A 72089-nucleotide genomic window follows, 5' to 3' on the forward strand; every position below is an offset into this window, starting at 1 on the left:
TAATTTGATTATCTAATCAACAAATAAAAACGCACATTTTTTTTTAAAAAAAAAAGTTGATTTGGAAGTGCATGCCTTATTAAAATATTTTATTCGAAATTGAGGTGTTCAATTGAAACATGACTTATTGAGTGTTTAAACGGAATATCATAACAAGTTTAAAAGGTTGATATCTATGTATTAAGTTGTATTTTGTATAATTATTTTGGTGGATTTCACTAAATATACATGAAATGAGCAAAAATTTCGATATGCTCCTATAATGAACTCGTTGGATAAAGCTTTAGTTCCGCCTCTAACTTGTTCGAAGAAGGGCCACACCCTCTTACGATATAACCTCATATGATATAAAATATCAATGTTATAAATTAATTTACGATTCAAACATATAACCTATAAATAATCGCAAAGAGAAATAACTTTAATATTGACTATTACTCCAAAGTCTTTCAACCGGTAAAATCAATATATAATGCTTACATAGCACTTATTTTTAATTAATTTGCTTCATACAACTATGCAACCTTTGCTTGTCCATAGTGGTGGCATTTGCTTTATAATAACCAAATAAAATAAAGACAAATTAGCCGTCTCTAGACCTTTATCACCACATTTTGCCAAGCACTAATTCATTTTCTTTAGGACCCAATTTTTAATTTTATAAATTAATCGGCCAATAAAAAGCTAATTAATTATTATTTTTTAATTAGTTATAGATCTCTCTAATGTCTCTATATAGGGACAATAAGACAAACTAAACTAAAACGAACATTTAGAATTTTGCACATAGAATATGAAAACAACTGGCAAAAATATATCAACCATGCACAAAATGAGCATTTAGAATCTATATATATGTAGAAAATGAAAGCACAACTGGCTAAAATAAATTAACTAGACCCTCTTTGGGAAAAGGAAATATAAGTTGGAAAAAGACTACTGAAAAGAGCATCACTAATCCAACCACAAATTAAGAATTTAATTAATTAACCCAGTAAAATGACAAATTAATATGGTCAAGAAAATAACACATTTTTAAGGCAAAATGATAATCTTATATCGAGTAATACTCTAAGGCAATGTTTTGGTTTTACTAATACTTAGTTTAAGTCTTGATGTTTATTAAAGTTAAAAATATTTTCTATGAAGATTTTTTGTATTATTAAATTCGAAATTGATTATATTTATTCCACCATAATCATCGATTTGATCATAGATTATACATCAGTGTTAATTTATAATCATGTTAACGATTCATTCTTACTTTTGGGGTTCCTTTAATTTCCCAACTGCAACAACTATGTCAACAACTTAGAAATTTCAATGAAAAAGACAACTTCCAGAATTTATTTGATATTTCATGTTTTTTGAAATTAAAAAATTAAATGTGGGTCTTTCTTATGCTTTTCAAATTTCAACTATATAACTTTTCACATTTCATTGACCGTTTAAAACTTTTTATCCATTCCTTTTCAATTATTAGTCAAAATTGATATCGTTTCACTTCACAAAAGAAAATCATGACAATTAAAAAGTAATGAAGAGAGTATATTTTTCCTATTATAGAAAGTTATTTTACCTTCTTCGAAAATAATCTCTCTAATCCATAGTAATAAGATAGCTTCATTCAGAATTTATTTGCGTGATTACATTTACTAGCCTTGTTGATTATATACAAATACTTACTTTTAAGAGACCTAATAATCAAATGAAACCATAAATTTTTTCTTTCGACCAAATTTTCAAATGTCTTCACCAAAGGCAACAGGGTGGCAACGTGTATTGCAAAAAAAAAAACCAAAGTCATTGTTTCGTGGTCAACAAAACAAACAGTCCATCAATTAGAGAAAAAGAATAGATAGAAATTAAAACTAAACCAAATAATATTAAATTAATAATAATATTTACAAAGACTAGATTCTCTTGTTGTAGTCCCAAATGGACAACACCAAGAAAACAGGGCATCATAAGTATAAACAAACTAAGTCAAACAGTAAGACCCTACTTTAAAACATTATATAATAAAATAAATACTTATGTACAAAATGTGTACTGCTAAAACCAATTTCTATTTTTGCCAGCCTGTCCCTCTAATCTTCCACCAAACAAATTTAATAAAAGTCCCAATCTTTTTTCTTCTTCCTTCTAATTCTTGAAATTGGTGGGTAAATATGGACCCCAATATAACAACAACTACTATCACCAAATCCTTTCATTTTCAGTAATCTTTAAGCTATCTATGTACACCAACATCTGTTTTTTTTGTTCAAGAAAATGACTTTATCAACCCCAAATTGTATAGATTCTTCCTTACAATGCTACCAAGGGATAGTAACATTGCCCCACCTACACCCCCTGTGGGTTCTTCGTTTTCTTCCGCCTTTTGATGATAGATCGATGGCAATTCCTTTACTTTCAAATCACTCAATCCGATTTTCATCCTAACTGCCTCGATGATCTTAGAGTCGGATGGATTTCCAATAGCATCTGTTACATAGAACACATTCAGAGCTGTGTTATCACTTGTTGTCGATATCTCAGCTCTTGTCACGTTTAAACCATTTTCACGAAAAGTTCGTGTTACATCGGCTAATAGTCCTTGTTTGTCTCCCGTGCATAACTCCAGCCTCACTCCCTGTAATCACAACGTGTTCATTAACATGCTCTGATTTATGTTCGCAAATTGGTTATCAGTTATCATCAGTATTAGTACAACATACCTCAGATGCTCTTCGCTCAATTGCTGCTTGTAAACATAGAATCACTCGCTGTTTCTCTGCTTCTGAACTAATTGGGCTTCCATCGGTATGCCTAATGAAGAATTCCTGAGACAATATTGTAGTATAAGTTTAGAACCTATGTACATTCATTGAACATGAATAAAAGAATATTACTACGAAAAAAGCAAGGAATATATACCGAGTGTACTCTGTCCCCTGCTGTATTAAGCGTAGCATGGAACACAACATACTGCATATCCGTCATGGTGCAAACAATGTCAAACAGAAGCTTAGGTCGATCCTTACAGTGAATATTTATAACAGAATAACCCTTCTCCAAGCAATTCAAAACCGATACAATAGGGTTATCATTAGTCTTAATAATCGGCTTCCTTTCATAATCGCGATCAGTAAACATCATCTGATGAAGCCTTCTTTCTGTATGGGTAACAGCCATAGACACCGATGTTTTAGCACTACGAATATCATTATCCCCCTTGAGCACGTTCCTTAAACGAGCTTCAATCGTGTCAATCTTCTCAGAGTCCTCAATCGGAGACCCTGAATCACGTTCCTTAACATAAATAAGGGATGCAATTCGACCATTATGAGTCCACACCTTAGCTTCAACTACATTGCACTCTAATTCTGAGAGTACTGCAAAAACCTCCGATAATAAACCGATTCGATCCGTCCCGGTTAACTCCAGTGCTGTCAAACCATCAAAACACTTTGCACTTCCATAATGAATTGTTCCTAATGACTGAACAAAAAACATGTAAATCAAAATTATCCATATAAATCACTCATTAAAAGAAAAATTAAGAAAATTAAGTACCTGTTCAATGTAACTAATTACACTTTCGTCGGTTAATTTGTTGCCATCCAAGTCAGTAACGTGAAACACTGTACATTAAAACAACAAGTTGTAACGGCAAAAAAAAAAAATTAGAACATATATTCAAAAGGCTAAAAAAAAATTAACAGCTAACGTACGCCTGAGATTTATTTTTATTTATTTATCCCTAAGAATAAATTATGGATGGATGCGCATTTTAGCAAAAAAGCGCACTTTAACAAAAAGGGTGTCTCTGTAAATTTGCACTCACCGTCCATAAACCACCGGCCGTCCGACGAGATGTAAGCTTTTTTAATGGAAAGATTCAGATCGGTAAGAACTTGAACTGCTTCAAGAAGAATTCCATGTTTTCTCGCACTATCAATCTGTTAAAAAATAAATATAATGAAAAAAAATAAACCCAAAAAAAATTGGAATAATTAAAAAAAATATTTTAATTGGTCAAAAAATTGAAAAATCTCCAGCAAAGTCGAAGAAGGTGGCTTACCATAACGCGAGTGGAATTTGAACAACCGGCATTGTCGATCATGACTCTGTAAGCAAAAAAAACAGTGAAAGAGACTATTCAGAAAGGCCACTAAGAGATAAATTTCTTTTCAAAATTTGAAAAATGAACAAATTATTCACAAGGAAAAGTCAAGTGAATATAGAAAAATGAAGAGTCAAAGTACCGTGTGAAGGAAGAAAAATTAAATTCTATTAGTAACTAAATATACAGTCTCATGATTCTGCTTAAATTTTTAATTAGAAGCAAACTCTTCGGATTAACGTAAATATTGAGAAAAAATTATCTCCAGAACAAAATTTGAAAAAACAGAGACAATAATTAACTGTATTATAGCAAAATCGAGAACATATTTGGGGAAAAAAAAAAGTAAAACACAGAAAAGAACTTGAAGAACACAAATCAAATCAGAGAGAAAAAAAAAGGTGTGAGACTGACCTTGGAGTAGTCATTCGGAAAACAAGCTTTTCATATTCATCCAAATAGGTAGGCCACTCCATATTTGATATTTCCATTTTCTTCAAACTAAAAATTTACAGTAACAGAGTTGAACGATGATGGAGAACAAAAAGGGGGTTGAGTTCCTAAACCCAAAAAAACTAATTCTTAACCAAAATTAACCCAAAAATAACTCCAAATATCAGTCTGAACAACTCTTCTTCTTCGTCTTCGAGAAATTTCGTTGTGACTTTCTCTTTCTCTGGTAAGATTTTCCGGTGAAGAATTTACTTTCTCTCTCTAGAAATTGACACAGGCACCGCAAAGCACGCTTTGCTACTTTCACCTCTCTCGCTGTCTTTCCCTATTTATATATAAAGAAAAAGAAGAAAATATAATTAATCAGTTAATTTTTATTTAATATATTTTACTTTTATTTATTTAAGCTAAAGTGGGCCGGGCGGTTCTTTCACATGGCGGGACTATTATCTGCCCGTGCCCGGACGGACCTAATTTTTTAATTTTGTGGTGATTTTGTTAGATTGTGTACCAAAAATAATGGATTAATTTAACATCCATGAGGGAAAAAGAAAAAGAAAATAACTTCACATGTATTCTTAGACATATATAGTGTTGTTATTTTATTATTAAAATAAATATTGATGGCTAAATTGAATTTCAAGTAGCATTACTTTGTATATATAAGCTACTTTCTTTAATTTATCAATATATTTTTTAATAGAAATAATTGAAATTTCTTCATAATTAATACGAGGCTTTTGATTTGAATCATTGAGAACGTGAATGATTCAATTAGGAGGATCATTCCAAAAAATAAATCATGCAAGGTGTCAGTTCGAATATAATCATATCAAATAATGTACCTTTTTTTTAATTTTTAGTCGGTCAAAAAAGTATTTTTCACGTGAGCTTGAAACAAATTAATTTTGAGACTTTCTTTGTGTGTTTTTAATAATAATAATTGAGATCTCTTCATGATTAATACGAGGCTTTTGGTTTGAATCATTGGGAACGTGAATAATTCAGTTAGGAGCACCACTCCAAAAAATAAATCATGCAAGGTGTGAGTTCGAATATAATCATATTAAATAATGTATTTTTTTTAATTTTTCAGTCGGTCAAAAAAATATTTTTCATGTGAGTTTGAAACAAATTAATTTTGAGAATTTTTTGGGTTTTTTAATAATGATAAATGACATTAATTTATACTTAATATTTTAAAAATATAGTAATTTGTGTTAATAATACTGTTAGCGCAAAAAAAAGGAATAAATATATATAATAACAACTAAATGGACTCACCATTCAAATGTTTCAATGTGAAATAATTTATGTCTTGCGGTTTAATACAAATTTTAGAGTGACAATTTTTTACCATTCAAAACAAGCAACATATAAATATATCTGACAAGAATTTGAATTTTTTTATCAAAACTTCTTTACATTTTAATCAACATAAAGAGCTTCAAATGAATATTTATGCATAATATGATAAAGGATGAATAGTCGTGTAATTTCATAATTCCATTATTATAGGGACTATGCGGATTTTTTTTTTAAAAAAAAAAATTATCATCAAAGTCTCATATGTATTATTATAAAATTTACTATATATTTTTTAATGTGAATAAACTCTGGATCAATATAAATGTAAATTATGTAGTAGACAAATTTTAATTATTTTCATTTTTTAGAACTTATTGTAAGATTTCAATTGAGGAAAAAGTTTTTGGAGTAAGAGCTCATTTGGGTGGTTCGAATGTCCAGGTCATATGCCACGTAGATAAGTTTTAAAAAAAGGTACTTTGCGTGTTTTCTACTCAATAGAATCCTCGTTGTCTTTAAATCCACGGTGATGTGTCACTATACGTGGCAATGATATTTGTTCGCTATTAATTTTATATATTTCTTCACTCATTTTTTTAATATAATAAATAAAATGTGTTTAAAAATAAAGATTTTAAGAAATTATGTAGTATGATTGTTTGAATATAATAAATACAATATTTTGAAAAAATTATATAGTAATACAAAAAAATTATGATTAATAATAAAAGTAAATTAAAAATTAAATGTAAGATTATCTGATTAGATAATTTAAAATAATATAATGAACGATTATTATGGAACCAAAAAAATATTTAATATTTTGAAAATATGGTGAAGAAATGATTTGGGAAAATGAAATGTGATTATTAAGAATGCTTGTGTATTAAGTTGAGATGTGCCGACCAATATTATGAGTTATATGACGTTCACACGTGACAATACTCCGCTCTTTTTTTTGCCTTTTCCTTTGTCATTGTTTTCGGCCGGTCGGGTTCCTTTAAAACCCTATCGATTTTGATTTTGGGCCGCTTATTTTAAATCAATAATTTAAATTTTTAAAAATTAAATTGATTATTTAGATTGATTTCGTAATGATTTAGGTGTTTTATGGTTCTTTCAATCGAATTATTGATTTTATAATAGTTATAAGCACTATTAATTTTACGATGACGAAATTACTGAGCTATAATAGTTTGTTATCGAAGCGGAATCATTTTTAACGAAAAATTATATTATTTATATATGATTAAAATAATATAGTAGATGCCAAACTCCCTTCGATTACTTCGTATATCTATTTCTACGATTTTTGAACTTCCTTATTAAAAATCCTGGCTGCACCTCTGTTTAAAATATTAAAAATATATTATTTAATTATTTCGTACATATTTTTTTTTTCCGACGAAGAGTGTCCATGCCATTGAGGTTGGGGTGGGGGAATATTTGTAATACAACTACTATGTTTAGTGACCTACATGGAAGATTACTGACTGAATGCTTAAACTTAAAGAAATCGTCACTTCCAAATTATAATAAAATTCCAAATGTTTTGATTTGTTTTTATCGACAAATAAGGAAGCCAATAACGTATTCTAATTAAAAGGAAACAAAAAAGGAAATTTATAGCGTTATTTTCAAAATTTGTTGATATTTACAAAGTTGTTATCCACAAATTAAAACGATTCTCTAAAATATGAAAATTACGGGGTAGATAATAATAAGAATATCTTTTAATATCATTTGAGAATATAATATAATTACTTTCTAAATTTATTCATTGCTTAAAATCATCTAAGAATATATCAGATGAGATTTCATACCTTTAATCGTAGTTGAATTATTTTGTAATCAACTAGTTTACAAAAAAAAAAAAAATCCTTTCTTCTTTTGAATTGTTAATAAAAGATTCCTTCTAAATTTGAATTAACTAATTTGATACTTAATTACTTAAATCTATATTTAGTGTATACTTGTAAGTGTTAATTGCTTACACATTAAAAGGATTTATAATTATATTTTTATTACGTAAAAACATATCAATTTTCAAGATAATTGTATACAATTTCCTTCTTTTTAAAGGTTACAACCATTAACCCTCAATTATTTATAGTATAAAAGAATCAAGTTTTTGTTTCGATATAAGTTTAAATTTTAGTTTTGTCTATGTTGCGCTCACTCTTACTCCTATAATATTTGCTCAGATTACATATAAATGTTCTTATATATATATTATATAGAAACACTAGAAAATAAATTTTTAAATTACTTAATTTTTTTATATGTACCAAAAATAAGTAAAAAAATAAACATTTTCTTTTCTCATTAGTTAATCATCATCATTTATCATGACATGACCCATAGCTTGATCTAATACTTATAATATTAATTTATTTTGCTACCTCCTCTTAGCTAAATGTTAGGTATAAAAATTGCGATTTAGGACCACAACATTATAGTTAATAAAAAACATGTACTATTATAACCTACTTATATATATGTAAGGTCATCATGCTTGACACGATACACGTTCGAAACCTTTCATGCAAAGCAAAATTAATTAGCTCATATAATTCTAAGACACGCACGGAAAAAAAAAAAGTTGTAAGAGGTAGATCTAGATGGAGAAAATTCATGATGGTCATGAGAAAATTAAAATATTTAACGTATATATATTTCTACGTGTATTTTTTTATATATGATGATACTCTTTAAGAAAAAAATTTAATTCCGTCACTGGAAATATACATAAAATGCTTAAGTTTATAGATCTACAATATTAGCATAACCAACAAATTAAGTACGCAGAACTAATAAGGTCCACAAAATATTAAAGAATAACATTTACTTATTTTTACGGCTTTTCATTTATATCTTTAGTACTATCAATAAATTGAATTTTACTTTTCCTATTTGTACGTAACATTATTTTTGTATGATTAGCTTAAATTTACAAATTAAACCAAATAGGGGAAAATAACTTATTACGAAGCTGTTTGATATTGCTGCTAAACTAATTTATTTTTAGAAATATTTTTCAAAGAATAACATTTCAGAAGCTAACTTATATATAACTAATTCGACGAATTTAAATAAATTTTTTTTCTAGAATTGTATGAATTTTTATAATGCTATGACATTTGGTTCAACCAAAAGACAACATTGTTGTATATATGCATATTTTATGAGTTACCATAAATGAAGTTTGGTATATAACGTGTGCCTCACCGTTCCACGTTCTAGTAATTTTTTTTTCTACCAAAAATAAATATATTAAAAAAAGTTAGGTTTTGTATATTGTGTCCATGACACCCAATACCTAACTAGGAAAATAGAAGTGACAGTATTAAAAAAATTAAAAAATAAATAAACAGCTTCCATTTACTTCTCTTTGTCTAGTTGAAATAGTACTAAGTCTCAATTCATTTCACTGCCTAAATCACGTGATATGAAGATTTTCATGTCCTTCAAGATATCCAAAAGGCTCAAGTATATTATATTTAAATAATGATACTATTCAAAATTTAAATATTATAATGTACTTTGCGATTTTCTTATATAATAAAATTTCGTATGTTGATAGGATAAGAAAAAAAAGAAGTAACATCTAACTTGAGAAGTTCGATAATATTAATAAGATCAAGGATCTAAAATAAAATCGTTTTTCAGTAACGAGAATTGTGTCACCTTTTAATTTAGTAGCTATCGCATTGCATAACAAAAATTGAATTAATCCAAACTCATCGAGAGAATTTATGTAAACGCTTAATATATTGTTTCGTGTTCGATTTTTATTTTAAAATATTTGAAATGGAAATTGCAAGCTGTTTATTTACTAGCATTTTTTTTTAATTGGACATGGCGTACAACATCACGAGCATTACTTGACATATGTTCGTGGAAGCACAATCTTTGATTTATTCAAGCTGCAAGAATTAATAATGTATAGTATTATATTATAATTATTATTTTTCTCAGTCATGTATTGTAGCACGACGTCTTTAATTAAATTAAATAATTCAATGATTAATTACTATAAAAAAATTATTATATCCAAGTAGTTGGTGGGATACGTTAAACAATATTTAGTGGATATGCTAGCATAAACTATATGTAGTCTAGTTTATTCAAATACACGTTATTTCATGACTAAATGGATATAGTTTGACTAATAAAATTTTCATTTGTGAGAAAAAATAATTAAATTGAAAGACATTGGTTCGATTTATCAATCAAAGTAGAAGATAATATATTTTGATATTTTCAATTTTTTTTATTTAAAATATTATTTCACGTCAATTGAAAAATTAAAAAAATTTCGTGGGTCAAGTAAAGAAATTAAAAAGTTTGCAACTAAAACTATCTTATCTATTGAGTTAGCTTTAAGTGATGGAAAAATATTTTAAAATGTGTAACATTTTCCCACTTTTGCTCTTTATAATAATGGTGATAAAAAAGAAAAACAAGAAAACACAATTGTCTAAAAATAATATTTTTTTTAAAAAAAAGAAAAAATTATGAAGGGTCCCACTTTGTCCCGACAATCACGTGCATGCCCATACAGAAAACACGTTCCCTAATTGGCGCCATTTATTCGGACGTGCCACGTCCTTAACGCCGTTAATATTTTAATCCGATGAAAAAATTAAAAATTACTAAATCTCAATAATAACAAAAATCTTTTTTTTCTTTTCTTCTCGTAGGCTTTTCTATTATTCCAAATAAATTTAGTAAGAAAGAAATATGAGTTCAATTTATAAGCCTTTTTAACAAAAGATATATATTCAATCCTAAAATTTATTTTTCATTTTTTTTAGTTTATTTCAAAACATTAAAGAATACTTATTTTTTATGGATTAATTTTTAAATTTAATTTTCACTTGATATGTTTTAGATCATAAAATTAAAAATTATTTTGATATATATCTAGTTTAAGTCCATAAAAAAAATAAGACATTTTTTATCAAAAAGAAATAAATAACTTCAATTTCAAATATAGAAAATAATAATTAAAATTCAGGACTCCAATTTATTTTTGGTTTAAACCATAAATTAGCTTGAGTCATCCATATATTCCAGTTGGTTTAAAGGGTTTAATTTTTTTAAAAATTAATTGAAAATGATGTTTAGTTAGAATACTTACCTAATTACCTACTTTGATACTTATTATGTCATGGATGAATAAAGATTGGACTTGTATTTCGTAAACCATTTTTTGTTTATCTTTGTTTTTGTAATTTTAACTAACTAACTAACGATATATAAAAATCATCATTACTCGCGTTGTAATTTGCATGTTTGACACTTTGAATAATGAGAATATCAATTTGAAGATTTTCTTTTCCATGTACTTCATTTATATATAACAATATTTAATTTGATTCAAAAAAATACATTTTTTATGCAAGCAAAATAACACAAAAAATTTATGGTCTTAAAGAATATAGTGAAGTGTAAGTGGGTTATATAAATAAAATAATCTAAGTAGACTGTGATGATCAGAGGCTTATAGGTATTCAAAATTGTATCGTCTAATTCGCTATAATAATATTTTATTATAACATTTTAATTTTCTTCATAATTTATTTTTGCATGTTAAATTTTATTTCTACATGACAACTTTCTATTAATAACAATACATTCATTATAACATTATTCTCTTCATAAGATTACTTCTCACTATTACTATTTTGTAATAATATTTCGTAATAACGACCTAAAAATATTTTAACAAACATTCGTTTAATTATAGCTATGTATAATCATATGTTTGCCACCTCATCGGCAGTTTAAATTTGAAACTATCCACGTGGACAGACAGCCACGTCGGATTTATTGGTAACGGCAGTTAGAAAGACAATTGCGGCAGTTGAGCATTTATTTTGCCGGCTTTAATTCGAAGTATGGCGGGAAAGAGGCGGCATGATGTTCCCGCCATATCAGACGGTGGGGCCCACAGAGTGTCGAATTTGGGACCCACTAAGATTTTTGACGTGGATATTACGTTTTGGACGGCCAAACAAAAAAAAAAAAAAGATAAGAACTTTACTAGAAGGTAAAAAGAGGATAGAGAACAAGTTCTATTGGAATAAAGACACAAAATATATAGTCGTTCCGTTTATAAATAATGATTTATTTAATTTGACATAAAGTTTAAGATGATAAAGAAGATTTTTAAATCTTGTGCTCCTAAATTGATGTTATTTCAAATGCATAACATAATCATTTAATCTTATGACCTTAAACATATCACGTGAATAGCTGAAATTAAAATGTTATCAAAATAAATAAATAAATTATTTTTTTAAACCGATTAAAAAAGATTTTTTTTTCAAATCGATGGAGTAGTACTTATTAGGGTAGTGATTTAAAAATAATATATTTATCTTAATTTTATAAGAGATTTAAAAAAAATTACGTGCACAAATCTTATTATCTCCGTTCAACCATTATTATTCACTATGCTATTTAAATGCGTCTAATAATTAATTACTCATTTTATAAAATTAATAAGTAATTTTATATTGAATTTTTAATTTATCTTAGTTATATTAAAATCAGACAAACAAATTGAATCGGAATAGAATAACTTAAATGCAAAGAGATACTAATGATAAAAATAGGTCCACATTGGACAAATGGCTTTTGGAAAAGATGAGAGGGTAAGGTACGAGGTGGATATGTGGGGGAACTACAAAAATCGACACGTGGTGTCCACCTCACACTCTACATTTTTTTTTCTTACTTTTTTTTTTATAGATATTTTGAGAAACCCGACATTTCTCTATTTCTTTTTCTATCTTTTTGACTATTTAAACTTTAATTGCAACTGTTTTCTCATCTTATTTCCCTTTTTAAAAAATTATCCTGATTAATTTTAAATTAATATTTAACGAAATATAAGTTAGTTTTTTTTTTTATATATAACTTTAACTTTTTATATAACATACATATGATATTAATTTAGAATTTTTTTAATATTAAAATTTCATGTAAAAATAAAAATCAAATAAATAAATTAAAATAATAAGAAATTAGACAAGGGTAAAAAATTTGAAAATATGGGTTGTTTAACTTTTGCCTGGGTTGGAGGGGCAAAATGAGAAACAGCAACGCGGTGCATTTCACATTGAACATGTCTCCATATAACATGACTCAAAAACATGCTTAGCATAATTAATCTCGCTTTAATTGACTTAATCCAATCACTAATTACCTTATTCTTCACATAATATAATGCATTATTAGTCAATAGTCATGCAGCCATGGTCCCACTTTCCTATTATAGTTTTGATATCTGATATTTATACAGATGAAATCATCTGATTTATAAATTATATGATAAATAATTTATGATGTAAATATTGATAATAATTGATTCGTTTGATTATTTTCACTTGTATATTTTGTACTTTACACTTATATGATAATAATTATTAATATGAGTATTTTAGTACAATATGCTCATATTAATTGATTTATATCAAATTTTGAAAATATTTTGGAGAATAAACAATTAATTTTGAGGGTGAAACATAATGATAATGAAAAGTAAAAAGTAAAAGTTATTTTTGAAATATTTGATAAATAAAAGTGGAGTGTACAATTATTTACATTGTCTGTATAGTTTAAATAAACTGTAACACTCAACGAATTTATTTTCTTTTTTAACAAGAAAGAAAACAGTAAAAGGTAAACATTCTTCACTTTCAACTTTAAAATCAATGAATTTAAGTTATTAAGAGAGTATCTACGTAATATATTTGCATCATCGTCTGTGTAATTTAGATTCTTTCGTAATACAGAAGGTTCCACTTGGAAGATTTCCAAATCATAAAAATAATAGAAAATAGTTTCCCTAATCGTACAAGATTAAGTTTCTTTTGTTAATTAGGTTAGTTAATGACCTCCATAGTCAAAAGTATTAGCACGTGAAGGTTTTAGTCCACTAATTAATCAATTAATTATTATCAGTATGAAAAGAACACAAATACACCATGAGAATATTCTATTTGAGTCTTTTGAAGGACTCATTTAAATTTATATGGGTTCCAGTTGTATGGAATTCCAAGTGGCAACCATTATATGCACCATATTATAAAATTTTACTATAATGTTTTTTTTTTTTTTTTACGTGGGGTTATATAAGTGCCCAAGAAAACGTAGTAAATTGGCAAAGGTACAAAATATATATATATATATGTTTTTGAAAAAGTTTGGATTGGCTTCTAAGAATAGAAGAGAAGTGGCATAAAAACTTAGGTGGTGATTTAATTGGGTAAATATTGGTGACACAATAAAGTCACTCTTTTCTATTAATAAATAAGATCTATTTAATTTATCGTTGAGATTATTTTTTTCTTAGAAATAATATTTATTTTCGAGAGCAAAACAAATTTTATTGAATTCGAATACTTTTTAAATTACAAGTCAGAAAAATGATTATTTTTTAATTACTCCTAACATCATAGGTCCATATATTAGTACGCAGTTATAACATTTTTCATAATATATTTATTAATTCGAATCAGCTTAAGCATACTCACCTCAAAGGTAATTAATTATGTATAATTTCAAACAGGTTAAACTCATTCTAATTGCTCACTTAATACTCTATTAAAGAAGATGAAATTGTGGGTAATACACTATACTTAAAGACTAACAAGTTTCGAATAAGACTGAAAAAACAATTTAAATCACATGGCTATAAATCATTATAAATACGATGGTAAGTTTTGCAACTCTAGTTATTAATGGGGAAAATAGGAAAAATAAAGGGTGGTAGTTGAATTAATAACTGACCCATCTATGTCGTTTTAGTTTATTTTATGTTCGTTATCACTTAATTCCTCCGTTCGAAATTATTTGTCATGTTGTGCTTATCAAATTGTTTGTCATGTTACGCTTATCGAAAGTCAATTTGATTAATTTTCAAAGGTAAATTAGATCACATTTAATTTAATATTTTAAATAAAAAAAATAAGATATTCTAAAATTATATGAAAAGTACTATAAATTATAATTTTTTACATATTAATATGATAAAAAAAATGTATCTTAAAATGTTAGTCAAAGACTTTATAGTTTGATATTAAAAATAGAAATCATGACAAATAACACTGGACGGAGGAAGTATATGATTTGTGGGTAATACACTATACGTAAGACTAAAAAGCTTCGAATAAGACTTTGAAAAAACATTTTAAATCACATGGCTATAAATCATAATAAATACGACGATAAATTTTGCAACTCTATGAATTAATGGGGAAAAATATAGGGTGGTAGCTGAATTAAAATTGACTCATCTATATTGTTTTAGTTTATTTTATGTTCATTATGAAAATGATAAATATAAGGTATAGTTTATTAAGCTATGAGCTTTATTACTTATATAAAATATGTGGCCTTGCAAACATTTCATGGAAGTTATCACCTTCCAAATTAATACCAACATAAATTTTGTATAACTTAACAAGTCATAAATACGTAACAAAATAAATATTACATGTTAATATATAAGTTGTCCATTTTTTTTTCTGCTTTCAAAGGAGGAAATAAAAGCTCAATGCATATGAATAAGTTTGTTGTTCGTTAGTGTTGGTAGCACTAAAACTTTTCACTAGCTGAGGATTAATATTGATTCGATCGATCTCAAATATTTTCGATACGTAATATAGATATATAGAAATTATTAAAAATTTCCTCGAAAACAAAAGAGAAGAAGAGGAACCTATAATATAATCTCATGTAATGTGTTTGATGACAAGAATCTAAATCGATCAAATTTAAATTTTCATTATAATATATTAATTTCGTTCAAATTTTGAATCCATACCGCGATTGAGTTAATCGTGGTGAGTTCATTGCCAAGTAGTGTTTTTCTTTACCTTTCAAAAATAATATATATAAAGAGAAATTTAATTTGTTGCCATTTTTCTTCAGTCTACATATTACAGCTGAATCTTTTATGACAGCGATGTATACTTATTAATAATATTATTAATGGAAAAATTAATACGGCAGGAATAATGTTTTGGTTAATTATGGCTCATTAATTCGTGGAAAAATTAAGCCTTTCGTCTTAGAGAAATTGTCATATTTCATATTACTCCACTCTATTAATTTGACATGTACTAATTACGAAAACTCAAACTAGAGATAAAAGAACAAGTATTATATATCATGCATTTCTCAGCTTATTTAATATAAACATCGAATACACGTAAAATTTATTAACAATATTATTTTACAATAGGGCTAAATAAAAATAGACATGGTAGGGGGTAGCACATGTTATGATTTATATGAGCACTCACCTTCTTGGTCTGAACAGAAGTAAACATTTAGAAAAAAAAATTTAAATAAAAAGCAAATCAATATGGTTAGATTTATATGTTGATTTTAATTTACTTAGTAGAATAATAAATAAAAACTTACAAAAAGTCTTGGAGATGTGATGGTCCAATATTTAGTGGGGTATAATATATATATATATTTTCTACCTAGTGAAATTCCCACCAAATAGGTTGATATATTAATTCATGTACAACTGTGTACATTATTATTTTTTTTACATCATCACAAATGAGAATTTTTCAGACTTGATGTTTCGATGCGTTACTGGCTACATGACTTCTATTGGGTCTTCTAAAAGTAAAACGAACGTTAGAAGAGGGTTCGATTAATTTCTTAGTTCTTGATCATGTCATATAAATAATATTGAAAAAATCTGTCATTTTTTAGGCGAGACCTTTTGTTCTATGAATGCTCCACCACTGGATGATTCACTTTTAAATTCTTGCCTTGATTTGTTACTCTGTTTTTCGTCGGTATTATTCTAATTTTATCGGATGTTTCTGAAGATGCATCCAAGGGTTCATTGAACACCTTTACTGGAAAATCAAATTATATATACTCGATCGATTTATTTTTATTTGTCATTGTTTAACTTGACACGTCAATTAAGAAAATAATTACTCATATAAATATTTTACCACTCTATTCCTATTAATTAATGTCTAATATTTAATATTAACGATAAAATATGAAAAAAGATAATTATATTTATTTAATATATCAAAAATGACAAATAAAAATAAAAATCTATTTTAGTAATAAATCACGAATAAATGGGGAAGTGGATTATTGTTGCAACAATAAATTGTAACAGTAAATGCTAGCAAAAATAGTTGGGTATTTTGCATTTAACTGAGCATCGATCTTCCTTAGTTTGCAGTGAGTTGGGAGTAGAGCAACATTGAATTTTTTCAGTTATTTTTAGCTCAAAATGGACAGACTCATTTATTCCCATCATTCAATTTTCATTCTCATTTTGACTTAGTAGAAATAAACACTTTTTGGATTATTATTATTATTTTTTAATAAAAAAAAATAACCCCTTTTTTTGGAATTTTAAAGAAGTGAAAACGCTAAATTTTAATTACGAGGACTGAAAAGTGACTATTTTGTCATTTTTATTCGATATCTCTGCACCATAGGGCTCAATGTTCATTCTGTCCCTACTGCCTAATTCTATTCAAGAAGGCCCACTTCATTTCTTACGAATCTGAATGGGGGAAATTTCGCGAATAGCTATTAAAAATAACTTAAGTAAATTTCATAGTTTATTAATTATAATTCATAGCTATAGTTTGTTAATTATAATTCATAGCTACATGTTAGAGAAAGGAGAGAGGGCAAAGAGTGGAGAGAGATGAATTGTATTTGTATATCTATCCAATTGTATATGTATATGTAACAGGTATGCATACATATCTGACAAGCGAAATTGAGAGAGGGAGGAGAGAGGCAAGCGAGATTGAGAGAAAAAGGAAAGAGATGACGATAGAGGACATAGAGAAATGAGAGAGGCAAATTGTATTTGTATATATGTCATATAATTATATATATGTATTTATAATTTGTACTTGTATAAGAGAGGAGAGTGAGAAGAAGAGACGAGATAGGCGCACACAATTATAGCTAAAAAGAGATTGCGAGTTGTAATAAATTCAAACTTTAACTATATTAATTAGTTAACCAATATATATTACTAATCCGCATAAATTCCATAACTAAAATTCTATTTGTAACTTAACCATGAGAAAATAGAGTACAAAAAAATAGGCAAATTCTTGTATTTGTATTAAATTTAAACAAAATTATTAATATTAAAACTAATAAAGAAGCCCTCGAATCACTAGATATATATACTCTAATGTGTAAGGTAATTTGGAAAAGAGTTATTAATAATAGATTTTAGGTCAGTGTGAAGGTGGATGATCATTCAAAAGATAACTAATTTTTTAAGAAGATGAATTTCGAATTATAGAAGGATCGATTTGTATCTAAAGAATAGGGGATACAAAAAAATACTAGGCCCTTGAATTTTATCTCCCTTGAAGTCCTTTATAGATATTGAATCGAGAGACTAGTTGTACCAGTGGAATGACCCAACTGAATCCAGTCCGCGCCATTTAGTATTGAAGGACTTGAATCTTAATGATAGATAGATATCACTAACCCCATTAAACAAACAACATAGAGGCTTTGGTCATGTTCAAAGCCCTCTGAGAAGGATGCATCCTCCAAAAATTGAAAGAAATCTAGAACGAAAAGAAAGAACAAAATCGCGATAAATGACTAATCTGATTGCAAATCATCCTCTTAATCATCCACAAATCCAGGATCTGTAATTATATTCTCCAATTCTTTAGCTTTTTCATCATTGAAGCCCAGTGCAGCCAATACCTTATAACCTGGTGATCCTTGTTGTGCCCACACTCCAAGGAGCACATGAGTAGTTGTAATCTCCCCACCGTTACCTGCATTTCCAATAATACCGATAATCAAGAACATATTCGGTCTCTTCTCCACAAACAAATAAACCAGGTGATCTTGAAGTGATGATGTTTTCTATCACATGGTTTTGTTTGACCATATGAGTAGCATACTCTATCTCTTTGCTATTCCAGGCAGAGAAACCCAAAACGCTAGGTGTTTTGAAGATAAAAAAGGGATGTTATTTATTCAATAGATCAAGATGAGAAGCATATAAGAAGTGCTTAAATGTTTCAGAATCCAAAACATCCCCTCGTGAGCTAGCTTTTGGATTGAGTTAGGCTGAAGGGTCAGATTTTCACAAAACTAATCTGTTTTAATATGTGAGACCATCCGATTCATACGGGGTTCAAATAGTAACGACATATATATCAGCCAAGAAAATAAAATAAAAAATGAAGTAACATAGGAGAACTAAGTTGATAGATCTAAATTTTGAGTAGCTATACGAATTTGGATAAATCGAAACTATGAAAGTTGCATGAGGAGATATCAATTGAATTGTTAGAGACTGTGTTGCTCCAACTCTTCAAACATATTGGCAGGTGCGTGTCGGATCCTTCAAAAGTAGTGCATTTCTGTAGGATCTGATACGGGCGAGGCATCATTTTTGGAGAATCTAAGTAAACACAGGTTTGAGATATCCCAAAACAGAGAGTGATAAAACTCTGATGGCGATCTTTCCTCTCATGAGCAAGTTTTTAAAACCATGCTAGATTACTTTGACTTGATTGTGGTCTGAAAAAGTTCTGTTCTGGATTTGAACCAAGTTAGCTGCAACATAAGTCGGTAGGAACCATACAAGCCGAGGAAGTTGACATCAGAATTTAATTGGACTGATGCAAACATGACCATACATGACAAAGGCCCACGGCCATGCATGGACAAGTTTGTGGTATAGCATATTTGGCTAAGTGACACTGTTATACTCCTAAGACCAGTACAATCAAGCAAGCACTTGAATTTCAAATTTGCTTCTGCAAGCACCTTCATGCTAGTAGATCTTGTGAAGTCAAAGATCATTCCTCCACGTGATTCATTTAAATATTTTCCAAGGTTCAAACAGGAATTTTAGAGATACTTGTGAAGGCATAGAGATGCATCAATTCAATAAACATGTGTATGTGTAAAATTGAGTGGGAGTATATACATACCGGATTTGAGTTTTTCATCAAATGCCCAATCTAGAGCCTTTTGCGCGTCTTCAGTCAAAGGAGGTTCCTTGGGACTGCAATGGAATACGTCCCCTTTTCCAAGTATTTTGATAGCTTCTTCACGAAATTTCAAGAGAGTAATACTGTTTGCCATCAAATATTTTGAAGCAAAATTTGTCCCTGCGATGTCGGAATGAAATGAATGCTCTAACATGACTTACTTCAAGTAGCAGAACAAGTATTCATCGAAGCTATTTCACCAAAATGATTAGAGCAGCTTAAATCATGGGGGAAGGGATATAAACAGAGTCAAAATGACCTATCCTAAAAGTAAACTATCTTTTTCTTCTTTTATCTCTCAAATTATACAGAGAGGCCGTCATAATCTCTAATAGTTGTTTCTGTCTATGTCAAAATGATGTTCTTGGTGCAAAGAGTTCCTAATTCATATAAGCTGAAGTCAACAGAATGACATTTCCCATCAACTTACAAGTGTTGTGTACCGACTTCTGTGTGCCACATTTTTCCAGACATAAACTGAAGTGTAGAAAAATTCTTTCCAATGAAGTTGCAATCTTGTCTCCTATTGTCTTATATACCGGTCAATTTACTTTAGGATCCTCTAAAGAGCAACTAACATCAGAAGCCACAGTACATATAGTTCAACCCAAGAGCCTCTCAACCCTAACCTAATTCTTTAACGTATTGAAAAACTTTGAACATATCACAATGTTTTAGTAGCAATGTAAAGTGGCTTTGGTAACTTCATATTGTTGGGTAAGTTCTTTGCCAAGAATAAAGATGTGTTCTGTATATGCAAAACGTGAAACAACTATTCTCATTAATATCTCTAGCAAAAACTCCATTGTTAAGCCACATTCTTACATTAAAGAATGCTCGCATCAAGAAATTATCTTCTGTCTATGTTCATTGAAATACTAGTTTAAGTTACTAGCATCACGAGTAACAAAGCATTAAGAGTTCCACCGTGTTTGCAGGATCAAACATAGTATATCGACAAAAAACAACAAAAATTTTCTTAGCAAAAATAAAGAATCGACAAACCTTCAATCAACATCCCCAGGATAAGAGCTTCTGTTCCAGTAGTATCATATTTAAGTTTTCTTGCTTCCAGTTCAGCCATGGTAAATGATTTTACCGCCTTTGCTGACCATCTAAAATTTCACTCACCCAATCAAAGATACCTCAAAACACATTGAAATACCAACTAATGAACAACAACAAAATCAAACAACAACCAATATCCCAAAACTCTCCTCCTCCTTTTTCTTGTGCAACAAAACAAATAAAACAAGAACTAAAAGGAAAACACTCACTTAGGAATTTTCTCTATTGGTACTGTAGGCTCCGACTTCCTGCAATAACAAAATGAAACAAAGCTATCATCTTTGTAGCTTAGAAGCTAAAATTTCGATTAACCCAGAATAAATACAATCAATCAAGCCCAAAACAACTGGGATCAGCTACATGAGTTCTCTAAATCCATTTGGGTCCATAAAAAACACTTTAAAAATGGATTAAAAAAATGCAAGGATAGGCAAGTGTGAGAAACTGACCCACGGGGAAGGACGAAGGAGACATTTGCTCTAATAGTGCACTGTTTTGACAGAAATTGCTTGAAATTCTTGGACTGAAGAGAGAATTTGATTGGAGTACCTAGCCATTTACACTGCAGATTTTTCAGTTCCAATGGGTTTTTGGTCCAGAGAAATGAATCGGTTCCTCTGCAATTCAGCTGATTGATGCTCTTAGAAGTTGCTGCCACTGTGGAGATAGCTTGAACAGCCATTTTTGCCGTAAAACTCAGCTCCAATTTGAGAAAAAATGAGTTGAAAATTGGACCTTTCTGGTTGAGAAGATGATAAGAAACGACAGCGTTACATTACCTTAGCCTTTTTTCAGGTAATATGGGCCTATATAATCTTAGTTGGGCTTAAGCGAAACCAACTCATTATGTTTATGGGTCGAACTTGCTTAAGTCCGTAGGAAACACGGAACTCTAGGTACACCGTGATCTGCGTGGTCGGACTCGCTTAAGTCCGTAAGAAACACGGAACTCTAGGTGCACCGAAGGGTGGTCGGACTCGGAAACACGGAACTCTAGGTGCACCGTGAAGGGTGTTATAGTGAGTTAGAGTGTAAAAGAAATATATCGAATTCATTAGGTTTATGGGTCGGACTCGCTCAAGTCCATAAGAAATACGGGAACTCTAGGTGCACCGTGAAGGGTGTTATAGTGAGTTAGAGTGTAAAAGAAATATATATACGCTGCACGACAACTTGAGTTGGAGGGTAAAACCTCCTCTAAATTTCTGAAAACTTTAGTGTAATTTTCTTCTTTTAGTTGATGATGCATGCTTCATATTCAACTTCAACCAATTCGAACTCTGGAAAAGCTCCAACTAATTCTATTAAACTCTTTCAAATATTGGTGAGAGAATTAGATTCAGAAATAAAGTTAAAACAAGATACAGTTGAATAAAAATTATACATTTTCATTGAACACATAAAAGTGTTGAAAATGGTTGACATAGAAAGCCACTAATTCTAGTCTTAACAAACAGTATGCTGCAAGTAAACAAGGTGGTAAAGACCAAAACTTTCCTCATTATCTACAGAAAGTAGCAAAGTTTAATCAAAGCATATATATGTTTGTCACTCTCAAGCACTAATTCTTCAAATACTCAAAGACCTAATTCAGTTTTACCCATAATTGGGTTATTCAATTATGTACAGAGCATGGTCTAACCAATATGGGACGAAAGCGTTGAATGAGAGAAGTGATTGTTCCCCTCTTTGTATGTCAGTTGTGTTAAGTCTCCTGCTTTTGAAATTCCTTGCAGTGGTGCGCGACAAATGATTTGTCGCTTGGTCTCCGCTATAAGGTGATGTGCAGATAATATTATCCTATGCAGCGATAAAGATTCTCGATGGATGCAGATGACCTTCTCGGTCATCAAAGAATCTCTGAGTCCCCTTTACTTCCTTCCTTTCTTTCACCTGTCCTGACACAAATACAAAGCAGAAGCTTACTGTAGCAACAGCTCCTCATCTCTCTGTAGTTCCTTGAGCCGCCTTTTTGCATATACAGTGATCAGCACCGTTGTAATAAACGTGAAACTAAATCCAAGAACATTAAGAATGATCTGTGGAGCTGATAAAAAACGTTGCTCTTGCGAGGCATTTGCAAGTGTCTTTATCAGGATGCCACTGCAGAGAAAGTTGGACGTAAAGGTATTCAGCAAGTTCAAATTTTCTTAATCAGTAAACTGGACACTATTTTAAAAGAATAAGACCAGATGAGAGGAAGTTCTAATAATGAAAAAGTAAACATCTGTCAGAGTGTGGCAGGCAGCATACACCAAATGAAACCCTCCTAAAACTAGGAAAAAGTTAGCTTTGTGTTCAGTGTGCACTCTCCCCGGAGAATGAACCATGGAACCCGTCCGATCCAATGGCACTCCTGCCACAATGGTCCTCCAAAACAATAGTGCAGAAGGAACAAAAACCCAAATCATCAGAGACAAGCAGAGTACTAAAGATGAAAGGCAATAAAACTGTGCAATTAGAAATATGGAAATAGAATCAACAACCATAGATAGAAAAACCAGGAGAAGACACAAATCAATTGCTTTTCTTTTTCTTCCTAAAATCACGTACACGTGGACTACAATTACCTTGAAAGAAATTAACTAGTAAAAACAGAAATTTCTTATTGTTTAATAGAATAGGTAAGCCAAATGATCCCCGGTCACAAGTTACTTCTATGCCTTCCCACTATAAGAATGTAACTAGTGCAAATATAATAGTTGAAATGAAGAACCATTATTGTTAATGCGAGTCCTCGAATCCTTTCATATAACTATTGATGAAGAGTTTTATGGGTTTTGAAATCACTATCAAGTGTTTAAATTAGACGTTAACTTTAGCTTCGGCCATGAAGCACAAATCTTATTACTATACTATATTTTACTATCAATTTGAATTCCACAATAACTTTTCTTGAGATATAACTATTTTCTTCATGATTGATACATAAAAGCTTAAATGTTGTCCACAATTAGTTAATTCTTTGTCAGAGAAATACAACAGCAAGAGCATGACAGTTACATAGCTGAAAGAATAAAATCTTAGTGTAGCATTGCACAACACTGAGTCCCCCTAAAACAGAGATATAATAAAATATAATAGGACAAGGAAGCAAGAAAAAATAGCTTTTCTGGATTTGAGAATAAGGTTTCTCAAATATTCTGCAATGACCTTCACTTATAGAGAGCAGATTTAACTAAGTTAAAAAACAATGTCAGGTTGTGCGTCAAAGTTCAAAATTATAGGCAACCAGAAGCACGGCAAGGGGAAAAGAGGAAAGGAGAGCTAAAGAACTTCTCCACCAGCATTGAACAAAGTTATGCTGACACATCAACCAAATTGCTTTTGTACTTCAAACCCCAAACATTAACCAGGATCAAAACATAACTTGGAGAAGAACAATTAGCATTTATACCCACATACATATTATCCCTTTCCAAATCAGCTGGCTGTGAGAAGGTGATGTTAACGCTGACAATTTGAAAAAGAGGAAGATTACAAGTCAGTAGGTGCATCAGGTTTAAAAGCTCGGGAGAAGATATGACCGCCTACTTCTAGATTGCTGGATAGTGTCTCGCTTCTGATGAAAACACTGTTATAATTTGGTCGAGTTATAATGCCAGGCACGGTTAAAGAAGCCATGTTCAGATGGCTAATAAAGAGATGGAAGAGAAGATGTAGGACGTGGGATGTAGCTCTCATGGCACTTGAGTGGACCATGGGGAGAAATATGATAGCTTTTGATGGAATAGAGAAGATTTTTACTCATTGAGAAGTAGATTATTATCCCTTATCTTTTTTAGTGCACCCACAACAACATACTATCCTACAAGTGAGGTCGGGGGAGGGTAGAGTGTAATCCCATAAAGGTTGCATTATATAATCTTTAGAACCAGAGGTTTGAGGAGAGGGAGCAATGCAGACATAAGAGGGACGGAAAGCAGGAATTGCACACTCCTAATAGGTAATTCATCAACAGATATTGCTGTAACAAGAAATACACACAGCAAGCCAATATTCATACACAAGAAACGAAAGAGAATTCTTACGTGTAAATTGTAACAAATATTTCTGGAACCATGCCGATGAGTGTCCCCAGCAAATAAGGACAGTACTTGACACCAGTTGCCATTGCACAGTAATTAAAGACTATGTAGGGGAAAGGGGAAATCCTAATTAATGTGACAGCTCGGGCCTGATTAAACCAATTCCCTTCACCAGCTAGTCTTATAACAGAAGCATTCTTGGGATTTCTTTCTATCAAGCTCTACATGAGAAAAAAGAAAGAGATTAATTAATTCATTTGAGTCAATAACTAAAATGAAAGACAGTACAATCAGCTGGTGAAAGTAATTAAGTACGTACTTGGATTTTGTGATGGAAAAGATGACCTATGAAATAAGGAAGAGATACACCAATAGGAACTGCTGTAATGATAAGTAGAAAACCAAAACCATATCCGAACGTCATCCCAGCTACCCACATGGAGGGAGTGGATGGTAAAAGCAGGGTGGGGAATAGCGCCACAGAAGCATAAACTAGAACTGCTAGTACTGGAGTACTGAATGTCCTGGTTTCCCAATTCAGTATTGGAATAATCTCCTGAAATATGAAAAACAACAGTCAGAGATTAATATGATTCAGAATCATAAAACCCCGGTGATCTGCATCACAACATGTGTTGATAAATTGAATCACCAGATAGAAATACCAAAATAGTATGATGTATGGTGTTAGCAGTCAATCCATTAATAAACTACCCTTAGTAATCCATAAGCATCCCATCTTATTCAGGTCAATTTCATTCCAACGCTAAATGAATCTTAGTACTCCATAAGCATCCCATCTTATTCAGGTCAATTTCATTCCAACGCTAAATGAATGATTAACTCTCCTGACTCATAAAATTATTAAGTTAGCAGCATAGAGCTCAGCTGCAGCTTCACAACAACTCTTCCACCTAAAGTACTAAGTTTAGTAAGTACTCAAAATCCAAGTCACTTCACAGAATCAGCAAATACTAACGGGATCGGTTTAAGTAGGTCAGACTTCCTCCATAAGCCAAAATCAGGAGCCTTTAACAGAATAAAGACTAGTAGTTGATGAAAGACATCACACATTACAATCTCCAGTTTCGCTGAAGCATCAACAAACTCACACTCAAACTTATCAATCACCTATCCCTTAAAAGCATGAATCAATGCACTTATAGCGCAAGCAAAACAGCTAAACAAAGTGCTCTCTCACAAATATTCACCAGCAGGTAAAAATAATTCCACTTCCCACATGCAATCAATAATATAAGCAAGTATAATATATAATCTAATTGGACATACATTTCCAAAAAAGAGATCTTTTTACAAGAAAAAACAAAAATCTTGCTCAGACAGACCTTATCCATGAAGAAGGGTCCAACCCATTTGAGAAAAACAGCAGCCAATACTCCAACAAAGATAAGAACAAGTACCAGCTTAGCCCACCACCAAAGAGACCAACATCTGCTATTCCCTTCATAGCTCAGCTCAGAAGACGAAGCACTCATACAACCCGAAACAAACCTATTATCCTCCCCCAAATCATCACCACCTAATTTCACATAATCACCCTTCAGATCTTCCTTCGCCAACCCCAACAACGGCGCTGGCATCACCACCACTAACCCTTCCTCCTCATCGTTCCCAGCAAAAGTCATCACCACACAAAATCAGCAACCCAATTCCAAATTATAAAAATCCAAAAAAAACAGATGGGTTTTCCCTAATTAATGAAGAATTTGTTTACAATTCCAATCAAAATCCAAAACCCAGATGGGTTTTCCTCTAAATAACCGTTAAACGTATTGAATAGCTCAACCCCTTTATGGAAAAAAGTAATTTAAGCCCTATTATAGATGCTAAGAAGCCGAAAAAGTGGGGGAATTGAGAAGAATTTTGAACATTTCTGTCTACAGACACATTAAATCCAAAGATTAAACAAATAAATTGGATGCTGTGATGAGTGAATGATGATGAAGAAGAGAAAATGGTAGATGAGAAGAGAAGCAATTAATAATGTACTAGTAACGAATACACAGAAAAAAAATAAAAAAGGGGTTTATTATATTTTAATCAACCGATTTTATTTATTTATTATTTTAACAACAACCGATATTTTTGTTTAATGCTGTTAAAAGAAAATATTATTGCTACTCCATTGTCAGCTTTTGCCCGTTCTTTCAATTAAATGACAATATTGCCCTTAACCAAAACTACTTTTATCTATTTTTTTAGACAAACAATACAAATCTCGAGTTCACTCGAATAATGCGCGGGAAGATAATGAAATTCAGCTCGTAGTATAGCGAATTGGAGCAACCGTGTTTCTTATTGAATCTTATTGATGTCACCTAAATGGTAGGTAGATTGTGGATATGTGACATTCAAAATTATTATTTATACATCTATTTATTGATCATGACATTATATACTCAGATAATAAATTCGTCATGTTATTTGTATGATAACAAAAGATATTTACTACATTGAGGAATTAATTTCACATGAACTCATCAAGGGGCAAGATCGTCATTTGATTTACTTCCTTTTGACTTCCATTAGTTTGATACACTTCTATATTTTACTCTTAAAATTTATCATTTGATGGTGGACCCCACCAACTTGTTATTGATATTAATATATTTTTGTATAATCCTAAAAATGCAATTATCACTTGCTTTAAAGCTACACTTAACGTCGTCGTATAAGAGAATGATACTGACACGTGTGAGCTAGCGTAATGCCGCGTAACCGGTGGTATAGGACACGTGGCATAGTATCGCTCGCTTATGCGTGACAGTAAGGATACAAGTGTGCTTAACGGGAAGTTTAGGTTTGGGCTTGGGCTTATTATAGTGGACCCCATATGGGCCCATTTTTGGCTTTAAAAAAGACGAAGTGACTTCTGTTTTTTTTCTTTTTTGTCGTGGCGTCACCGCTACGACTAGAATTTCGTGTAGATTTTTTTTATGTTTTCCTATTCGAATCGATAATTACTGCTTATATTTATATATTAATTTTTTTTTAATAAATGTTTCGATTAAAAAATTTGATAAGTAGAAGGAAATAAATAAATATGTATATTGCAAGTTGTGTTATACGGATTTGTACACATAAAAATCCACTCTCGAAAGAGCATTTTTTATTAAGAATTTTTTCATAGAAAAAATTTAAAATTGAGACGTCTAATTAAAAAAAATGCTGAATCTTTCTTTGATAATATAGTAAGTTTCCAATTTTGGATAAAAGTGAAGTTTACTGGGAAGTTGTGCCTAATATCTTATAAGAACGAATGAGAAACTGACACGTATGGAAAGCTGAATTTGGTGGGCCAGATTGACAGAAAACGAAAAGCATACGGCTTAAACAAGCGAGGAATAATTAGGTAATTTGATAAGATTATACTAATATACATTAATTAATTAATTATAATAAAGTACTGTTATGTTACTTTGAAAATTGGGAGATGGGTAATCCAGACATTCTAATAAAAGCTTTTTCGATTAGGGAAATGATTTTTTTGATAGTTTTAAATAAAATTAATTAATTTATTTTAATCGATTTTTAACATGCTGATTGAAAAGATTGATTGATCTAATTACTTATTTTATTATGATTATAAAACGACATGATATTTATTAAAGTATTATATTCAAAATCTCAATTAGTTGGTTAAGGTCGTAAAACTCAAATATCTTTATACATATAATATATATTTAATTCAAAACTAGTATAAGATTTAAGAATCTTTTTATTTTTATTTTTTTAAAGCTATGAATAATAGAAAGTACAATTAAAAATAAGTGAATTATTGTTCTTATATTTCAATTTAATGATACTTGACGTAAAAAAGGTGGATGAATTATTGGCGATAATTATGGAAAGGAATATGTTTGGAAGGGAATAATGTGGCAATAACAAACACACTTTATATTATTTTTGTGTAAAAAAAAAGAGAATAAATGACAACAAAAAGAGTTGTCTATTTATATTTGTATATTTATATATCCTTTTCTCTTTCTTAATTGGCATACCAACTTGGAAAACACGAGAGGACTATTGATATTGAAAGCCTTGGATTAAATGGATTTTTTAAAGGTAAAAAGTATATATAATAGCGAACTAATAATCTAAAATAAATGAAATAGTTAGAGTTTGATTTAATTGTGCTTAATAACAAATGTTTGCAAAAAAATTGTTAGGCGCCTCTCTCCCAAATATCTCGCTCGCCACTCTCCTCCAATCTCTCGCTCGCTTCCTCACTTTTTATACAAACACAAGTGTATAAAAATTGTTTCTAACGATACAAAACAGAGAAAATTGTATAAATACATATATTTTTGTTCCCCTCTCTCCCCTCTTCCAGATCTCCCTCGCTACTCTCCCAAATTTCACTCGCCACCCTCGCATTTCTCACTCATACAAATAGAAGCGAAATGTATAAATTGCGTTTCTGTTTGTATAAAGCGTGAGAAAATTATATATACACATGCAAGTACATATATTTTCGTCTTATACACTTATAATTATACATTAAAAATATTCTCCTGTCCAGTTTCTTTTGTCTTTTTCTCTTTCTCATTTTATACAAATTCAAATTATATATAATCGTTCTATACACTTATAATAATACAATTCGTTTTATACACTTCATTTTTATATAGTTTTCTGCCCAAGTGTCTCTCTTTTTTGATTATATACTTCGTTTTATACAATTTGCTTCAACTGTATATGTATAGAGAATTATACAGTTTCTATGTTTGCTATGGAGCGCAATTATGCAAATTTTGCTATAGCATACAAATCTAATTTTTTTATTTGCTATATGTGAAAATTGTCATTTTTTAAATCATTTGATTCATAAAATAAGATAGAATGTATGTCTTAAAATTTAAGATTGTATTTTTATTTAATTAATAAAGTATTTGATTTTAAATATATTATTCTATTTTGTTAAACTATGTGTTATTTTATTTTATCTCAGAATATATTAATTCAAAAATTATTATCTCAATAATAATTATTAAACTATGTAGCATTTTACTTTACCTCAAAATATATTAATTCAAAAATCTCAATAATAACTTTAAAATATTTAAATTCACTATCCCAAACAATTTCAATTCTAATGTGGAAATTATTTTTATAGAACTTAAATCTAAAAATCTTAGTTATCTACTATTTAAAATATTTGTAATACCACAAATATAAGAAATTATTTTTGTTTTTTCCCCTTTGATAAAGATTGATGATATTTCTAAACTGGTCACAATCTTAAATATCGAAAGAATCAGTAGCATAAAACTCATTAAGAAATATCAGCTCAAGTTGATTTTAGATTATTTCAAGTCAATTTCATACTTTAATATCTTAATTTCATAAAATAATGTTTATAAAATAAAAAATTGCTATGTTAGATATTCATGTTTCCTAATTTCCAAATACTTAAATATTTGACTTTTTTTACACTTTATTTTTATTCGATTATTTTGAATTCAGTAGCATAAACCTCGTTTAGAAATTAGAAGAATCGTTAAAAAAGTATTTTCATATGTAAAACTCGATATCAACATTTAAGTAAGAGAAACAATTTTATCAATATCAAGATAAATATTTGAACTCAAATAATAACACTATCAAATAAATTCACAATTATTAATTTATTTGATTTATGACTTATCTATTCCATCTTCAGTTCTTCTTCACCTGTAACTCCAACAACCAGCTATGGCAGTTTCTACACTAATTTCTATCCCTAAATTGCCCCCTTTATCCCAAACAAACAGAACCCAATTTCTCCATTTTGCAAAGCAAAGATCCCTATTTTATGCCCCCATCGAATGCAGCTCATCTGAGAACTTGAAAAATGCAGCTACAGTTTTGGGGGTTACTGGAATTGCTTTGGCTACATTAATGCTGGGACCTGCTACAGCATCTGCTTCTGAAATAGCTATAATGGGTTCTTCTTTCCAGTTTAATGAACCCTCTAATGCTCTCTCCTTACCCACTTGGGCTATTCATGTTTCCAGTGTTGTAGAATGGTATTTACTCTGCTATACACCATTGTTTCTAAGTTCTATTTTGTTTGTTTTTCAATTTATTTAGCATGAGTAGCATAAAGATTGCAACTTTAGGTTTTTTTTTTGGTATGGGGATGGGATAGACAAAGTTATTCCATGGATTGGATATATATGTGATAATTTATCCCTTCATTATAGTATGAATGTTGGAATAAATAATTCCGGGACTAAATACCCCTAACCAAATGCTGATTATAATGACCCCTTAGGTGTGTTTGATAAATAAGTCTGGTGTTTGGACTTTGGTATGTTAGCAGGAAAATATAACAATTTAAAAAAGATCATGTATAATCTAAGGCAGACAGCCAAGCACTGTAGGGGTGGGGAGGTGGAGGTGAAGGTGAGGTGTGTTGGAGGGCATGGGTGGAGCTAGGTATACCCAAGGGTGGTCACTTTGCTGAAAAATTAGTCAGATATTATCTTTTATACATGTACATATTCAATTTGGAACACTCTTAGCAAAAGTCTAACTTTGCCAATGTTGGAGAGTGGGGAGCAGACCATCCGTGTCGAATGCTACTCATAGAACTTGTTTTTCCTACTTCTAGTTCTACCGAGGTTCAAGATCGTATTTTCCTAGAGAAATATTTTCCAAAAATTTTGACCAACTAAACATGTAAAAATTGGAAAACATGTTCTCTTCTGAACCAGACACACCCGTACAAGTTAGAGCTGACAGAAAAGAAAAATAATAGTGCAAAATAAATTAGGACAAGGCAATATGTTTTTTTGTGCTTAATGAAATGACTTCTAATACTTTGTTTAATAGGGTTACTGCAATGGCTCTGGTTTGGCAATATGGGGAGAAGTCTGGAAATGATTCTTGGAAGGGACTCTCTTGGGGCATGGTGAGTAATGTGGTGCATGTTGATTTAATAATATGCATAAAGTCGTAACTTGGGTTAAGTTTTGTGCTTTATACTCTGAAATCTTCCGTATGTACCATTAGTTGGACAGTGACGGCACCTCAAAAGGTTAGGCCAAGGTGTTGTAACCAAAAGATTCACAATTTCAACTCTTATCCGCAGAGCTCCTGGCTTTTCTCCAATTTATGTTACTTACTCCCCCCCCCCCCCTAAATGTGCTAGTAGTATGAAATTTGGTTGTTATGACTATTTGTGGGTTATTGTCAAAATTGTCACTTCATGTGTTTGTCTCAGTGTATACACTTATACTCAACTATAATTTATAAAGCCATAGTACTGATATGTAGGTTAATAGAGGTAGCTCTTTGACGATATAGGGAATAATTTGGGGTTTATTGTGTTGAAGAAAGAGTCATAGGAAGGGGTGGCATTTGAGGTGCTCACATTTTTTGCTCCATACCTGCTGAAATTTCATGTATGTTTGTCAAAACACAATAATTATTACTAATTCCCTATACATTATAACATAATTGAGCAGACAAGGCGAGGCCATTGTGTGCTATTTGAGCAGCTAATTAAGTTTCTGGATATAAAAGCTCTTCTGTAGTGAAATTGCTGCTACCAGAAAGTTAATGAGTCACATATTTTCTATATTTTGATGAGTAGTATGTTTTGAACCGAAAAATTAGGTTATACTAAGTATTTGCATCTTAACAATATGGTAGACTTTCAAACTAGATCAAGCAGCCAGTTATCCATCCTAATTTAAAGGTTGAATATGCTCAATCATATTCTAGTGAAAACAGGAAGTGAAGCTTCTCTTTCAACTTCTAGGTTGAGGCTAAATATGCTTGGCCATACTCTAGTGAAAGAAGGAAATTAAGCTTCTCTTTCCACTTCTTAACTTCTATTCTTTTCGTAAAGGACTACTTTCTTGAACTTGCTCAGCCATGTTGTTTAACATGACATTTATCAAGTAGGAACATTTTCTGATGCGCCAGATAACTGGGCAGTCAGTGACCTGGGAGACTGGGAGTTGGCCTGTTTCGTCCGTTCTTTTTGTGATATTTTGGAACATTCATCTAAATTGCTGTTGAAATAACCCGTTGTAATAGGTTATGAAATATAGAGAGTCCATTGGAAATTAAAAATATTCCAAGAAGGGGACATGGTTAAGTGGTTATCGAACCTAAAACTGTGTCTTGATGCATGTCAGTTCCTTCTGAAAAATTTAGAGCTTTCTTTAAATTAACTAGGTAACCAATGTATTCTAGACAGTGTTAAAAAAAATGGAAGTCCTTATAGTTGTTTAATGAGATGCAAGTGAAGTAGCCTCGCAATCAATCATGCTATATGTCATGGAAAAGTGTCAATTAGGTGAAATTCTTGAAACAACATTAACTCGAGGTCGATAAGGGAACCGATAAACTTCAATTCTAGATCCACATGATTACTTATGTCCCCATGTATCTAATAAAAATTTGAATAAAATAAGAAAAGTATAAATATAGAGCAGTTTGATGCACTAAGGGATGGATGGCTCATTATAAAATCCTAAAGTATGTCTGAAGGGAAATGATAATTATTGGTGATCCTCCTGGTGCTTCCAACAGCTCCATGTTTGTATTCTAAAACTTTAAAGGAATTAAGCGTCTTAACTGACTTTTTTTTATCAGGTAAAGTAAAGTTTCATTAAGTTTGCATCCAGTGGATGCTGGAATTACATTAGGGAGCAAAAAGAAGTTTGGCTCCTTTACGGTGAATTTCTTTAAAGCGTCATTTGACATGTAATTGCTGTTGTTTAAGCTAATGGGGAAGTACACTGGAAACAAACATCCCATATCCCCTTTTCTAATAGTTTAAGAGTTTAAGTTTTTAGATGAGATGGTCACACGATATAACACTTTTATCCCTTTCCTCTTTTGGGAGAAATGAAATGATATCTAGGCTCTGGAGGTTTTCAAAGTCTTGGTTTAAAGGTTACCACATGCTATTGATATAGGTTTCTCTTCTTTTTCCCAGTGTTTTACCTGATTACATATTACCTTCCTTTTTGTACAATCTTATTGGTTCTTTAGCAGCTTATGTGTACAACTTCTTGGTCTAGGTGCCCCTGCTAGGTGGAGCATTTTGTGCCTGCACATGGCATTTCTTTTACAACTCCGAGTCCCTTGAGGTAAGTAGATCAATTCTTATATTTCCTTTGCAGTAGAAATTTCTACCATATGTGATGAATATTATGAGGTTAAAAAACCAACAAAAATAATATATGATCAATTACTGAAACTTATTCCAGATATTCAATGTTAACCTCAAAACTAATATGCCCCCCTACCCGACCCCGGGCTTAGTTCAAGTTACAGGACTTGTGACTTAGATCACAGGATTAAGCCTCGTATCCCTGAGTTTCGAAGGCTGCAGTTGGTCTTAAGGTTTGGCCCCAGACCTATTTCTCTGTCATAAAATTAAAAAAGAAACCACTTGCCAGCTCTATGATTCTTTTTGCTTGCTTTAGCCTTAAGACATCTGTGAATTTGGGGGGTGGGGCTGGCAGCGAACCTGAATTTGGACTATTCGTTACACACCCCTTAGACAATTGTTGTATTATGAAGGGTTGTGCTAAATTTTAAACAAACACCAACTAAACTGGAAGTAATCTTTTGAGCGAAAGAGAAAAAACAGTGGAAGCAATGGCTTAATGCTTCAAATTTTTGTTAATTTAGTCTTTCACTTTCACTCATTTGATGGAAATAGTAGAATATAATTCCTTTTTTCATAATTAAACCTGAATTCAATAAATTTACAAGAATTGAGCATTCAAACATGTCCTTTTTATATTCATTTTCCCATTTGAAGGATTTCCTAGTATTCTTACATAATTCTTATCTTGTTTTATGATTTTAAATTTCATGCATTTGATGCATGAGTTTCAGGTATTAGTGGCTCTACAAGCAGCTTTGACAGTTCTTGGTAATGCAACAATGTGCATCGCTGCATTCCGTATTTACAGATCACAGGAGCAATAAGGAACTATTGATCATTGAGTTTGGTTTACTTCCTCAAATTTCATCACTCTTTCAGTTTCCTCATCTACATGGTACTTCATTTGATTCCTTGCAGTCGTTTCTCTTGTTTACATTAAACAGAAACTTCGTTCATTGAAAATGTTAATTGATTTTGCAGAAGACGAAACATTATATGACGAACACTGTAACACATCGTACATAGTTGACACAAAGTATGTAGAGTAAGACTAAGTGTCTTTCCATGGTAGGAAGTAAAAAAAAAATTAGCAAGGAAACCAGTGTGGATTGAGCTGTCCCCGGAAGACAATTGTTCTGCCTTTTTGGTGACTGGTGAGTTTGTCAAGAAACTTTCTTGACTTTAGCTTCTCCAGTTGCATTGCTGTACATACTTTAAACAACTTCTTTTAGACATCTTAAGATGGGAATTATTGACTTTCTAGGAACTGTTGTTGTCAAATATCATATCTGGAATCTTCAACACTCTTGTTTATGTACTGTAACATTTTCTCCAATTACCTGCAGTTTGGTTGTATGAATACAACAGCATAGCGATTGTCATTTGTATCTTCTATTAGCATCGATCCTTGATCCTCGAGGGTATGGCATTGCATGACTATCAATCAATCTAATGCTTTAATCTCAAATTAGTAGGTTTGGTTGTGTGAATCCTCTGTATCGATCCCATTTTGCATGGAACTTTGCACATAAAACTGCAGAAATATAAAAGACAAACTGCAGCTAACTTTGTGAATTTTTGTCAAGATTAACATAGGGGGTGCTTGTTGCCTACCAATTTACTAATTATTTTGTATGATTTTGACATAAGTTGAGCTTAAATGGAGGAGCAAGGATTTATATAGCCGGCTCCAGCCTGTTCGAGACTTTTGAGACTGAGGCGTAGTTAGTGTTGCCTACTAATTTACCAAATTCACAATATATGTGCCCCCATGTTGCAGAGTCAACTTGTCTTAAACCTTGCATACTTAAGAGTAGAGGTAAATACTAAAATCCTAAGCACAAATTTAGGTCAATGCATAGGGATGTGTCTGTACCTTTAATAATACCTTGAGGCCCAAAGTTAATGGAGTAATTTCAAATGGTATTATGATTTCACATGCCATTTTGTTGACTTTGTGCATTATACTCTAACTTTTTAGTGGCTTACTTCTTCAAATACACACCAACAAGTTTGACTAGTTGTTACTTCCCTTAGCACCCAAAAAATTGATATTAAACACCATAACATTACTAATTTATTGTACAGTGTTAGTTTTGCAATAGTCGAAGAAATTTTTATACAGTCTGGTATATTTTTGTATGTTATAAAAAGAAAAAACCTTATGACAACTATTCGACCTATTGTGCGAGATCCTTCCACACAAGATTCTATGATTATATGGCCAACTGTAGCATCTGTTCGATCGCATGGTCAGACAAATATATTTTATTACGCTTATGAGTTGAATCGTAACTTAAGAGTAGGTATTTTCTATAAATAGTCTTTTTGTTCTTCAACAAGTCAGTATAATTTCACAAGTGGAGTCTAGTCTAGTGGTAAGATGTATGATGTCTTTCCCGGATTTGAAACCGACATTGATATATTGTTATTTTTTGATATCTTCTATAAAAGTGGAGTTTTGTAGTAAATTAAAGGAGGGATTTAAATTAATTAAAATAAACCTAATGTAGCCATAGAGAAGAGACAGTCTCGAGCCAACAGCCTAGACTTTTGAAAAAAAGTGTTTTTATCTTTCTTAATGATTTTAGTTAACCCCTCACGTGTTGAGAACCTTCAAACAACTCCTTTTCTTGGGAAAAAAGAAAAAAGGTTGTTTTTGTTTGGAATTATGTAATAATACATTATCCTAAAGTACATTTTTATGGGGTCTAAACCAAGACTAATCTCCTATTTTAACTGTTAATTACTTTGCTTGTTAGAGCATTTCTTTGATTCTTTCCCATCTTTATATGTACACCAATAAGTAAATTAGCATCCACAATCCTCGATAAAAATGAGGATTTGACAGGCTTCTGAAGATGAGGTGCATGTGATATTTTAGACGAATTTCACATCAAAATGTGAGAGATGATAATTAAAGAATTTTATAATACATAAACAAGTTCACGTGGTATGCATGTTTTTGAGACGCGTAAAGACAAATGTGTGCGGGCTTAGACTCAAAGTGGATAATATGTGTCATGATCTTGAGTTGTAACACGCATTTAAATTATTATTGTGAATGAGCAAGTTGAGAACAACAACTAATTAAGATAGCAATATTGAACATCATTTCACAGATATATGTTGACTTTCTTTTATTTTTTCTTTTCAATTTTAAAATGATTAGTTATCTCAAAGTGTTCACACCTCTCGCCTATATATTGAGAAAATGTCTAAATAAGATTTTTAACATCTACATTGTTTCCAAATTCCCTATAATGTCTATGAAGATAATCCACAAAATTCCAATTTTAATTTCCTTATTAATTAATTAAGGTTTAAACACTACAAAACACTTAATTTTTGTTACTACTTCCCAAAACAATTTGAGATGAAAAAATTGTCTAAACTTTATACTAAATTTTATAGTATAAAGTTTGTCAGATTTAGAAGTTTCACATATTCATCTGCTGCTACTTGGATTTGATGTGCTATTCAAAAGGAGAAAAAAGAATAGTTACTTTTTCCAGAAACAAGCATTCTTTTATTTTAATTCTAGCCTCGAAGAATAAAATCGTTTTTAATAAGAAATGTTTTAATTCAAATTGGTCTACAATAAAATTAACGACGGATAATTTTTGATTTTGAACTCGTAACGTATAAGTTAATCATATTTAATATTCAATTAATTAAACTATGTAATTTTTTTTTTGTCCCTTCATCTATAAAATATGTTAAATTTGAATTATTTTTAAAACTATATTGACATAACACATCAATATCTATTCATGAATATTCACAAGTTATAGATTGAATATGATTAATCAGATAAAGATAAGGATTGAAATCAAGATTTACCTTAGACCTTATGACAATGTAAAATGAAGTAATTTATGAAAATAACAACACACAAGTAGCAAATATAGCTTGAACAAGACATGTACACAATACAAAATTAAATATATTATTTTCCATCCACACATTTTCTCCTCTCATAATTTATTAATATTATAAAACAGTTATTTTGTCAATTTAGTAGTGGGTAGATGGGGGGTCTCTTTGTTAGAGACTCTATCAAACTTACAAAATTTCTTTTGAAATTCAAACATCAAAGCAATATTTTCTTCATGTAAAAGACTTGCTTTCTTTCTCAATTTCTCATTTTCCTCTAAAATACTCATATTTTCCATATAAAGCTTCAAATTTCTCATTTCCATATCCACCTTAGTTTCTTTTCCTTCACCTCTTTTCTTCCTGCAAAAATAAAACGTACTTTTAACATGGTATGTGAGCAAACAAAGAGATTTCATATTTGAATCTCAACGTGACGACCAAATAAATTGAGATATGATATAATTAACTACTAGTACTAATTAAGAAAAACATGTGCTTTTTTCTTATAATTTAAGCTTTTAAACGTAACGATTGCTTCGTAATATAAATTTTTTGTATTTACCTTGCAAGCCTATGAAGTTGAACTCGAGATATCTTTGGTCTTTGTTTTTTCTGCATAGAAAAATAAAGAGGACGTGATGAATTATTACTCCATTCTGTTGAACTTATACACATTTTGTTTTCACTTCTTGAGGTTTTTATTTTTCTTGTGAAGAGAAATATTGTGATGAAATGAATGAGTTGGAAATAATATGAAGGGTGGTGAGATCCTATAAATAGGTGGAATTGTAGTTTTCAATATGTGTAATAGGCATTATTTCCCCATGTGGTGCCTTGCTTATTTTTTTCCATTTATGATTTATTTTTTTAATAATAATAATAATATATTTTTAATTTTAATCTGTTTATTACATTAATATAAAATAATTTATAGCTATATAAGTATGTATTTATTATTTTAAATTAAATTATAATATTTTAATTAAATTAAATCAAATAAATTAAAACGACGAAAGTAATTAATTAGGAAAAGGAAAAAGAAAGAGAGAGAGTAATGGCTAATAATATAATTTTTCAAGTATAGTAATGATGACTAAGGTACTCATGATTACAAATAGCAGCAAACCCATCTATTTTCATGAAGAAAAAGCCTTAGAAGAGGGATATATTTCTCTTACTTATTAATAACTTCGAGGTGATTTAGTGGTTAATAAAATAAAATCAAATAATTTTATATAAAATTGTTTTATATTGAACTATATGAATACAAGGTAAAGATATTTATATGAAATTAATTAAATTTGTTCACCTACTATTCCTATTACTTATTCACTATTCACCTACATATCTGATTATCAAAATTTATTAGTTCGATTGGTTTAAATATATATTATATATGATATGTTCAAAGAAAAAAAGTTTTTTTATTATTTAATATTATTTACTTTAACAGCTAATTCAAATTTCATATCTTTAGTTAGACGTAGATACAAGAATTTGTAAGTCGAATGAATTTCATCTATTCTCTTCATATTTAGAAACTCAAACTAGCATATCACATTATTTTATTTTATTTTGTTTAAAAAAATATAATGATCTCTTTTACTTTTGACTTTTAAAAAAAAAAAATTCACACAGCATATTTAAAATTTTAAATAAAAACTAGATAAATAAATTAAATCGTGAATGACATTTATTATTCATACAAGAAACATTAGTAACATATACATTTTGTCTCTTGTTGAGAACATTTATATATGATCAGCATGATTAAATAAGATAGGTATAGTTCTTTTAAGAGTTTACCTATCTGTCACCTGCTATTAGTTCTGCAGAAAAAATTTGTCCGTATCGAATGTTTATACTAAATAACTATAAATTTATTATACGTAATTTTATAAATTTAAATACATAAGAACTATAAAGGACCACAATAGTTTAACTCTTTTTTTAGTTAAATTAAAATGTGAATTTAAAATTTAAAATTTAAAATTTATGAATCAAGAATTATCGTTTTATTTCAAAGCATAGTCATTATTCATATAATTTTTATTATTTATTTTAGTCATTACTTATATAATTTCTAAATAAAATTATTGAATTTATATTTATATTAATATGAAGCCTCGTATCACGTGGTCATGAACCTAATATCTTTACTTAAAACTATGTATTAATTTAAATTAATATAAAAATTTATGAATTTTAAATACTCAATAAAACCACTGCGATGACTTTCAATTATTATGCTGATGAAGTTATATAGTCTATCGTTATTGGTGCAGTACTCAAATACTATTTATTATGATACGTCTGGCATGTGAAAGTAATAAGTAGTAATATTTGAGATTATTATTATTATTATTTTAAAAAAAAGAGGGCCAGTTGGATTTAATATTATACTCTTCTGTCTATTTTACTCTTCCATGTAATTGAGTACCCCTTTTTGGATTTATTCTAAGTTTTTCTTGTGCAGGAAAATAAATATCAGACCAAAAATAATTACTGTAATAATAACTTGTAATTATTACTAGCAAAGAAGGATCTAGAATTTAGCGAGGTATTAAATTCAAATTAAGTATCATAATTACAGTTTGATTTAATTATATTTCGTAGCAAACTATTGCTATTTCTTCTCTCTCTGGTAAATCTCGCTCGCCATTTTCGGTAGTCTTTCACTCGCCTTCCTCGCTTTTATACAGACGCAAATATATAAAATGTATTTGTGTTTGTATAAAGCGCGAGAAAATTGTATATTTACATATATTTTGCGTTTCCCTTTTCCAGATCTCGCTCGCCACTCTCCCACTTCTCACTCGCCTCTCTCTCTTTATACAAACACAAATGTATGTGTTGTCTAAAGCGAGAGAAAAAATTATATATATAAATACAAATGCATATATTTTCGTCCTGTACATCTATTATTATACAAATGCAGATCTTTTCCTGCCCAGTATTTTTTTTGTCTTTCTCGCTTTATAAAAACACATATTATACAATTGTTTCTTTTGTATATGCATACCAAAATAGATTATACAATTACTTCTTTTATATATATATAGCGAAATTTACATATTAATAGTTACATCAAACATAAAATTCGTTATGAAGCGCAATTATGCATATTCTATAGCTATAACATACAAATATAATTTTTGTATTTACTATATATGAAAGTTGCTATATTTGAATCTCTTAATATATAATCATAAGTTAAGTCAGTAATTAAGATAGTTTAAAATTTATCTCGTGAAAATTCTAGACCCGTCACTTATTATTATAATAATAGTATTTGTTACTATTAGTTACATAGCTATAGTCAGATGGTGGGGTATTTTGCTTCGCTGGATTCTTAACTATTTGTGACCTTTCCTTATTACCACAGCCATTTATTTACGTACGATGAATAATTTGAGTACAATATTATTAATAAATATAATATTTTATATTATACAATATAATATTTTTTTAGATAAATTTAATTTGCGATCGAACTCTTTGCTCCTACAAACAAATATAAGAGAAATTTGGATAATTTATTTATTTTGTCATGGCACGTCCAATCTTTGTATATGCCAAAATTAAGGAGTTATTAAGGGTCTTTTAGTTGATTAATAATAATTAAACACGTGTGCATGCATTAAGTTAATAATTAATCTTATAATCATAAGTCACAAAGTATGATTAACTAAAAATGTCAATTTCAACACTAGGGGCCGGTCCTCTATCTTAGCTTCCTTTATTAAACTTTATTATATCACTTTATTAGGGGTTTCAATGGACAAATAATAAAACTAATTTTATAATTTGAAAGTTTTGCTTTTATATATCTTGGACCCTTGGAGGTGAATAAGGTGGCATTTATTCAACATTTAAAAAAGAAAATAATTTTCCAACTTGTCTCTATCATAACATAATTCATTATAATATGTTTGAACACAAATATCAAAGAGTCAAATTCAATCTTGAGGACCTTTGTTTTATTTTATTTTGAAACCCCATCTTATTAGGTCTCTACCAATATTTTCTCATCTATATTTGATGGCAATGTCTTGTGATTTCAAATTGTACAAAAAAAAATTTACAAAAAATTGTACTATTAGGTTTATAGAGTCTATATTCATATGATGGTGTACTAATAACAATGACATGCACTAGAATTTTTTTAAAATATTTTAGTAAAGTTTATAATTTACCTAAATTCATGGAATGCAAAAAATATCTTATTCCTCCCTTTTTAGTATGGGCCACAAAGAAATGGATAAGTTGCTTCAATTTTTCCAATTTTCATTAATACTAAGTTAAAGAATTAATTTCGTCTTCACGTACAATTTTTAGTATATTTTCATGGATAAAAGGTATTTAAAACTGTTATATAATAACTTGAACATCAATATGATAATTGAATCGAGCTAAATGGAATCAGATAATCAGACGCATGTCTCAGCTAGAAAAAGCGTAGAGACAAAGTGCATAGGTAAGCAAATAATGTTATTTTGAAGTGTAGCACAAAGCCACTCAAACCTTCACTTATTCTTTCTTTTACTACTACAACTACATGACCACTATACATTTATGTATATTATGAGAGCAAATTGGACTATATTGTATAATTTATTTTCTTTTGTCTATTTATCAATAGAGATCTCTCTATGTGTGTATGTGTATATGTTGTACTAGTCAACTAGGAAATTAACATGGCTACTTTTTCCATATTGTTCTTCTTCATTCTCAAGTACTATCTGTCCAAGTTGATCAATTTTTGTAGACCAATTATATGATGGCCTATACCTTCACATGCATCCACAATCATGTTACACCATGCATTTATATTGTAGGGTTATTTTTGAGGTCCATTTTAGTGACACACACCCCAGCCTCACTTCTACCAATAGGGGTAGTGTCAAATTTTAATAGGATTTCGTATTTGAACATCTCTAGTAGTGTCTGAAGTTTTATGTGGTTGAAGTTCAACATACATATGTGATTGAAGTTTAATGTCAATCATATGTGAACATCTGAAGTTTATTTCGAAATGGATAGATTTGTATTATGCATTGCATATGACGCATAATCAAATGATGGACCCAAAACCGGAAATCTTTGCACTTATCTGTCTACACGAGTGATATAAACGATCGATCTAGATTGGATTCGAATGAATTGAAATAGATTAAATTCAACGTCTAAATTTATCTAATATTTATTTGGACTAAAATGAATTGGACTAAGATGAGCTAAATTAACTTAACCCTTCCCACTCTTACCAATTTTTGATTTCTTTGATCATTTTCTTATAATTTACTTAATTACCAAATAAACTAAAAGTAATTAGTAAACTTTTTTTTTACCGGATTCCTCATGAATTAATTAATATACGTTACGTATCTACTTCAAATCGACTCAAATTTAGAATAAGTCTTAATTGATTGGGTCAACACGAATACATTGAGTTACAAAAGCGAACTTTTTTTTATAATAACTAACTTGTTATCTGAGAAATTAACTCCGTAAACGTCTTGAAATTAAATAGGTGCTGAGCAATCGATTGCAATACGCACTTGGTTACTACTTGGTTCATTATCAACATCATATATAACTGGCACTTCCCCACTAATTATATATCTTTTTCATAATGTCAACATTGATAATCAGAATAACTATTCAAGATGTAAATTATTACTATATTTGTGTATACCATACAAGTAATAATGAATTTTGAATTATAGTTCAGTTGCACTATTTTCATGTATAAATATACGTCTACACCTACCGCACTTTCTGTGTCACACAATTCTTCTTTTTATAATTTCCATTTTTATTTAAAATCTTTTTCGATACTAATTAATATGATTAATCCTTAACTTAATAGACTTAAATTTCCTCGAAAAGATCGAATATATGCGCCTAGTCTGAATATTTATTTGTTTAAATTTTTGTTAACGGTAATTTGTGCCACTATATTCACCAACAACCAATATATCAACAAATATTATATCAGAATCAAATATTGCCGGAAAATCCAATATATTGAATGTGTTGATCGACTTAATAAATTAACGATAAAAAATTGGAAGTCATTAAACATATATTTTTTAAACGATTTAATTAAAATCTTAGAAAAAAATTATGGCTGCTTAAATCACAGTATATAGTTAATTATCTATTTGGATTCTAAAGTGAACTACCAAAAAGAAAACGTGACTTTGAAGGGAAAAAAAAGGAAATTATAGTAAAACAAAATGGAAAAATTATATATAATGACAAATTAATAAATAAAATTAAATGTTATAATTATAACCATACTTTGATTTAATTGTATTATGTAACAAATAGTTTATCAGTCACCTCTCTTCCATTAACTCTTGCTCGTCACTCTCCCTTTCTTGCTCCATCTCTCACTTGCTCCCTCTCACTTTTATACAAACACAAATGTATAAAATGCATTCGTGTTTGTATAAAGCGGGAAAAAATTATATGTATATATACATATATTTTTGTTCCCCTCTCCCAGATCTCGCTCGCCACCATCGCCTCTATCGCTTATACAAACAGAAACGAAATGTATAAATTGTGTTTTCGTTTGTATAAAGCGAGAGAAAATTGTATATACACCTGCAAATACATATCTCTTCGTCCTATACACTTATAATTATACAATACAAATATTTTTTCTTTTGTCTTTCTCTCTTTCTCGTTTTATGCATACACAAATTATACAACTGTTTTCTTTCGTATATGTATAGGAAATTATACAATTGGTTTCTTTGTATATGTATAGCAAATTATACACATTCATGTTTGCTATGGAGCGCAATTATACAAACTTTGCTTTAACATATGAATATGAATTTTGATGTTTGTTATATGTGAAAGTTGTTCAAACAAAATAACAGAAAATACATTTAGCATATATTAATAAAATTTAAAAAATTAAATGTGGCAAGAAAGTATAATTTATGTGAGTTATAATTTATTTTATTATTTTATTTTTGTGCAAGTTTTCTAGCTCTCCATACAGAATGATAGTCTACCAAGGCTGTTTAAGCTAAGGCCCAACGAAATGAAAAGTCCAAGCAGCATTGACACTCAACTGGCCCATTTTGGAGTCTGTAACTGCTAATTTTGGTTACTTTGTTAAATTTTAGTCACTGCTAAGTTTTGGCTATTTTGTTAAATTTTAGGCCCAACAGAAACCACGAACCAGCATCACAATTGGTAAGCTCAGATTTTTATGTACAGTTAATAATTGAATAATTTGAAGTTTTATTCAATAAATTTATGTAATGACATTCATTCTAACTATAATTCGTTTAATAGATTGTTGTTACTTTTTTTCACGCTTTAAATAAATTGTTTCTTTTATTTTTATATATGATTAATAATCGAATCAAACCAAATCAAAATCGAAAATAACCAAATCGAAAAATGTACATTATACTTGATTTGATTTGATTTTGATGATTTTTAAATTAATTAAATTGATTTGATTTTAATTTTAACCAATAACTAACCCGTAAACGCCTCCAGCTATGAGACATCAAATTTTCATTTGTTTTTGTTTAGCGTTCTTCATTTCTAATATTATTTTGATTTGCTTTATTTCAATCGAAGCATTTTTTTGAAAATAGCACGTATGATTCTATTTTTCTTGATATCAGTTTCAAAAGTTTCACTGTGTGTTGTTCTTGCTGTCACTCCTAATTAATCCAACACGTGTACAATAATAACAAAACTAAAAGGCAAACACTTATGAGATCGTAATTTATAATTTTATTTTTTAATATTGTGATTTTGTTGTGTCATCATATCTATTGACCGTACGGTGACAAAGACAAATCAACTTTTGTACTGAATCAGCGGCCCTTAATTTACAATGTGCGGCTCGTGAACAGTTAGGCAAATACCAAAACCACGGCTCAACTCTTGCCGTACAAAACAAGCAAATCCATCTCTCTTTTTAACCCTAACACTAATCTCTTTTCTTAACACCCTACATTATCGAGCAAATCAACATCTTAAAAACAAGAAGCACCTTGTGTTACAACTTCACATAATACAGGTTAATCTCTTCACTTTTAGTATATTTTTGTTATAATAGTAATTCAATCTAGTACGACAAAAATATGTTTTATTGCGCGCTTGTATTACAAGTTCACATAATATAGGTTAATCTCTTCACTTTTAGCATATTTTTGTTACAATAGTAATTCAATCTAGTACAACAAAAATGTGTTTTATTGCGCGCTTGTTGAGCAGCTTATATTACAAGTTCACATAATATAGGTTAATCTCTTCACTTTTAGCATATTTTTACAATAGTAATTCAATCTAGTATAATAAAAATGTATTTTATTGCGCGCTTGTTGAGCCGCTCAAGTACGGGCAGCCTTTGACCCAAGGGCACCCACTCATAATCTTTTCTTAAATTTTATGTTAGCATGGTCAAATTTACTATTCTTTTCGTTTAAAAAAACGAATATGTTTAACTTGACATAAAATTTTATAAAATAAATCAAAGAAAAATAGATGATTTTTTCTGAAAGGAAAAAAAGATTAGTAATTTTAACCTTAGTACCTGTCACATAAATTAGACTCGAACCACTTGTCTAAATTTAGAATTTAGAATAGAGTATATATATATTAAAGTCTAAATAATATTTGCCGGCTCTTACATAACTGTTTGCAAAAATCCAATACAGTTTTCCTTTTAAGTTAGATAAGCACAGTTAAAAAGTACTAGCATTGAATTATATTTTGTCATTTATATGGTGTCCTTTACAAGTCCAAAAATGTCTAATTACTTACCTAAAATACTATACATAACAAACGTGTTTTCTTTTTTAAACAAATATTAAACCGTCATTAAATATTTACTATAAAAAAAAATATATATATATATAATATATATATATATATATATATATTAGATGGATTAATAAGGAAAATGTATTTAAAATAAAAAAGGTCATGTAAAGTTCGAGAAGCTGGTAGAACCATCTATCCAGGAATCTTCTAGAAGGCCCACTGGTTCATTTTCTTTTTCACTCGTCAATGACTATTCAGTCCTTCATTTTTAAGTCCAAAAAAAGAGAGTCAAGTCCTCTAGTGAATTATTCATACGCGCATATAAGGGTATTATCGTCTTTTCAAATCACATTCAGAAATTTCGCCTACTTTTCCTAATACAAGTTTACAACTAGTTCCGAGCTTATCCCGTGTCATTTATTACCAATTATACCCTTTAACATTACTTTAATCTGACTACGTCTTGAGGGTGAAAGTGTCATTAAACACACCCTGACCGTCTTAGAACTCTCTATATATACATTCACCTCTTACATTGCAATTTGCATAATCTATACTTTTTTTTTTTTCAATTCGATTGTGGCTGTTCAATTTTTTCAAATCAGAAGAAAATCATGGGTTCTGAAGGCAACAAGTTTAACGATGGAACAAGCTTCCCGCCGGCGGATCCGATTCTCTGTTCAAACGGTTGCGGATTTTTTGGTACGGCGGCGACGAATGGACTTTGTTCAAAGTGTTACCGTGACTTTAAGATGAAGGAAGATCATGCTGCGATGGCTAAAGTAGCGATGGAGAAACTTGTTATATCTAGACCTCAAATTGAATCGATCGGAAAAGTTGATTTCTGTTCGTCGACTACATCGACGGCTGCGGAGAGGCCGGTTGTTGAGGCGGCGACGGCGGAGATCGGCGGGAGTCAGCCGAATCGGTGTTTGAGCTGTAGGAAGAAGGTGGGATTTGTGGGATTTAAGTGCAGATGTGGTAGTACCTTTTGTGGGACCCATAGATACCCGGAGAAACATGATTGTACCTTTGATTTTAAAATCAAAGGGAAGGAAGAGATTTGTAAGGCTAATCCTGTAGTTAAGGCTGATAAAATCCAGCGGTTTTAAGCTGCTAAACCAAAATTAAGTTGGGGTTTGGAAGTTAATTTTTTTTTTTTAGATGATTGAAGGTGTTTATGGAGAAGAGGATTGGATGTGTATGAAAAGTAGTATATAGTTTTTGTTTATTTAAGTAAATAATTTGGTTCAATTGCTCAATTATTTTCATAATGTCAAACTCTAATTTTAAAATGGACAGGCTGCGTAGAATATTTTTTAATTAGTGTGCATCGAATATTGAATCGAACCACCACTTGAGTAAAGTGGTTGAATATTAATCGAACCACCATTGAATATTATATCAAAGAAGTACTCGTTTCATCATAACTTTTTGTGTACTTTTTCATCAATTTTCAAGATTATAATTAAAATTTTATTTTTATTTTATTACTTATTATAATTAATATTTAGTTATTTTTTATACAATTAATATTGATAAAAATAAAAAATTATGTTCAATTTTATGTGTAAATCTATTGTTTTTAGAGGGAGTATATTGAGTATCGAATTTTACTTTAAGATATGGATGGGCATAAATATTGAAGTGAAACTAATTTTGAATTTTGACTCAAAATATTTATATGATTCATTTAAATTTTTAATTTTTAAATATAAATATAATGTCAATAAAGTGTTAGAATTATTGTTAATTTATGTACAATTGTTTATTGTGAGTCCTTATATTTTGATTGTTCATAAGTTTATCATGGCATCGTGCTTGTTAGGTTGTTTGCTCTCTTCTTTATTCAATCAGCATTTCGGTATGGGAGAAAGTTTTAGGCTTTAGCAACATGGCAGCCATCTATGCTAAGAAACAAAAATAAATCCTTTGGTATTTTTGCTAAAAAATTATTCATGTCCTCTTTATTTTTATTAAATACATCATAAAATTCTTAACACTTTATCATATTTTCTTTTTATTTTTATTCATATTGAAAAATCGATTTAAAAATATCGAACTAAAACAAATTGAAGTAGAAAAAATTGAACCGAACCAATTTAATTTGATATAAGCTATGGAGCAAACTTTTTTAAAATCAAACACCGAAGAATTGAATCGAAACTTAGTTACATCAAACTGAAGAACCGTCAACCCAGCTCTAGTTTAAGGTTTGGATTATAGTTGATTTTAAAGTTGACATTAGGTCAGGATTAATTGAGTATTGGTTTCCTTGAGGTATACTACCTTTTAGATTTCTTAGGTTTCGATAAACATTATTTGAAGAAAGATAATTAATTTTGAGATAAGTATTCTCGTATTCTTTTTTTAGAAGTTCATAGATAGAATTTCTAGATTTCTGGTAATGTTTCACTAAATATTATTCCTAATAATTGATTATAAATTGTGGGATAATTTATTCTAGAATTAATAATTATGGTTGAATTAAGTTAATTCTATTTAGCTTGTGAGTGGAATACTAATCATAGAATAACTTATCTCGAGAAAAAATGTAAAACGATGAAAGTACTCTCTTAAATTTCTTTTATAAACAAACAACTTATTTTTAATGAGTATTTTTATAAACAAATAATTTGTTCACAAAAATTATGTCAAAGATCAAATGTATGACAAACTCAATAAAAATATAAATCCACATAACTTATTCATCATAACTAATTTCAACATAATTTATCTATCGTCCAAACAAATCCTCAAAATTTGTAAAATTTAGCGTTAGAAATTATAAATTTTGCTTGAAGTTTGTCATTTTACTTGTGCATAGACATAGGTCATAAATTTTCTTAGATAAATGTACTTGGTGATGGGCTGCTAGAGCATACAATAGTCTAAACTGGTGTTGGGCTTTGCTTCTAATGATACAATTCATCATTATAAAGTACATTTTACATAAATATCATTAATGCTAAAAGTTAATTATATCATGTTTCTATTTTTTTCAAAATAATAAAAGTTTTTAAAAAATTTCGGATACATCACTCAACGTTCCAATACATCACATCTTGATTTCGAATACATCACTCTTCGATACATTATATTCTCATACACCGCTCAATGCTCTAGTACACCGCGTCTCGATACATTATCTTTGTTGATGCAAGATATATCTGTCTTGATACATCATGTAAGAGTGATGTATCCGACAATACGAGAGAGTTATCATTTTTACGATTTTTTAAAGTATAATTTACATAAATCCCATAGTGTTGAGAGCTAATTACATCATTTTTCTATTTTTTTTCAAATTATAAAAACTCCTTATATTTTATGAATTTCGAATATATCACTGGACTTCCAGATACATCAACAGACATCCAAATAACATAGGGAAGTGATGTACCCCAAAAAAGGGATAGGAATGTATCAGTGGGAGGGGAGTGATGTATCCGACAAGATTTTTTTTATTTTTTCAAATGGTAAGAAATTTTAGAGATTATGGTAAAATAAAATATTTATTTGTATAACATTTTATTTTTTAAAATGATTTAAAAAATTATAAATAAAATAAATTGTGTATTTTGATAATTTTTGATGTTATAAAATAAAACAGTATTGAAGTTTGAATATGAATGGAATACAAAGGGGTTATGTAATTTTTCTCACAATATGAATGTCTTCAAAAAGTTTCTTTTTAAAGATTTTGTTAAATTTCCACTTCCAATAAAGGAAGTCTTTACAACTGGCTACTTTATTAGCTTTATCCTGCAACCTTCAATTGTTCCAATTATTCGAACGATCACAATTCAAAACTTTATATATTTTTTTTTCAAATTTGAATTGCATTTAAAATCTTTGCAATTTTGTTTTGATCTTCAACACATTGTATCATACTTTCACTAGTCAAAATTTTAAGTTTTCATCACTTTTGTGCTCAAATTATTTAGGGATATTCTCGAGGAAGTGTTAACATTTGATCTCATCTATTATCGAAATTTATAATTTATTCCTTTCATGGAATATAGTGAGAAATAATGAAATATTAAAGATATAGCCCTCGTGGCCTACTATTAAACTATAGTATTGTCACTAACAACACTTTTTTTTCCTTTTCTTTTTCCATCTCAAGTTGAGATTACATGCATGCACCGTGACTCTGATCTGATGATAAGTTGCAAATTTTTAATATTAATACTCACTCCGTTTTATTTTATTTATCATATTTCTATTTGAAACGATATTTAAGAAAGTAAAGGATATTTTGAAATTTTGTAACAAATGTTCAAAATGTCCTTCAACTAGTTTTGTGGTATTAAATGTCCATATAGTTTTTTTTTGTCAGCTTTAATTTGCACCTATATTTCAACTGAAAAAATTAAAAAGATGATAAAGGATTTACTTTTTAATGGATCAGAGAATTGATTTGCTTTGAAGTGGTCTACGACCTAAAATATTCAAAGATTGGACCACAAGTTGAAATTACAGGATTGTCATAACCTATTTTAATAGTAAAAGTAATGAGATATAGACATATGTGGAAAAAAATTATTTTAATAGGGAAAGTAATGAGATATAGATATATGTGAAAAAAAGATTATCGAGCTTATTAAAAAGAAATACATGTATAATAGTCATCATCACATGAATATTATTGAAGATTATAAATATTTACTAAAAAACAATAAGATCATTATTATTATGTGTAATTGGAGTTAGGAGCATGACAAAACTAGATTACTATAGGAAGCGATTGGCATGATATCTAGAACCTGATGAATTTAGTTCGAATCTTATATTTATAACATTATGATATTTGGGTCTAACTCAATCCTAAAGCTCATGATGGGAGGTTTGTTTGAGTGTATATAAGGAAATCAATTTCTCGTCCTCTACCGATGTGAGACTTCTTAACACTCTTCCGCACGCCCATACGTCAATTGGAGTGTCAACACTGATAAATAGGTGCCAAACATCTGGCTCCGATGTTATGTAAATAATTGACATCTTGGATTAACTAAACCCCAAAAGCTAGTTTATGAGGAGAGATTTGTCCAAGTTCATATAAGGAGATCAATTTTCCATCCTCTATCGATGTGAGACTTCTTAACATCATTTACAACTATAACATATCCAAGTGTAGTTTTTCAAAGTGGAATAAGGAGAGGATAGCGTGTACGCAGATTTTATCTCTATCTCAGAGCTGAGGTAAAAAGTTTGTTTCCAGTAAACCTCCACAATTCAAATCTTATATTTATCCTATAAAATATGTTATACGTATAAAAATTATATTAGCTAATAAATTTTAAACCTTGATTCCGCCTATTCAATTTAAAAAATTTCTCAAACTTTTCAACTTCATATTTATTGCTTTCACTTCATAGGAAAGAAATGTTGGAGTAGCTTTAAATATGGATAGCTAACTAGTTTATCTGCAAAAGCAAGAAGTATACATCTCCTCATAAAAGTAATGTATCACCATCACAATATAGTTTTCTTGCTTCAATTAAGTTACACTTATCTATCATCATAAGTTGGTCCAAAAAAAAAAAAAGAAGTAAAATTCAACCACTTGAATTGGGAAAATTTAAAGGGGCACAAATTGCTTTAGTCAATATCATACTTAATTAAGCTATAATGTGGTTAGATTAATTAGGTTAGAAGTAATAAGGATTGAAAGAACTTCTAACCTATTTTTTGACACATAATTAATAATGTTCCTTTTCACAACTCATTTGCCTTAAAAATCAATCATACAAATGGTACATATATATCTATTATCTTTGTACTATCACCAACCATGTTCATAAAATAACTGTACCTTGCTAGACCAAAAAAATATCATCTTCTAGTAGAATGTTCTATTCCTTGTTTATATATATATATATATATATATTAAATTTTCAACTTCTTTAATGATATTTTTTTCTATTTTAATTTGTTTGTCTGATTTATTTAATACATAGTTTTAAGAAAGTAAAGAAATCTTTTGAGTCTTGTGTTTTTAAACATTTTATGTGAAAAGTTTAGAATCAATTAAGAGTTACCAAAAAAAAAAGAAATATTCTTTCTAAAGGACTAAAAAAGAGTAATACAAACAAATTGAAAAGAAAAGAATAACTGCTAAAATTGTGGAGCATATAACAATAATCCTAGTTACGGAATATGATTTTCAAAAATTGAAAAATACTTTGCACAAAAAATTCCTTATTATTGATAAACTTATAAAGTCTTTTGAGGAAAATTCATATTATTATTCTCTTGTTATCTTTGTTATTAATATTAGGGCTAATGCACAAGTACCCCATGAATCTATGTTCGAAATCTCAGAGACACACTTATACTATACTAAGATCCTATTACCCCTGAACTTATTTTATTAATAATTTTCTACCCTTTTTTGTCCTACGTGCACGTTGATTGATTTTTTTTCAAGCTAGTATCATGTAGGCCGAAAAGGGGTAGAAAATTACTTATAAAATAAGTTTAGAAGGTAATAGGACCTTAGTATAGTATAAGTGTCTCTGAAATTTCGGGACAGAGGTTTATGAAATATTTGTGCATTTTCCCTTAATATTAAATACTTGGTATATATTTATTTATTTATTTATTTTTGTTATGGGTGGACCATAAAATAGTTAGTTTGTACCTTGCGGTTGGTGGCTTGGGGCGCACCCATGGCCTAATTTTTTAAAGGCAATTTTATTTACATTAGATATAAATTATACTTGTTGATTATTTTTATAATATACAAAAGGGGCATACTTGAACTATGTTTTGTAGTTGTCCCTACAATGATTAGGAGCAAAATATAAGAAAAAAAGATCAGGTCAATTCATAAGTTTTTGAATTAGATCATCATTAGATATGAAATAGACATGGTCATTTTTATATTTATATGATTATTAATTAATAACAAAGGAAATAAACTTGGCTAGAGAAGATTTTTAGGAGAGATAGAGGACAACTTAGAAAAATAAAATATATTTACATGAGTTTGTAGGAGTAATAATAATAATAAATAATAAAAGGTAGTGGCCCTCGAGTTAGCTTTAATTTAAAGGGCCTTATATTTGAAATTATTGGTACGCAGATAAATCAAATCAAATGTCTTTTAGTTATAGAAATTAAAATAGTAACAATTTTGGCGCCTTTTAAATTTCAACTCTCTGCTAGACTTCAATTAGACAGAATACTTTTTCCCTAACTTTTTTGCTGGTTTGATGAGAAAAGAATCAAAAACATTGTGTATCTTTTTTATAACAAAAGAATATTGAAATATTTAATTGTTTTTTTATTTTTTTCAATGTGATTTTGAATTTATAATTTTTAACTTTTTTATTTTTCATTTGGTGTTCAGTATAAATATTGAAATCCGATTAAATTCAGATTTGCATTAGTAAATCTCACGTTGAGACACAATAGCGACTCTGTACCTAAGGAGGTTTAAATCTGAGACCTCTTTATTAAACACGAAGAAGTACATACGGGTCTCACCATAACCCTTGTTTGTATAATTTATTATTTACCTGGATTTAATTCTAATAATCAAGGAAGGCTTTGAAGATTTCAAACAATAGTGATATTGTTCGTGAAATGATTTGGATTGTTAAATCGATTGATGATTTCAAATAGTAACAACAATATTATTTATGAAATGATTTTGAGTGTTAAATCGATTGTCGATTCTAAAAAAAATATTATTCATGAAATGATCTTGAATATTAAATTGATGGACAATTCAAAACAATAATAAAAGTTTTTATGAAATAATTTTTGGACTGTTAAATTCATAAAGTTAAAATTATACATCTACTTCATTAAAATACTTCTCAAAGTATTATGTTATGTCTCTCTTAGAAACTCAACCTAGAAGTCTCTAGAAGTCTCAAAAAATGAAATGTATTTTGCTTATACAATTGCTAATTAAATAATTACTTATCATATAAGCTATAAATAATTGTTAGACTGCGTACTTCTATTTTCTTTTAAAGAGAATAATCAGATGAAGAGTTTATAATTATTTCGTATAATTCAAACAATATAATCCAATTGATTTTTTTCAACGCTCATGTTTAGCAATATATAAAAGATAATATTTAAAATATATAAATGATATAATATTTAATATAGTAGTGAAGCTACCCTTCTTTAAGAGGACTCAATCGATTAAATTAAAAAAAGACACTAAATTCTTATTATTTCCTCTGTCCGGAATTTTTTGTCATGTTACGCTTTTCGAAAGTCAATTTGACTAATTTTCAAAGTTAAATTAGATCACATTAGTTTAATATTGTAAACAAAAAAAATTAGATATTTTAAAACTATATGAAAAATACTATAGATTACTATTTTTTACATATTAATATAATAAAAAATATATCTTAAATTGTTAGTCAAATCTTTTATAATTTGACTCTATAAATAGAAATCATGACAAACAATAACGGACGGAGAGAGTATGTAATATTTGAAGAGTCCAATATAATGCGTTTTATTATACACAGGTAAATCTACAAAAAGTTGTTTCTATAGCTTGAATTCATTACCTTCAAATCACATTATAATAACTTTATCAGTTTATACCAAAACTCCTCAATATATACATCCGTCAAAATTTTAGCTTCATCAATCATGTCATGGAAATTTAATGAAAAAAAGGACAGTCATAAATGGTATGCAAATATTCTCCGTCATACTTTTGGGATATTGAGCTCTTGCCGTCAAAAAATTGCACCATGTGTCCTTCACTCTAACAGAAGACTAAGTAGGGACACGTGGTGCAATATTATCCGTCGATAAATGTCGATTCGATGAATAAGATTATGACACGTGTATGTCCGTTAGTATAAAGGGTGTATATATGTTTTAGTTTTTGGACGACAGGAACATTAATGTCCCAAAAATATAATGGAGGATATTTGCATACCATTCACGATAGTTAAAGACATATTTTTCCCAAATTTAATTCTTTATGAGAACAAAGGCAAACATATGATGGTAATATGTAATTATATAAACTTAACCAACAACAATTCAAATCAAAGGACCGTTAGTGTTCAACAAGTATATATTAATGAGATTAATGATGAAACAGAGATTACAGTAATTAGATTAATTATTTAATTACATACATCACTAAAAAGGGTATTTAAGTCATTTTGAAAAAAAACAGCACATGACCCACCAGTGACCACCACCACAAACTCCATGACCCGATCCTCTATTTCCATGACTCCCCACGACTTTTTGAACTTCTCCATTTTCATCATCAACAACACTTTGAGAAAAACCAGAACAACAAGTTGAAGAAGAAGAAGAAGAAGAAGGTGAATTTTGGAAGGAATGCAACAATGTCTATGGCTTACAGAAACGGAACTCTGCCTAAAGGAGCTTTAAAGGTAGATAGACCTCTTTCTATGAATTCAAGTACAAAATCTTCTGCTTCTTTCAAATCAAAAACCGTCGGTCATACTCCGGTTACCGGTCCTCGCCGTAAAAGCACTGGCTCCGTTGGTAATTCTGCTGCTAACACTAAGGATAGTACTTCTGGTAAGTAATTTCACTTAATTTCGTAAAAAGTTGATCTAGTTTTCGGATTTTTAGCGGATAATGTTAGAGAAGTGATTTGAGTTGATAAATGAGCTCTCATTTCCTTGATGAATTTAATTAACTCTCCAAAAAAAAATTGTTCTGTTTGATTTTTTTTGTTCATTTTGAGCGGATAATATGAGAAAATTAAGCGTTTGATTGTAATTTTTTTTTTAATTTTTGAGAAGGTAAAGGTAAAGGCGTTGATTGTTAGTTAGTTACTGCTGCTTGATTAATTAGCAATTGTGATGAGTTTTTAAGCAATGTAAACATGTGTGCAAAGCTAAAGCAGTACAGTATTAATGTCCTTAAGAAGTTAATTATTCTGGAAAAGTTTTGTTCCTTCCCTTTTCGTTTTCGAAGCAACTGTGGGATGATTAGCAGATTGCTTTGATGATTGTAATGGATTTGACCTAAGTTGGTTAGATGCAGCTGTTTGGATTTATTGTAGAATTTATGGGTCTAAGCAATGGAGGCATGTGACTGCTGAGTTAAAGTATATTAATCTCATTAAAGATTTTAATTAATTTGGAAAAAGTTGCTCTTCTTTTTTACCCCTTTTGGTTTTTCAGCTGATGATGTAAGAAAACTAAGTGCTTGAGTTGTTAGGTGTGATAGTTTATTAGAGTTAGGTAGATCAAGCTGTTACAATTATGATGGAGGATGAATTTCCTTCAGGGTTTTACTTACTTTATAAATAAAAATTGCTCTTGTGTAAAGTCATTTTTGTTGTTTGTTTCTTGTAGAAGTAAGAAAATTAAGACCTTGTTTTGTTAGTTGTAATAGTAATGAATTTTTCTCCACATAGTAGTTATGATTTAATTTAATAACAATCAACCAACTGATTTAGTATGCTAGCATATATAATGGTGTTGCAAACCTAAAATATTTTTAATTATATTTTGGTTCTGAAAAAATGATAGAGTTGATTACTGAATTTAAATCATACCTTTTGACTTAAAAAAAACTTCATATTTATTGAATAATGCTTTAAATTTTGTTATATGGGAGCCTTTGTTGAATTGAAGCCAAGCGAGAAATCTTTGTTGTATTATGTATTATCCAAAGTCCTGTGAATATTGATTAATCATGGAAGGTCTCATCTTGTTGCTCTGTAATAGTTTCAGGACGTGTTAGAGTTGCAGTAAGACTTCGTCCTCGAAATGCGGAGGAGATGGTGTCTGATGCTGATTTTGCTGATTGTGTGGAGTTGCAGCCTGAGGTATTCTGAGTAAACCTCCAACAGTTTTGTCAAAGTAATATGAGCACTGTTGATTTTAATTCCATTTCTTTTGTCGTTTCCAGCTCAAAAGGCTTAAACTTCGAAGGAATAACTGGGATTCAGACACCTATGAATTCGATGAAGTGCTTACAGAATTTGCTTCACAAAAGCGTGTTTACGAAGTAGTGGCCAAACCTGTGGTTGAGGTTGCCTGCAAAATCCTACCTATCCTGTTGTTTAATATATAAATAATGAATGAGCTGTTTATCTTCTGCAAATGCTCTGGTTTAGTCATTGAAAGAACTAAAGGAAATTCGTTACTGACAAGGCAGTATCTGACTAGTATACTGGGAAAGTTTATTTCAGAGCTGTAAATATTGTTTCACTTGATGCACATAACAAGAGTGTAAAATATGTTTTTACCAAATTATGTGAATTATCAATGAATGGCTTACATACCTGTCCTTTACAATTAATTCTTCCAGTTCTAACTCTAAGTGATTGGGCACTTTATCCCACAAAGAAGCATGTTTTTTAAAACCAAATCTCCAAGTTCCTGTGTTCCCAAATGACTTGTTTCGAAGGTGGGCAGCTTTTGTTAAACATTTCTGAAAATACTTCTCAAAAAAACCTATATGCCAGGTACAACAAAAAAATTCTCTGAGTATCTTTTTTCTAATGTATGTAAGATATTTGTCTGGCAAATCATGAAGTCCATTTCAGTAGAAATATTTCTGTAATATCTTCTTGAAAAGCAAGCATAAGATCAATAACCACTTCTGTAACAATTAAAATGTCTTTTGGATTCTGTAATATAACTTTTGTTAGTTCTTATTAATTCCTTGCTGGTTAAATCTGTAGTTTTACATGGTGTTATCCAATCACTTCTTTGTGCGTAACAAGGAACCATTTTGTTCTAACACTGATCTGGTTTCATATGGTTGTATTCCTTCTTTATATCTTCAGATACTCACATTGCGCTTGAATTTTTTTTTCCTTGCAGAGTGTTCTGGATGGTTATAATGGAACAGTCATGGCATACGGGCAGACTGGGACTGGAAAAACCTACACTCTTGGACGACTTGGAGAAGAGGACACTGCTGATCGAGGGATTATGGTTCGTGCAATGGAGGATATTCTTTCAGAAATAACACCAGAGAAAGATTCTATCTCTGTATCTTATTTTCAGGTTTCTTCCTTCTACAGAATTGAAAAATCCTTCTTTTTCAAAAACCTTTCTAATCACTTTTATTACCATACCTATAATAGCTATGTCAAGTTCCATTCACATCATCGATTGTTTCATGCTTGTTTGTGACTCTAAGGTGTGTAAGTTGGGTTGGTTATCTGTCAATGCAGCTTTATATGGAGAGTATTCAGGATCTCCTAGACCCAGTGAACGACAATATATCAATTGTTGAAGATCCCAAAACTGGAGATGTTTCATTACCTGGGGCTACTACAGTGGATATCAGAGACCAGAAGAGTTTCCTTGAACTCCTTCGCGTGGGTGAAGCTCATCGTTTTGCTGCTAACACTAAATTAAACACAGAATCTTCACGAAGTCATGCTATGCTGATGGTTAGATGATTCTCTCTCTTGTGGGTTAATACAGTTTTTATTTTTATTTTTTAGGTTGTGAAATTACAGATAGTGGCTAACCACTGTTCTTGAACCTCTTCCCGGTTATGCCAATGGACAGGGACATCAACAAAGTTCAGTGTTACAGAACTTTTGTTTTCTATCGCAGGTACATGTTGAAAGGTCTGTCAAGGGAAGAGATTCTGTTATTTTATCTGAAAACGGGAGTACTTCTCACACAGCAAAAGCATTCAAGCCACCTGTTGTGAGGAAAAGCAAACTAGTTGTTGTGGATCTTGCTGGTTCAGAGCGCATAGACAAATCAGGTATGTTATCAGGGTTTATGGCAAAATGTATCCTTCTGTAGCTTTTATTATGGATCCACAACTGGAGCATTTTATTTCTGTTTACAGAAAACGTTGTTTTACACAAGGATTATAATAGTTTTTTAAATTCTTCATACTGTCATGTTTGAGTGGCAGTTGAAACAATTGCTTTACTTGACACAATTGATGCTAAGTAATTCCAATGAGTTAGTTGAGTTGTTGCTTCGGGGAGGCTTCAATGTGCATTTTCCTTTCAATCCTTTACACTCTAGTCACTCAATTCGAATAGGCATATGAGTCTGTTTTACCTTTTAACCCTCTTTCGGCGTCTGATTGATTTCCACTAAGAAGCTGGTCTGTGTTCTCCAAATAAAAGCTGAATTGGTCTTTTGACATTTATGATGCAAGAATGTGGCTGCACTTCTGAACTGATTACTGCAGGCTAAACTGTGACCAAGTTTTTGGGTTTCCCAGACTTGTTGGCTTGGGGGTTATCTAAGGCACCATGTTGATGTTTCTTAAATTTCCTTGGAGCAATTAGTTGAGATTTAAAACCGGAGAAAGCTGAGGAAGCATTGGTTCCTTGTTTTGTATTGCATTTGACAGGAAGTGAAGCACATACGCTGGAGGAAGCTAAGTCCATTAATCTCTCCTTGAGTGCATTAGGAAAATGTATCAATGCGTTAGCAGAGAATAGTGCTCATGTTCCAGTTCGTGACTCAAAGCTCACAAGGTTGCTTCGAGATTCATTTGGAGGTAAGGTACTTAATATCAATATTTTGAAGCTCTTCTGGGTTAAGCAAACATAACTTAACATGAACCAAAATTTTACCACTGCACTTGAAAGCCAGGGAACATCTGTAAGTATATTCAGTTATGAAAGCCATATACTTCTCTGATGAGTGTAGTTCTTGCCTTCTTGGAGACTCAATTCCTGTGCTGCGATGTTGATCGTGAAATTAATAGCCTGTTTGGCCCAAAGAAGCTTTTGGGAGGTCAAAAGTTCTTAATTTTTTTTAAAAAAAAAGAGGTGAATGGCCAAGCTTTTGGGAGAAAATAAGTGCTTCTGGTGAGTATAGAAGCTGTTAATCAGTAGCTAAAGAAAGTAGCTTTTCCCCAAAAGAACTTTTGAGAAAAATGTACTTACAAGCACTTTTCAAAAGCTTGGCCAAACCATTAATTATTGCTCAAAAGCGTCTTCTAAATTATGGGCCAAATACAAACTGGTTCTCACCAAAAATACTTTTTCAGTAACACTTTTGGAAAAACACTTTTCAAAATAAGTTGATTTTATAATCTATGCCGAACAGGCTATAAGTCTGCAATGATCAAATCCCTATTTATAGTTGAGCTTACTTAAAGCGCTTTTGATGTGGACATTCTTGCATCTCATTATATTATCTTTAGCTGCATGTAGATTCTTTTAGTATGATTCAACCTACTTGATTTTAACAGTAACCAACACCCAGATAAAGAAAGGAACATCGTAATAATCTTTCCATATCTTTACCAAGAGAATCTGTTAAAATGACTTGTATTCACCTTTTTTGCAACTTAATTCGATGCACTTTTAGTTATTGAAAGAAAAGAAAAATAATCTCCCTTATAAGTCCAAACTACATGACTACATCCTAACATGCAAAGTCAGATTGATAACATGCATCATTTTTCAGAGGTATGGGAATCAAGTGTAGAGTCATTCACAAGATTTTGATTAAATTATCTACTAGATCGTCTTGTCGCAAAAATCTGTCATATCTAACATAAATTTAGGATAGTCGTATTATAGATCTCTAACTATGTCCTTATTGAAGACATTGTGATTTTTCTGACTTGGTTGACTCAATTTAAGTTCACGGTCAAAATAAAGTGCATTAATTACTGAAAGATTTAACATCCTTTAAGACCAGGAGTTTTATATAGTTTCTGCCAGATACTACATTGAGTTGCTAGGTTGGCCGGCGTTCTAATCCAGTAATTCTTTTTGGGCCAAAAGATTGACACCCTACATGCTTTCATTTGAAGTTTAGTTCCTTCTCTCGAGCTACACTGCTTAAACTTATACTGACAGTGGAACTTGTGAAAGTAACATGTCATCTGTTCAGTACTGTATCGACTTTGATGCATAATTATGATTTTCGTATCCTACTTAACCACTTATCATAAACCATCACCATGAGATGCTATTACTTAAAAAGGAACATTGTCATGGGACATTAAGCAAGGTCATCACATTGTTGAATACTCACAGGTACAGCAAGAACTTCATTGGTTATCACGATAGGTCCATCTCCGCGTCATCGAGGAGAGACGGCAAGCACCATAATGTTTGGACAGAGGGTAATCCTCACCTCTATTTCTTCTCCCACGGGAATGTATATTTTATGATAAAACTAGTGTAGTCCTTTGTATTGATACTTTAAGCAAGCATGGGTTGGCTAACACTAACTCAGCTATGATCTATTCTCTGGGTTTTTCTTTGAATTATCATGCCAATAGAACTTGTATGCACTGGGATAAGAGAATATTAGCAAACTTATCTTCTTACTTTTTTCTGCTTTACACATGCTAGGAGTTGGAGTAAATTATTTATGTTTTCCAGGCTATGAAGGTGGAGAATATGTTGAAGATTAAGGAAGAGTTTGACTACAAAAGTTTGTCCAGAAGGCTTGAAATGCAGCTAGACAAACAAATTGCAGAACATGAAAGGCAGCAGAAAGGATTTAAGGATGATATTGAGAGGATTGCCCAAGAAGCTCAGGTTCGAATTACTGAAGCTGAAAAAGGTTATGCAGAAGCACTGGAGGTAGGAACATGCTTCATAAATTTCGCAACAACAGCCGAATCTTATATAACACGCTCTTTCATGTTCAGTTTGTTTTCACTTTATGTTAAGATATGCATCATCTATTTCATCCCACTCTAATTTTCCATGATCATCTTTTGCTTGAACTGTGTAATTTTTGCATCACCAGATTTTATGCCATGACCAGTATTTTCACTGTCGTTGTCTTTCTTCTCTTTTTGTTCCCTTTCTTCCATTATCTGCAGAGGGAAAGGTTGCAGTACCAGAATGATTATATGGATGCAATAAGAAAGCTAGAGGAGCAATGGGCAGCAAATAAACAAAAGCATGAAAATGAAAAGGCCAAGGTGAGTTCAGAAGATATAGCATTATTAATAATGGATGGATAGGTGCAGCTAATTAGTTATGCATCATGTACTATAGCGTTTCCAATTAACTTAATGATAGGAATCAATCAACCTCAGGCTTCCGCCTTCCAATGGCGCAATTTATGCCTTATCGTATGTTATGCATATATAAGCAGAGGTTCTCAAATGATCCAAAGAATTCTTGTGGCTTAAGGAAGGTCAATTCTAATGATGATGACCAGATACTTCCCAGGAATGGTTTTAGTCTTTGAGACTTGTATGTATTGTTGTATGTGTTAAAATCAATATTGTGCTATGGGGTCACAAAGTCATATGGTATTGTGCTACAAAGATTTGTCAATTAGCTCTAGCTTCTTGAACTGCTGCTATAAAATGAGTTATATTGAATGTGTTTCAGGTTAGTCTTGAGAGTGATGCTAGTGCTCTTAAGAGAAAAATGAAGTAGAAGTCCACTTTCTATTCTAAAATACCATGTTGGTTTTTTTGTGTTTCCGAGGGTAATTATCCCATTGAAATTTGTTTAAACACGGGTTATTTAAATTGTGATCTCATAAGTCTCTACCTTGCAGTTCGTGTGTGTAATAGACATGCTTGTCTTCTCTTTGAACTTTTACATATACCTAAGCAACTGTCTGTAACAGTGAAATAGCTTTCCTCTCATGTTCCAATTTCTGAACTATGATGAATATAACTTTGCTTTTGCTGTTTTTTTTTTCTCATTTGGCAGTCATCAGTGCTCTCTGCTTCTATGGAAGTTGCCGAGCTTAAAAAGTTGTTTGAAAAAGAAACTATTTCAAGGAAAGCTGCAGAAGAGGAAATTGACAATATTAAAAATCAACTAGCACAATGGAAAAGGTCAGAGGTAATGATTTGTCTGAAAAGTCCTTTGATCATTCTGTATATATTAATTGCAGTTTGTAGATTGCTGCTGATGGTGTTTGTGATGTCATAGGCTGCTGGAAATTCTGAGATTTTAAAGCTGCGGAAAATGCTAGAAGATGAAAAATGTCAGAAAGCAAAGCTTGAAGAAGAAATTGCAGTACTACAAAGTCAGCTGTTGCAATTAAGTTTTGAAGCTGATGAGGTAAAAAAATATTTATTTCAAAGTTATTGACTCAGTATTGTTGGAGAAATCATTTGACTTTGTATGCCTTACTTTTGGCATGGTTGACCACCAGACATGAAAGAAAAGTTCAAAATTTGGAGCAGCTTCTATATAGTCGACTATATCCTCTTTCTCTCAGAATTGCCTGTAGTGAAGTCTGTTTGTTAGACCTCTATCATAGTCGACTATATATGGTTTTTTGTGTGCGCGCGCACACCCAATCTCAAAGATCTATGGTACCCATCAATATAAATCTTGAATCCACCTCTCCGTACTAGTGCACCTCTTCATAAAATCCTTGAAATGTCTCTGGTGATTGTTCTACATTGAGTCTCTCATGATTGGTCTTACCCAAAAATTAATATAGTTCCACTTCATTCATTTACTTAAAAGGGATTTGTTTTCCGTCTGCATGCATACATACATAAAAAAAAACTAACTATGTAATATGTTCGATATTATTACGATGATTTAATTTTAGTTTTGTTGATTATAACGTTTATGTTCTTTTTTTTCTTACTTTTGTATTTTAGTTAAATAAAATTGACAAACTTTATTACATTCTTTCATAATGAATATTTAAAATGATTGATCTGTTTAATGCAGAAGTGTATCTTTGTATGTCTTTCATCTTAATTTGATAAAGCTCTTTTTAGAAAACTTGGTGAAGCAAAAGCTGCTTCTCAAATGAACTGGCTAAACATAAATTCGTACTCTCCCGAAGTATTCTGTGAAGGTCCATTTTGGAAAGTGCTTGAGCATTTGAACTTAGGAAATTTGGCCAATCGTCCCTTAGTTATGGGCATTATTTGAGGCCTGGTTGAAGGGAAATTGCAAAATTGAAATACTTTATGTTAAGGGTTGTTTGTGATCTCTTTACAGTTGTGGACTGGTCCTGTGGTAACCAGTTCACATTGTTGTGCCCATGGTCTGTGAGAAGTGCTCGAGGGTTTCATGCTTTCCATTTACCTCTTCTACATTTGCATTAAAGAACTTCTAAACCATCTTTTTGGGTAAAGAAAAACAGGTCAAATGGGTTACATCTGAGATTAGTGTGCTATATATAAATCTATACATGAGTTAGTTTTGTTGAAGAGTTCATTTTTGTAGCTTAAAGAAAAATGCATCTTTAAAAGTAAGCTTTTCAAGAAATTGTAAACCTGCAGACTTCAAGGTGTGAACATGTCTTACTGCAGAAAATTTTCATTTCATATAAACATGGTTGCTGATTAAATGAGCTTATTTGTCAGTTAACTGGAACTTAAATTAAACGATGTATTCTTTTCCTTAGACTAGGAGGAATCTTGATAGAGGAGAGACTGAAAAGCTGCCAGGTACTCTGGATTCTCCAATTCCTCCATTTATGCATCAGCACCTAGGAGATTCAGGAGTTGGAGAGAAGGCCTCAATGGCAAAACTGTTTGAACAAGGTGAGAGATGAACTTTACCCTAGGAGTTATTATCTATTGTCACTCTTCTACCCCTAATACAATTTACGCTGCTTTCACCAGTGGGCCTCCAAAAGATATTGTCATTACTTGAATCAGAAGATGCCGATGTGCAGATTCATGCTGTGAAAGTTGTAGCGAACCTGGCGGCCGAAGGTAGTGTTATGCTATTTCATTTTCAATGTTACATCCACTTTACATCCACTTGCAATCTGTAGTTTATTGAGCATAGATTGAATCTGCTTGATTGAGATGTGTAAACCCTACCAATAGTTATAGCTTGTTAGTTTTGTAATCGTAGGAGGGATGTGGTTATCAGTCACATGAATGATAGCTTGTCAACTTTGTTTACCTGAGTCTAGTAATAGATATGCAAGTATCTCAAATTTTTGGATAAAACAGGTACAGCTGTTTCACATAATCTAAAATATAGTACTCCCTTTTTCTGAAATTCAGCATCTATCTTTTGTTTTTTTCTCTAAAACAATGTCATTGTCCTAAGAAAGAATGTTACGTATGCCATACTATTCAAGCCTCAATCATTTCTTTAACACCTCACCATTCAAAGTGGAGGGATTAGTCCTTATCTCTTGCTGTAAAGTCCCAACAAGCAAGTGGTTGAAGGACAAGAATGGAGGTTAGTCAAATCCAATTCACTCAATTTAAAAAGTTCACTAAACTTAATCCATTAAGAACCTTCATTATAGTCCTTATTAAGAGTACCATATTACTACCGACAACCTAATGTACGAATATTAATGAGAAAAGTTTTAAACAAGCAGAAATGAAGTCACACGACGCAGTTGAATATTGAGAAATGGAAAAGAGGTAGTATCAGGTCCTTGAATGGTGGTGACTTTTCCTTATTCCATCTGTTTCAGAGGCAAACCAGGAGAGAATTGTAAAAGCTGGCGGTCTTAAATCTCTGTTAACTCTTCTTAGAAGCTCCAATGATGAGACGATTCACAGAGTTGCGGCTGGTGCAATTGCAAATCTTGCTATGAACGGTGAGCTTTGCATCACCTTACAGACTAATGAATATTATGAGTTTAATATTTAATTCTACTGTTAATGTCCCTTTTTTTCATACGCAAGCCGCTCTCTATTAAGTGATGTCATTCTTTCAAATGGAACAGAGACAAATCAGGAGCTCATCATGTCTCAAGGAGGCATTAGTTTGTTATCAGTCACAGCAGCCAAAGCCGAAGATCCTCAAACCCTTCGCATGGTTGCCGGGGCCATTGCTAACCTCTGTGGAAATGGTATTATTTGTTGCCTTAAAACTGAATATTCTAAGCTCATTCCCTCTCGACAATGAAGCTTATTCCCCATCGTAAAACTTCTTTGTATTTCAAGTAATTGAAGAAGATATTGTAAGAACAACGGATATGGTAATATTCGTCTTTCTGGTATCAACTTCCGAACTTTCATTTGATGTAGAGCTGTAACAAAGAGAACGCTAGTTTCTTCCTCGTAGTGGTGGATTTCACCATTCTAAATTTGAATAAATGTGATACCTCAACTGAACTGTCCCTCTCTCCCCTTAGTCCTCCCCTTCAACTAAAGAAGAATAAAAGAGCACTTAACAGTAAAACAAGAAAAAGGGATGAACCTACGAGAAAAAGGAAATAACTTTTGTTCCATGAGAAAATGTTTTACTAAACATTCTTAATGAAGTTTCCCTGCATGAGATTTAGTCATGGGTACCTGCTGTTAACATCTATTGGATCTTTTAACCTTTTACAGAAAAGTTACAACCAAAGCTACGAGGGGAAGGTGGAGTTAAGGCTCTACAAGGGATGGTCAGATCCCGACATCCTGATGTTCTGGCTCAAGTTGCTCGTGGAATTGCCAATTTTGCAAAATGTGAATCAAGAGCATACACTCAAGGTTAGTTGTATACTCCCTTGCTTTCTGTCTGCTCCTTTTCTCGGACGAAATTCCAGAATAGATTTCACTGTGCTGATAGCAATATTATAGTCAGCATATCATAGTTTTTGTACTAGTCTCCACATGTACACAGTTGGGCTGGCGTATTGCATGTTCTAGTGAAGCAAGAAAGTCTCACTACTATAGTTTCGTGGCACTGCTGATGATCTTACTATGACAGGAAGCAAGACAGGAAAGTCTCTCCTTATTGAAGATGGAACCCTTCCTTGGATTGTACAGAATGCTAATAATGAGGCGTCTCCAATAAGGCGTCATATTGAGCTGGCACTATGCCATTTAGCACAACATGGTAAATAGTGGTTCTGATTTAGCTTTAACATTTTTTGCTTGAAACTGTCGATATTGGTTCTGATTTTAGTTTTTTCATGAATGCTTGAAACTGCTAATTACAGAAGTAAATGCAAAGGATATGATCAAGGGAGGTGCCTTGTGGGAGCTTGTTCGTATATCCAGAGATTGTTCACGAGATGACATAAGGACTCTTGCATATCGCACTCTAACCTCCAGCCCAAGTTTCCAGGCAGAGTTGAAACGCCTGAGGATAGATTATGGTTGAACATTCACATGTGTTATTTAGAATATATAGTGTTATTAACATAGGTAGCTGATTCTTTTTCCACAGAGACAATGTTTAATGGTGACACTGGTTTCAAATCCTCTTAAACTCTCGTTTATGCAGTGTCACTTAGGATAACTAGTTTGCAGCTAACAGAAACAATTAATTTTGTAAATTTGCTTGAATTAGGAGATAGATCATGATGTAAAGGTTTGATTATTTTTATTCATATATCAATTGAAGCGTGTAACATGTCATTTGGCAAGGGCGAAGTTCAGAGGCTCCGGAGCTCAATTGGTCGATGACGCCGTCAAACACGGACGCGTATTTGTGGTATGAACTTTCTAATCGTAAAGCTCATATTTTATAAGTTAGTATCTTCTCTTCGGTCATTTCTTTTTGTTTATTCTTCTAAATAATTGATTGTTTCATTTTGCATTTGAAACGTTCTGTTTGGAGGTAGTGTTTGTCCTAGCTCTCCATTTGGCAAAAGACTTGTATGCATTGCTCAAAAAACCGTTTAGTCACTGAGTGCTTTTGGGAAGGGGTGAGTCGGAGAATGGAGGAGATAGTGACATTTGAATGCAAAATGAAATTACAGTATCTATCTACGGATAAATTTTGCAGCTAAACGAGACTAATCTTATTTAGCAACAAATTATCAAAAATTTATGTTAGTTATGATCTAGATTAGCAATGGAATTTATAGCTAATTTCAATTTCTTTTGTAGGTGTGAAGTGAGTCGATTTCTTAGGGTTAATGACTCATTTTGACTAAAAAGGGATCATTTTTATCGACAAAGTTCATACCTAATTTCAGTTTTTGTTATAGGCGTTGAGTGAAAGTCAATATCTTTTAGGTTCGAAACTCATTTTGACTTTAGAGAAAAGGACATAACAACTGCATGAAAGTCATTGCGTCTTGGCACATCTATTTTCTTGTAGCCAATTGATTGAGAAACAATATCCACAAGCATTATGGAGAAGACAAGTTGATCAACTTGCCTCTTCAACACTTGAAAAAAAAAAAAAGTGAATGCTATCTTATGATGCAAATTACCTTTGGCCTTTATTTGCTTCTTGAACAGCTAGCTGGTACAGCTCATTCATAAACCTTACCTGATACAACACAGAACTATTTTTATTTTTTTTAACACGTTGACTTTTAATTGGTAGGGACATTATCAAAATATTTCAGTAGGTCCATTATTCCCTTCTATTAGTAAAAAAAAATCTCATTTTCCCAATTGGTAGGGCCTTAAAAAAGTATTAATAGATGTTGAACTGTTTTTCTATATCGAGCTATTATTAGTTGAACTAGTCAAAAAAAATATCACACTCGTGTCAAATCCTTCATATATATATTTCTTTTGAATGATGTGATATGCAACTGAAAGTATTTTTGAAAAGTCTAAACAACATATCGATTTTGGGTTTTATTTAGGGGGTATGGGCCTTTAATCCATAGTTGATAAAAGGCTTAAGATGGACCACAATAGCAGAGCAATTGTGTCTATCCTTCCCCACCAAAAAGTCATAATACATTTCACCCGACCAAAAACATATGATGGATAATACCTTAACCATGAAAAACACCAACTCCTATTTGAATAAAATGTGTTCAAAATAGGAAGCAATGAAACATAGGCTTACCATCCAATCATTTGCAAACCTAAATGAATGGACACAATTGGCAATCCCTATTTCCAGTTTCAATATTTTATTTTTTGAGCAATTCCTATAGGACCCTCAAAAAAGCATAGCCACATTTAGAAAAAAAAATAGACTGAATTAACCAACAAGAAAAATAATTTAAAAGGGAAAAAAATGGAGGAGGATGAGAAGGTTACAACTTAGAAGAACAAATCTATATTTTCATACAACTTTCTACTTATCAAAGTATCAGATTACCTAAAACGATAATTGCATGTAACCGTCCATATAAAAATGTAAAACTAACAATAATATGAAATATAAGAAGATAGAGTTACTTATTTACATAATATTGTATAGTAGTTGCTAATGTAATGTTTTCTTTACAGTACAATCAATGTATACATGTAAAATAAATCCTTCTAAAATAATTCGAATTTATTTCGTCTACTATTTTAATTAAATCACTACAAAGGCATGCTAGCTAGCTCTTCCATATTTCTTTTGCTACCTTCATTATTATAACTAGGATGTGTGATACTTTATTACACCCCACATGTTCGATAGTATATGAGTGTTCCAAGCACAACAAAGGAAAAAAGGAGCGTGTGTGGCTTTTTTTTTTTTTACAGAGTCGAATTCAGGATTTAATTCTTCGTTTGATAATGTACCTCGAAGCGGGGGTTGGGTGAATGATTCATATATATCCATACATTGAGAAAAAAGCAAAAGTTGATAGCCCTTGAGAGTTTGTCTGAGTAATGTGTATATTAATTTAGAGAGAGAAGAGAGCTAGAATGGATAAGACTTTGAATATATCAAGATGGTGCATAAAAAATATATTTAAAATATAAAACAACACATGAGTATAGATAGCTACATGGGTTGTTGCACTAAAAGCAAGCAATGTAATGACTGGGGGAGTGTGTTGTGGGGAGTTATATCTGTATGTATGTATCTATTGCTTTGGTGCAAAGAATCTCAGCTTTTTGCTTCACATTCAACTTTAAAGTAACACAACAAATATATCTATATATATATATATATATATATATATAATTCTGTTTGATCTGATAGTATAAATATTCTCTACAACGTTAATATATAAAATTTAAATTTTTTCTCTTCCATGCCTCATTCCTAAATGTATTTAACTTATATAGGCATTGGCAATTTTACTTTTTTCACAAATCAAATCGATCACTGAGATTTTCTTGTTTATGTCATTATTCATAAGATGAGTGGAATTGGTAACTTGAAAAATGTCACTATAGTAGCATTCCAAACTATAGATTATAAACTCAACGCAAATTTTTAATTTAATCTCTAAACTATCGAAAGCCTTAGAAACACCTCATTACTTCACTAACTGAACTTAAATAAAACCCCGATCTTACAATATGAATAAAATACACCTCTAAATTCTCGTCAAGTTCAAAAGTATTTTCAACACTGCTCTCTCGATTTTTTACTTAGAGTCCATTCTCCTACAAGAGTTTCGAATCACTTGTTATGTCATGTGGCAGATTGAAGATGTATCTAAGTTTAATACTATGTCAAATAAAAAGATATTTTTAAAGCAAAATCAATGATTCGAAAATAAAATTAACAATTTATATGTAGAAGTGTTTTCGATACTTTTCTATATATAACTTGAATGCATTATTTATGAGAGAGAGCAAAGAGTGTGAGTTTAAGTCCAGAGTAGACCAGACTGTATAACATAAGGCTAGACGTTATACTTTGCTTTTGCCTCGAAAAAGAACCTTTTCTTCAGTAACTGATGCACGTGCATTCCACATGTAACTCATGTCTCCTTCATAAAAACCCTAATTATTCTTCAACAAATGTCTTCATTTTTTAAAATTTTTTTTTGGAAAAAATAGAAGAAAATATGTTGAAGAGTTTCACATCGGATATATAATGCAACCCATACCCTCTCCTAATTTTGTCTGTCCATAGTTTGCTACCAACCTCTCATTAATGAACCAATGCTTATATTTAATACTTTTACAGCTCGAAGTACTAAGCTCCTTCCGTATGCGGAGTTTGAGGAAGAGCTAGACTCTAAAGAGTATTATTGTATACAGTCTTATCTTGCATTTCTGGCGGAAGAATATTTAATACTATTACTATTATCAAGAAAAACATTGTTATTATTGCCATTATCTCAATTATAAAATCATGATTATGGAATAATGATGCTCTTTTCCAATCAAATGAATCTCATATATACAATACAATCATGGGTTTTTCAAGAAAATCATGGAAAGAGAGTTGGAAGTTATGAGAATGCCAAGAATTCAATTAATAAGAACAGATATCACCAAGAAAACTGTGAATTTACAAAGTTAACTTCATTTGATGATCAAATTACATCCGCCACATCATTGATCATATCATAATCAAACTCATTATCACAATCCAAAAAGAAAAGAAAAGAAAAAAGCTAACTGAAAATGCAAAACACTAAACTCAAAAAAAAAATGTAAAGTAATTAAAAGGAAATTAAAGAAACTCGAAAAAACCCTTTTCCTAAAAATCATTGCTAAGTGTTCTTGATGAGAAAAAAAAGAAAGAAGTTAATTATAAGCTAATAATTAAATCAAGAGAAAACAATTACCCTTTGTATGATGGTATG

At 30.7% G+C, this 72089-nt stretch overlaps 7 protein-coding genes and 1 non-coding gene across 8 annotated transcripts in view; 3 read left to right on the forward strand and 5 right to left on the reverse strand.

Annotated features, from left to right (window-relative positions):
* Nucleotides 1–1865: 1865 nt before the first annotated feature.
* Nucleotides 1866–4930, reverse strand: LOC101260460 (ACT domain-containing protein ACR8). The gene is made up of 7 exons (XM_004245649.5): nucleotides 4523–4930; nucleotides 4067–4112; nucleotides 3830–3944; nucleotides 3559–3626; nucleotides 2920–3483; nucleotides 2721–2825; nucleotides 1866–2635 (listed from the first exon to the last, which is right to left on the reverse strand). The coding sequence occupies exons 1-7, from the start codon at nucleotides 4597–4599 to the stop codon at nucleotides 2267–2269; spliced, it is 1344 nt and encodes a 447-aa protein (XP_004245697.1). The 5' UTR covers nucleotides 4600–4930; the 3' UTR covers nucleotides 1866–2266.
* A 13329-nt stretch (nucleotides 4931–18259) lies between these two features.
* LOC101260161 (ATP-dependent Clp protease ATP-binding subunit CLPT2, chloroplastic) lies at nucleotides 18260–21981 on the reverse strand. The gene is made up of 5 exons (XM_004245648.5): nucleotides 21444–21981; nucleotides 21204–21242; nucleotides 20932–21041; nucleotides 19867–20046; nucleotides 18260–18696 (listed from the first exon to the last, which is right to left on the reverse strand). Exons 1-5 carry the CDS (start codon nucleotides 21674–21676, stop codon nucleotides 18539–18541), a joined length of 720 nt encoding a protein of 239 aa, XP_004245696.1. The 5' UTR covers nucleotides 21677–21981; the 3' UTR covers nucleotides 18260–18538.
* A 380-nt stretch (nucleotides 21982–22361) lies between these two features.
* LOC101259866 (uncharacterized) lies at nucleotides 22362–27282 on the reverse strand. Its single transcript, XM_004245647.5, has 4 exons — nucleotides 26369–27282; nucleotides 25342–25578; nucleotides 25026–25243; nucleotides 22362–23097 (listed from the first exon to the last, which is right to left on the reverse strand). Exons 1-4 carry the CDS (start codon nucleotides 26666–26668, stop codon nucleotides 22917–22919), a joined length of 936 nt encoding a protein of 311 aa, XP_004245695.1. The 5' UTR covers nucleotides 26669–27282; the 3' UTR covers nucleotides 22362–22916.
* Nucleotides 27283–30575: 3293 nt separating this feature from the next.
* On the forward strand, nucleotides 30576–35546 carry LOC101259562 (uncharacterized). The gene is made up of 5 exons (XM_004245646.5): nucleotides 30576–31051; nucleotides 31860–31938; nucleotides 34064–34132; nucleotides 34890–35053; nucleotides 35140–35546. The coding sequence occupies exons 1-4, from the start codon at nucleotides 30738–30740 to the stop codon at nucleotides 34980–34982; spliced, it is 555 nt and encodes a 184-aa protein (XP_004245694.1). The 5' UTR covers nucleotides 30576–30737; the 3' UTR covers nucleotides 34983–35053; nucleotides 35140–35546.
* Nucleotides 35547–46032: 10486 nt separating this feature from the next.
* On the forward strand, nucleotides 46033–48107 carry LOC101258980 (stress-associated protein 6). The gene has a single exon (XM_069288621.1). The coding sequence runs from the start codon at nucleotides 47460–47462 to the stop codon at nucleotides 47955–47957; it is 498 nt and encodes a 165-aa protein (XP_069144722.1). The 5' UTR covers nucleotides 46033–47459; the 3' UTR covers nucleotides 47958–48107.
* Nucleotides 48108–55940: 7833 nt separating this feature from the next.
* LOC101258682 (kinesin-like protein KIN-UB) lies at nucleotides 55941–68067 on the forward strand. The gene is made up of 19 exons (XM_004245643.5): nucleotides 55941–56394; nucleotides 57555–57655; nucleotides 57739–57861; nucleotides 58659–58844; nucleotides 59015–59236; nucleotides 59406–59562; nucleotides 60169–60318; nucleotides 61814–61902; nucleotides 62165–62368; nucleotides 62614–62715; nucleotides 63464–63598; nucleotides 63689–63820; nucleotides 65133–65271; nucleotides 65353–65445; nucleotides 66171–66296; nucleotides 66426–66551; nucleotides 67036–67179; nucleotides 67400–67528; nucleotides 67632–68067. Exons 1-19 carry the CDS (start codon nucleotides 56196–56198, stop codon nucleotides 67793–67795), a joined length of 2721 nt encoding a protein of 906 aa, XP_004245691.1. The 5' UTR covers nucleotides 55941–56195; the 3' UTR covers nucleotides 67796–68067.
* Nucleotides 68068–71732: 3665 nt separating this feature from the next.
* LOC101258395 (AT-hook motif nuclear-localized protein 24) overlaps nucleotides 71733–72089 on the reverse strand; it is a 2244-nt gene continuing 1887 nt past the window's right edge. The window contains exon 2 of the mRNA XM_004245642.5: nucleotides 71733–72089. This exon is cut by the window's right edge and continues 739 nt beyond it. The gene's annotated coding sequence lies outside the window, so the exon portion shown is untranslated.
* Nucleotides 72059–72089, reverse strand: part of LOC112940000 (U6 spliceosomal RNA) — a 102-nt gene continuing 71 nt past the window's right edge. Inside the window, exon 1 of the small nuclear RNA XR_003247966.1 lies at nucleotides 72059–72089. This exon is cut by the window's right edge and continues 71 nt beyond it. This is a non-coding gene — a small nuclear RNA (U6 spliceosomal RNA).

Source organism: Solanum lycopersicum, chromosome 8, assembly GCF_036512215.1.
Source record: "Solanum lycopersicum chromosome 8, SLM_r2.1".
Taxonomy (NCBI): domain Eukaryota; kingdom Viridiplantae; phylum Streptophyta; class Magnoliopsida; order Solanales; family Solanaceae; genus Solanum; species Solanum lycopersicum.

Coding starts and splice junctions, on each gene's coding strand:
- LOC101258980 (XM_069288621.1), top strand. CDS start 47,460: ATGGGTTCTGAAGGCAACAAGTTTAACGATGGAACAAGCTTCCCGCCG.
- LOC101260161 (XM_004245648.5), bottom strand. CDS start 21,676: ATGGCTGTTCAAGCTATCTCCACAGTGGCAGCAACTTCTAAGAGCATC. Junction 21,243..21,443: donor TCCTTCGTCCTTCCCCGTGG/GTCAGTTTCTCA, acceptor TTGTTATTGCAG/GAAGTCGGAGCCTACAGTAC. Junction 20,047..20,931: donor CCTGGGGATGTTGATTGAAG/GTTTGTCGATTC, acceptor CCGACATCGCAG/GGACAAATTTTGCTTCAAAA.
- LOC101259562 (XM_004245646.5), top strand. CDS start 30,738: ATGGCAGTTTCTACACTAATTTCTATCCCTAAATTGCCCCCTTTATCC. Junction 31,052..31,859: donor GTTTCCAGTGTTGTAGAATG/GTATTTACTCTG, acceptor TTTGTTTAATAG/GGTTACTGCAATGGCTCTGG. Junction 34,133..34,889: donor ACAACTCCGAGTCCCTTGAG/GTAAGTAGATCA, acceptor CATGAGTTTCAG/GTATTAGTGGCTCTACAAGC.
- LOC101259866 (XM_004245647.5), bottom strand. CDS start 26,668: ATGACTTTTGCTGGGAACGATGAGGAGGAAGGGTTAGTGGTGGTGATG. Junction 25,579..26,368: donor GACCCTTCTTCATGGATAAG/GTCTGTCTGAGC, acceptor TTCATATTTCAG/GAGATTATTCCAATACTGAA. Junction 25,244..25,341: donor TTTTCCATCACAAAATCCAA/GTACGTACTTAA, acceptor TTTCTCATGTAG/AGCTTGATAGAAAGAAATCC.
- LOC101260460 (XM_004245649.5), bottom strand. CDS start 4,599: ATGGAAATATCAAATATGGAGTGGCCTACCTATTTGGATGAATATGAA. Junction 3,945..4,066: donor CAAATTCCACTCGCGTTATG/GTAAGCCACCTT, acceptor ATTTTTTAACAG/ATTGATAGTGCGAGAAAACA. Junction 3,484..3,558: donor TAATTAGTTACATTGAACAG/GTACTTAATTTT, acceptor TTTTTTGTTCAG/TCATTAGGAACAATTCATTA.
- LOC101258682 (XM_004245643.5), top strand. CDS start 56,196: ATGTCTATGGCTTACAGAAACGGAACTCTGCCTAAAGGAGCTTTAAAG. Junction 59,237..59,405: donor GAAGTCATGCTATGCTGATG/GTTAGATGATTC, acceptor TTTCTATCGCAG/GTACATGTTGAAAGGTCTGT. Junction 62,716..63,463: donor ATGAAAATGAAAAGGCCAAG/GTGAGTTCAGAA, acceptor CTCATTTGGCAG/TCATCAGTGCTCTCTGCTTC.